Here is a 69190-nt window from a genome sequence, read left to right on the forward strand (position 1 = left end):
CGTGGAGGTGAACGCGGGACAGAACGCCACCTTCCAGTGCGTGGCCGCCGGGAAGGCCTCCGAGGCGGAGAGGTTCCTCATGCAGGTAAGCGGATGGATGGGCTGGTGCCCTCTGGCCGGGGATGAGACCCCACCAGCTCCACCGCTAACCTTCTGCATCCCTTCTGCCATTCCTTTAGACCCCTTCCCATGGGAGAGGATAAGGAAAGAAGGGGGAATCTCCCTCCTCCAACCAGATGTCCTTCGGAGCCCCGTTTTGTGGCTCTGGAGGTCACGTCGTGCCTCCCTCTAATGTCTTTTCTCTCTCCCCGGCGGGCAGCGGCAGAACGGAGAGGTGGTGCCGGCCGCTTCGGTGAAGCACATCAGCCACCGGCGCTTCCTGGCCACGTTCCAGCTGGACGAGGTGTCCAAGAGGGAGCAGGACATGTACCGCTGTGTTACCCAGTCCGTCCGGGGCTCGGGCGTCTCGAACTTCGCCGAGCTCATCGTGAAAGGTGAGCGAGGTGCTGTCATCCGTGCGGTTTCGCAGCCGGCCGGGGTGCTGGGCTGCCCTCCGTGGTCCTTGTGAACAGCCAGGGAAACTGAGGCCCAGCGGCAGGAAACAACTTGCCAGGAGGCTGCAAGGGCAGAGCCCTGGGCTGGGATTAGGGGGTCGTTGCTGTGTTTAATTCTGGTGGCGGTTGGTACCTTCAGGAAATCGTTTCCCCTGTATGGGCCTCCGTTTCCTGAAATTTAAAATGTGGATAATTTCCTCCTGGTGCTCCGTAGCTCGCGTCTGGGTCACGTCTGGGGCACGAACTTGGTTGCATGAGCTGTTTCTGCTATCCCGTTTGCAGAGGAGGAGGATGACGTTTTCCTTAAGGCAGGGGATCGCACTTATTCACCGTGACCAGTGTGTAYGAGTCAGTAAACACAGACAGTTTAACGTAAAGCAAGAAAACTACCTTTCCCAGCAGCCTTTTCTCATTTATTTTTGATTGTAGTAGCTGGGAATTAATAATTACGATGAAACCTTGCAGTACCTTAGTGAATGCTGTGCAGCGTATCGTATAGAAATAATTAAGGTTTGATCAGATGAAACTGAATTGCTGCCTGGGTTATTAGCCCTCACTAAAAATGATGTGTGCAGGGACTTATCTCGCAGCTAAAATTTAAGGACGGGGTTGGGCTCTCAGATACTTCAGCGCACATCTTGGTTTCAGTTGCAGTCTGTGCATGAGATCAGAGTTTGTTCTGTGCCCTGAGGTGCAAAGGTGGTCAGTTTGTACGAGAAGAGAGACTGTGAACGTCTTGACTGTAGCCAGAGGAAAAGATTGTTTCCAGTGGTGGAAATCCAAATGAAGCGAAGGAGGCTCCTCTGGTTGAGAGAGACCATATCTGACTTAGTGTTAGCAAGGCTCAGATAGACAAGGAAGAGAAGAGTCCGAGTATTAGTTGATTCTGGGATTTCAGGCCCTTGCACCGCAGATGCGCAGCAAAAGGTGCTTCTGCCCCAGAAATGGTGTAGAAGTTGCAGGGGTGGGGTTGGCGCAAGGGGTCATCTAGGGAGATAACCCTGCTTGTGCAGGGTGTCTTGGCTTGGCCTCCTAGTCCTTGGGCCCTGCAGCAGTGGGGGTGCTGGTGGAGCCATCTCCATAGGGGGATGCTCCATGCACTGCGTCTTCCCTCTCTTCCAGAGCCCCCGACACCCATCGCTCCCCCGCAGCTGCTCCGCGCGGGCTCCACCTACCTGATCATCCAGCTCAACACCAACTCCATCATTGGTGACGGCCCCATCGTGCGCAAGGAGATCGAGTACCGCATGACCTCGGGGCCCTGGTCGGAGGTGCATGCGGTCAACATGCAGACCTACAAACTCTGGCACCTGGATCCTGACACGGAGTATGAGATCAGCGTGTTGCTCACTCGCCCCGGGGAAGGAGGCACAGGCAAGCCGGGGCCGCCTCTCATCAGCAGGACCAAGTGTGCAGGTAGGCGCCGCACTCGCCTCCCTCTGCCCCACGCTGACGGCTRCGCTTGGCACGGGGTTGCATTGGCTGAGGTTGGCAGAGTCCCTGGTGGCTTGGACGGAGCTCACTTGGCGTCTCGAGGGGCAACAGCAGGACATTGGAGTGGGGAGGTTGTGGGAAGACTGGAAGCGGGCTTGTTTCAGACCTACAATTCCAGTGATTACAAGCTGATGCTTAAAGCTCATGTCTTGCTTTCCTAGTCTGTGTGTTGGATGGGAGAAGGGACTAGGACCTTCTGGAGAAATGCATGTTGCCAGAGTGTTGGGTGCCTGGGATTTTGTTGTTATGCCCAGCTCTGCATCTTGTAAGGACTTGGAGCATCTGCCCTCCTGGTGAGGGGTCATAGGATGGGACTGAGCGAGGAGCAGAACTGTGAGCTTGGTCTTACTGTTTGGACAGGGCCAGGGATGACGTGCTGCTTCTGATATGGCCCCTGGGGACTTCCTCCAGGCTGCTTTTATATTAGGTCTATCTAGCCTGAGGTCTGTCTGGGGAGGCTGGCGGCAGAGGGAGAACACTGCAGTGGGGAAATTGGGATGGAGGAGAGCTGGGCAGCTCTGCTGTGTCATGACCTTCCCTTGTCCTTACTCTGTCGGGAACTGGAGATGAAGAGCTCGTGGGTCTGGACCCAGCAAAAGCAGCTTTTGCTTCTAGAAGACCCTGGTGTAAGAGGCGTCACAGGTGCCAAGAGTGTTCAGTGCCTCTTGGGAGGATGTTTTATGGGTGGGAGACTCCTCGCAGGAATGTAAGAAGACTTAGCTGGGTCCTGACAAGCCCCTGGGATGGTGGTGGCTTTCCCACCCCGCTTGGGGGGCACTCAGTGTCCTGTCAGCCACAGAGGACTGAGGGGACAGAGGACTGRGGAGGTGGCATGATACATTACAGGGACTCTCCTGGTGGTGGCTGAGACTCAAATGCAGTAGCTCTTAGTCCTAGTCTGGTGTCTTTGTCTGAGTCCATCCTTCTCATGAAGGTTTCCAGCTTCTGCAGAYGGGGACAGCCAGCGCTTTACCGAGCTGTCCGTCAGCGAGCTCCTGCTGGGAGCATCCTCAGCCAGGAGGARGAACCCGAAGCAGGGGAAGTCCAGGGACCTTTGGCTGCACGCAATAGCTTGGCTCGAAACATTGCTGCCTCTGACCGCAGCAGATGATAGACACATGGATCTGCCTTTAATTGCCTTTTTAGCAGCAGCTTTCTGCAGTGTTCACCCTGTTCTGCTGTTCCTCAACCGAGAGTCTTTCGGGGGGGCTGGCAGGGCTGGAGGAGCCCAGTGGAGGAGCATGGAGTCRGTGCCTCTGGAGGCTGGACCATAATTAGCTAGACTGTAAGAACAGCAGCCTGGCCTGAAGCCATGCCGGTGAGCGCAGCCTCCAGGTTGGGATTCCCTCTCCCCTCTCCGAGCTTGGCAGAGCCGTGTCTTCGTTAGCCATCCCCTCTCTGCCCGACTGCTCTGTTGCCTTGCTCCGTGAAGAGGCGTGGAGCTGAGCAGCCCAATTTAGCAGCTGTGCGCTACGTCTCAGGAGGGAGCTCTAATTAAACCAACATTGTGATCAGGCTGGTTGGAGGGTAGCAGGGTGTGCTGGCGAGAGCTGAGTCTTGAGCCAACGCAAGCAGCGTGCACGGAGGGGCTGCCTATCCACCCGGCCTGAAAATGCCAGCTCGAGTCCAGGAGCTCTGATTGACAGCGGTTTTTTGCTAATCAGAGTCAACAGTTGCCAGACAAAGTAGCATGACCTTGATGCAGAAACGCACAGCAACGTGATGCACAAATTTATCAGCTGCATCTGCTGCTAGTTTCAGTCCCTGGTGATGGGAGAAGGCCAGGAGGAGGGCAGGAGACACAGCTGCTAACCCTCCGGGCTGGGCCTGGACCACAAGTCCTGGGCCTGATCTAGCTCAGGACATCTCTAAAGCCCAGGGCTGCTGGGAGGACTGGTGTCCCTGACTGCAGTCCCTCTCTTTTCGGGGTCTGCGTGCTCTCGGAGGATGTGGCTGGTGGGGTGCAGTGGTACCCGGGCTGCTCTGCCCCGGCTGTGCCTCTAGCCTGGAGGGAAGGACTGGCCTGGGGATACAGCTCTATTTTAACACTGAAATACCCTCACAGCTAGGTGAGTGGGGTGGTAGGGGAAACAGCTGCAAGACACCTTGAAGTGTCCCCTGCTCCATTGACAAATGATGCTCTGGAGTTGGCATAAAGACGTATTTGAGGGCACTCCCCGTGCCCCTGTGGTCCTGCAGAGGCAGGGGACCTGGTGGGTGTGCAGTTAACTAACATCTTGTGGACATTGCGAGTGTGGGCTCCTGCCCTGACTGAGGCTGCTTCCAAATGGTGGAGACATCCCTGGGGATCAGGGGACGCCCCAGGTCCCGCTGTGGCAGAGCCAGGAATGTCTTCCCAAGCGCCGTGTTGGGCTGGGAGCAGCGTTCTGGGTGATGTTTGCTAATTCGGGGCATCCCCTGTCCCTGCCAAGTCTCCTCGCTGTCGTCCCTGAGGACGGCTGGTGAGAAAGGAGCGAGCTGGGGTTTCTTCCTTCTGGCACGTCTGGAGCCGGCTGCTGCCGAAAGCACCCTAGCAGAGCCTGCGGTGCGACTTAGCGCGGCGCATCTGGTGTCCCCGCTACTAGATGATGGCAGTAATATTTCTTCAGTGACGTGGGTCTGCTGGCGAACCCATTTCTCCCTTGGAAGTTTGCCCTCAGGCCCTTCCCTGTGGCAGCCTCGGAGGGGTGGCCCGGGTTCGAGGACATCCTCTGCTCCGGTTGCCTTGACAATAGGTTGCACAAGGTCTTGAGATGACAGGAGGCGTCCTGATGCTGGAGCTTCAGACACGCCATGGCAACCACCTTCCTTGATGTGCCGGGGGTTTAACTGCTCGATAATTGAGCAAAGTCAAAGGGAACAAGGAGATATTAAGGATGGACATGATTGTTGTGCTCCTCAGCCCTTTGCAGGAGCAGTTTTTATGACAAGACCCTTAACCGCCATCAGCTGGGCAGTGATTGCAGCCAAAATGACAGGCCAGGATTGCATTCTTCGGTTTCTCCTCCTACTTCAGCCCTAGGCTCTGCTGGTGATTTTAACTGAGACCTATAAATTAAGTACACAAAAAACTGGAAGTCCTTGTGCTTTGGAAGCAGTGGAAGTGCTTAGCCTTTCTGGGAATGAGCTTATTTTTTGTTTTTAACCGGCAAAGCCTGATTGCTGTTTCTGGAGAGATGAGAGCTTCCCTGTGCCGTTCCTGGGGGCACAAGCATGGAGAGGAGGCTCCATCACTGGAGTTACGGGGCTGCGTCACAACAACTCGTTCGGAGATGGCCGCAGAAAGGCCAGTACTCAGCTTCACCCAGAGCTTCGCTCCTGCTGGCCAGAAGCTCAGATGATCCTTGTGGCCCATGGGTGTGTCCTCCTTAGACTGGGGCTCCAGCAAGTCTTGTGAGCTGGGCGACATAAATCCAGGTCTGGAGGGCCCTGGGCCGTCCTGGGCTGGAAGGCAGTAATTCTGGCCGTTTCGCTGGGGAGTCTGAGCAGGTCGCCCTTTGCATGGTGTCCACTCGTCCCTGCGGGCGTAACCAAGAGTTTTGCAGCTGCTCCAGAGATGCATGTTCAAGTCTTGCTCTGCGTTGGTCCCAAAGACTGTCTTCACTCGACTTGGCTCTCACAGGGTGGCCGGGGAGCCCGAGGGGGCCAGGCCACCTCTGTTGTTCCTCCCTTGGTGACACTGGCTGCAGACACTGAGGCACTTGGTGTGCGAGGAGAGCGGTCAGCGTGGGCTCAGGAGCTGGTTGGGAGACGTAAACGCTGACCCAGAAGTTGCGGCAAGGTGCTAGCGAGAGCTTTTCTCCCAGAGTAACTTTCATAGGCATTGCTATAAAGCTGAGATCTTCTTTTTGCCTTCAAGCCAATGACAGGCACTGTTTGAAACTGTCAGCGTCCCCATATTTCATTTCATAGTTACTCGTGTTCAGCAGCCTGCAGTCCCTGTCTTCTTCCTGTGCTATATAATAACATCTTTCACTCTGTGTCCTGAGCTGGTRCGCAGTGGTATTGCGGCTGATGAAGCTATTGCTGTTCTGCCACCCAAAATATGGCTGCGTTTTGGTCCCCAGCCCTGATTTCTTTGCAAAGTGCCGTCTCTCCTAAACACCAGCACCTCTCTGCAGCATCGCTATTGCTGGATCAGCCCGTGATGGCAACAGGTTCTCCAGGATCCAGCCCTAGATACTACCTGGAAGGAGCTGCCAAATAGACACGTGTGTGCAGCATCCCGCACCCGAGGCGGCCCTGGAGCCAGGGGAGATTCCCGACACTGCTGGGCGCCGTCGGCTGTGATTGACGCYGCTTGTAGAGGCGCGTCTGTGTGTAATACAGCTGTATTAGCAACTGTAAGCACAGGCGGCTCGGCGCTGGCACTGATTGCATGGATATATTCAGCGATATTAATGCCTGCAGACATCCTTGTTAGCTGATCTCTTGCTGAACCGCTCTCCGAATCTGCTTGTGCTGGCCTGGGGGTGCCAGGCTGTCTGTTTCCCGTTGATCATTTAAATACATCGGAATGAGAAGGAGAYGGGAAGCTCAGAGCCTGGCTCGGTACCAGCACCGCGTGCGGCACTTCCCCTGGGACGCTGGTGGAGGCTGTGCAGGCGCRGGGGATACGCGGGCAGGGAGGTGCTGCGTGCCCAAGAAGATCCCCTTTGCAGCCCAACACGAAGGGCGCCTGTGGGCATCGGGGCTGAGATTTGTCACCCGCTGCTGCTCTGTGGTCGAACGTGCCATCTTGCCACTGCGCTGCTTTTCAGGCACCTCTGGGTGCGTATCACAGACAGCAGTTTTGCACCGAGGAGTGAGTCGGTCAGAGAGAAAGGCATGCAAACACAGCAGAAATACAGTCGCTTCCTAAAATGAGCTGTGCTATGGTGGCAGCAAAGGTGCCTCCAGGATCTCGTTGCCTTCGTGCACAGTTAGGTGGAAACGCTGATCGGGGTCAACCCCTTGTGATTTGAAGACGGGCAGCCGATGAGCGATATCCTCCTTTYGCAGTGATGGGATGCATCTCATCTAGCTTGAAACCGCTCCATCTGCGCTGAACATCCAGGATTTTATCCTTTAGTCCCCAGGGCGAGGAAGACGGTGTCTTGTTGGCCGAAGAGTGGCAGCTCTCAGTGGCAGCCGGCATTTGCTGGCTGGGGCCGGGGTGCTGCCGATGAGTCACAGCCCTCGTGGGTGATCGTGGTGAAAATCTTCTCCTATTAACGACAATGCCGGGAGCTGACTCACTGTGTTCCACCCAGGAAGGTTTCCAAATGCTCGTCTGCGTGTCTGGCTCCAGCACGCCATATAGACAAGCCTCGTTTCTTCCTCGCCGTGTTTTCCCTTCTCCAGGTCTCATTAAAACCCGGGGCCGGCGGGCGCTGGGCAAGGAGCAAATGCTGGGGCTGGGATGCATGGGGCTGCGTGGAGGTGCTGAGGACCTGGAGACCTTGACCGTGCCCAACCCAGTCTGTGGCAGGACTTGGCTCTCGTGCTCGTCCCTGGTGAGCAGTGACTTCTGGTGCTGGCCGGGGATGGGAGCAGCGTCCCTTGGCCGGCTGAAGCCCAGCGCCTGCAGTTATGCTCGGAAACATCCCTTGCAACCCTGACCTGTGCAAACTCCTCCACGGTGCGAATCCGATGGGAATCTGGCAGCCATCTGGGGACTCCTCGAGGATCTGCTCTAAGGATGGGGCAGGCAAGGGGTCTCCCGTCTGTCCGCAGCCCCTTCGTTTTAAAACTTCTGCCTTTCTCCTGAGTCAGCTGTGCGGGATGGTGAAGGGGGATCAGATACCCCATGGAGGGCCACGTCTGGTGGCTATTGATGTGGATGCTCAGTTCACACGTATGGGCCCTTTTTGCRGGGTGCGGTGCATCCTTGAAGCAAAGGGGCTGCCTTGAAATACCCATTAGGAGTGATATTTGGGGGAGGTGATTTGGCCAGGGACCCTTTTGGCCCCACAGGGTTGTCGGGGTCCTGGTGAGTGTGTCACCAAGCTACAGCAGAGCGTCACTTGGGCTCTGGACTGCTGAGTCCCATTGTGGGGCTTGTCCGGCSAGGGCAGCCTTGGCCTCCTGGGCATCCTTCCCACTGCCGTTAGATAGCTAAAGGACTTTACCGCTGCTCATACAAACCACCTCTGTGTGCGCTGTTGGCAAAGGAGCTCGGCTGCTCATTAAATCAGACTTCTATTGATGCCAATTATGCTAACTAATTAAACTTCTTCCCAACGACTGCACTCTGTCTCTGTCCTTTTGAGAGCCTGGCGTGAGCTCGATGAAAAGGTGAGCGCTCCCATCACGCAGGCCTATTATGTTAGTGGTTGGAGCCTGCCCGCAGAGCCCCGTCGGGGTGCTGTGCATCGCTGAGCACTCCCGGGCCCCGCCGCCGGCTGCGCGCCGGGAAGACAGAGCGCTCCTGAAACGGCCACGGTCGCCTTACGGGTTGGGTGCAGCGTATGGTTTGCAAGCAGGTTGAGCCCTCGTGGTGGTTCGTGGAGTGGGGCTGGTGTCCAGTTTCAGGTTGGTGGGGGGAAATGAGCCTACGGGGGCTGCTGGGTCTGGCAATTTTAGCTGCCGTGAGAGCCGGTGATGTGCGTAGCCTTGTTTTGCAGGGTGACGAGTCATCTCGCACCTGGGACTAGTCCCGGTTCTAGGTCAGGGTTGCTCTCTGGACATGCCTATCTCGCTCCCGCCCTATAAAGGAGCGTTAGCTGACAACACATGCGATTTAGGTGGGATGAATGTGGCCTCGGTTTAAATAAGGATTGAGCTCTGGGCTCTGTGGCATCAGCTGACGTGAGATGTTGTTCCCTCTTGAGCAGCTGTGCTGTTCCTCATCTCAGCTTTGGGTGGGAATGAGATGGGGACACCAAACTGGGATCCCTGGTGGTCCTTCCCAGCTTTGTCATCCATCCTGTTGGGTATTTTTTGATGTATTGCTCATCTCTCCCCATCTCTCTTTCCTTGGCAGAGCCCATGAGGGCCCCTAAAGGCCTCGCTTTCTCCGAGATCCAGTCCAGGCAGCTGACGCTGCAGTGGGAACCACTGGGTTACAACCTGACCCGGTGTCACACCTACACGGTCTCGCTGTGCTACCGCTACTTTGTGGGCACCAGCCACAACCAGACCTTCCGGGAGTGCATGAAGATGGAGCGCAACGTGAACCGCTACACCATCAAAAACCTGCTGCCCTACAAAAACATCCACGTCAAGCTCATCCTCTCCAACCCTGAGGGCCGCAAGGAGGGCAAAGAGATGATATTCCAGACGGACGAGGATGGTGAGTCCATGCAGCTTGTTCTGTGCACGAGCCGTCCTGGGAGGCAGCGGGATAGCTCCTGCGCCAGCCTCAAAACGTTACTGCGTAGGCTGGAGCAGGCGCTGCGAGGGCAAGCGGGGTGTTTACCTTGCCACGTTTGCCGTGATGCAAGTCAGCAACTTTCATCCCGGTGAGCGATGGGAAGATCTCCGGTGGCGACTGGTGCTAACAGGGGTGAGGAAAGGCTGTTGCAAACCCAGGGGGTTGCAAGGGGGGACAAGTGAAGGCAGCAATGATGGCAGCAGGGTGGGAGAAGAACCGGGGATAGCTTGGGAGGACGAGGGGATAGACTATGCTACGGTGCCTGTGCCTACAGCTTTGCTGGAAGTGATGGACAGGTATTGGGGACTGTGTGGGGACAAAGCATCCGTGATGCAAGGACAACGTATGGAAAGAGGAGTGAGAGAAGGGACAGAGGAAGAGGAGACCTAAGGAGCCTGAGGGCAGTCCTCGAAACACCTCGGAGGTGCACCCTGCACCCCATCGCTTCATGGGAAGAGCTTGACGGGGCAACGCTGCTGGCGTAGGAGGAACGTCCTACGTAACCTCAGAAACGCTGCCCTTGTCCTTACAGCAGAGCTTTTTAGCTATGTCCTGTCTGATGAAGGGCGCAGGAGCTGGCCGCGCGGGGTCTGGGGCTGTGACTTCCCTGGCCTGAGTTGGGCCGAGCGGTGGTTTTGGCCCGTATTTGCGAGGGAGCCTCCCTGCCTGCTGCTGGGTGGTGAGGTCAGGCTGGGTTGCCCTGCCGCATCCCCTCGTCGCRGTGCTCCCCTGCTGCCGACACAGCGTGTCCCAGCACGGGAAGGTCCTCGTTCATCTGGTACTGCAGAATCAAAGCCTAAAATAAGGATTAAAACAATTAATGGCTTGCATTTAGGTAACATCTTTCAACTGCGGAGCTCGGTCTCTGATTAATTAAGCTTTGTGCTGTTCCTCTAAGCGCGTTGTTAGCCAGAGGTCAACGTGCCTCCGATAGCGGCTTAGTTCAGCTTCCCTGACATTTTTGCCCCAGTTAAGCGTGCGCTCGGGCGGGTTGGGGTTGTACAAATGAGCTCTCTGGATGAGCGTGCGTGTTGAGGAGCGGCCTGCCCAGGTTGTTCACTAGCAATATTGCTCCTAGACTGAGCAATACGGTTTCTCTTCTCTCCTTCCCGGCTGTGCTGAAGGACAGGCGYGACCCCAGAGTTTCCATCCTTGGAGACATTCAAAAGCCGTCTGGACATGGTCCTGGGCAACGTGCTCTAGGTGACCCTGCTTGAGCAGGGGGGTTGGACTAGATGATCTCCAGAGGTCCCGTCCAACCTCAAYCATCCTGTGATTCTGTGATTCCTGCTGCTGGGTCCCAGCACCCATCACAGCTGGGACCTCCAGAAGGGGGGCAACTCTCTTGATGGAGGCCACCAGAGCAGGCGGTGTTGGCCACGGGCTGCTGTGCATTTCCCTTTTCCCGCGTGCCGCACCGGGTGGGGATTCACCAAGTGCTCCAGCCTCCCGCTGGTGACTTTGAGCTCCGAAGATCCGGATGCCGTGCCGTGAGATACAAGACCGCCTGGCGTCCTAATGGGGTGAAACTGGTTCGATATTTCAGGTGCCAGCCGGGAGAGACRTGCCGCGTCCCCGGAGAGCCTGGGCGAGATAACTTCCGCTAATGACTTGTTAGGCGTCTAATATCCCAACTCCCTCTTTGCCACCCAATTAGCGTCTCCCCCTCGCGCCRCAACGACTCGGCTGCCTTCAAGGACTGATCGACCGAGTCTGCCGGCAGCACGGCTCCGGCTCCGGCTGGGCTTGATCCTGCCTGCCAATGGGCCGGGCAGTTAGTGGGGGACTTGCTTCGCGTGCGGTGGGACGTCGGTGCATCCCGGGAGACGAAACGGCCAAGGTGACTTTGTTTTCTGTGGCAACGCGAGGTTTTTCTTGGCGGGGTTTTCCKTGGGGGGAAAAAACGCGGGTTCAGTGCAACTTGTATTGGAGCAAATGCAGCGCCATTCCTGGCACTTTGTGGCACCCATCTCYCCAAAAATTTTGGGGGAAAACCCAGAAAACTCTGTATTTTGACCTGTGCAAAACTGAATGTTTTTGATGCAAAAGAAGAATAATCCCTGGCAGGCAGCGGCTGCGTCGCCGCTCGCCTTTTCCACGTCGGAAATGCAAACCCGGAGAAGTGGAGCGAGCCCGGCAGGCCGCGGCGGAGCGGGAAACTCCACCTGGGGGCTTTCGGGTGCTGCTTTCATCCCTTAAAGCTAAAGCCAGTGGGTTTGCTCTGCGCGCGCCCGTGGCACGGTGCTTTCCGTGTCCCCGAGCCTGCCCGACCGCGGCGCACCCAGCTCCGCGCTCCCGGCGGTTTATTTTTCAGCTCTAATTGCCCCAGCTGGTCTTACTGCGCTGTTTGTGCTCCAGCTGCCTTCTCGTTCTATGCTCATACAGTAGCTGCAGATGTTTTTTTTTTTGCTATACTGTAATCACTCCAGCTGTTTTCCCCACTATATGTTGATTAACTCGGGCTTTTTGCTTCCCGGCTTGGATTGAACTCGATACAGCGCACGCTTTCCGTCTCTGGAGGAATCAATAAATCTCTCTGTGCGTGGATATATCATAAACGTTGCGTGTGGCTCTGGCTCAAGTTGCCTGTATGTTCAATTCATCTAAATTAGCTAACGATTGYGCGCGACGCTCCCTTCGTCTTGCTGTAACGACTCGCCCGGCGCRTTCATTACTGCATCTAAATTTTGGTGGAATTATAATATTTGTTAATACCTTTTTAGTTAGTGCCATTGCAGGAGTGTATCTCACGTGGCGATGCCTCCGGCTTGTCCTTGGCTTTCTCTGGGGGTTAAAAGATGCCCGAATTTTGGATGTGACTGTGGTTGCGCGCCCCGGGAACGCGTTGGCCCCGGCGGGGCTGGGGAGCATCTCAAAGCCTCCGCGTCGCGCAGGGACGGTCCCTTCGCTCCCGAAGGAAGGGACGTGATTTTTTACTCGAGGTTTTGGCTCCATCTGGGAGCTTCGAGGGACGGTGGCGGCCTCTTTCCCCGAAATGCTGCTAATTAGCAGGCCGAATAACCATAAAAAAAAGTGCATCGGATCCGGAGGGGGCTGCGGCGTAATGAACACCAGGGCCCGCAGCGCGTCAGAAAACGGCAAYTTTAAGCAACGCAAAGTGGTGGGAATTGGTTTAATTGCCTCTCTCGCTACCTGCCCGGCCCTCGGCGGCCGAGACCTGCGTAACCCTCTGATTAAAGCTCCCGCAACGTCGTGACGAGCAGCCGCCCGTGCAATTAGGGAAGGTGAGGAAGCTCCGTTAAGAGCGGGGCCCTCGATTGCCTTTCGTTTGGCTTTTTTTGACACGAGCTGCGTTTGCATCGGCCGGTCRTGCAGCGCGGGGCGTTTCTTGGGGAGTCGTCGGAGAAGAAATCCGTGTCCAGACCCAGGCAGGGCTCAGTGSTTGCATTCCCCTCCGTTCTGGGCTAAAAACCCCATCCTCAGTGCTTTAACGGGCAAATTTAAGGGGTGGATTTGCTTTCCGAGCGCCTCCCAGGAGCTGCATTTCTTGTGCACGCRGACGTGCTGCAGGCAGGGGCGTCCAAGCTCTCCCTTGCAGGCAGAGTGCCTGCRATACAAGTTAAATATACATATAGATGTGTGTAAATATATGCACACGCATATGCGTATATCTATATTTGCATGGCAGAGGGGCTCACCGCAGGCGCGCCGCCAGCACGCGCCCGTCCCCGGGGCGGGTGTGAGTCACGGCGCGTGGAGTGTTTCCCAAATGCTAAACTACTTGGTGGCGCCCATCATTGCGGGCTTAGAAATGGGCAAAACGGGCACGGTCGGGAGTCTCTTCTCCAGCCTGGTTGGAGGGCAAGAGGCGCAGCAGAAGCACAACTCCCCACTCTGTTTTGGCAGGGTGGCGTCCTCGTAAATAGTTGGCAGAGGGATAAAACTCCTTTTTCCCCCTTTTCCTCCCGCCGTTTGTCCCGCGGACGCTTTCTCGGCGCTCCGAAGCGCCGCTCCTGCTCCCYCCCGGGAAATCACCGCAGCTCACTCGTGCTGCGCAGGGGTTTCTATGAATATCAGCGGCGGTAACGGCGCGTGGGGCTACGCCGGTGCTCGAGCCGCTGGGCACAACCGAGAGCTTTTTAGCTCCGGAGATGAGCTCAAGCTCAGGAYGCAGGTCACCCAGGAAGAACGTGGGCTGGGTGCGTGGGAACAGGGAAGAAAAAGAGGTTTTGGGGGAGACGCCGGCTGCCGTGCTCCGGCCCGTTTGCAGCCCGCGTGCCGGTGTCCCAGGCACGCTCGAGAAAGATGCAGGGAGAAATATATATATATATATATATATGTGTGTACCCACCCTGCTGCCCTAAAGGTTTCTGTAATTCTCCATGAATTTAATAAGTGTCTCGTGTACACGTGTAGGACATGGTGTCTCCGATTAAATTAGCTTGTAAATCAAGTGGAAATTGTGTATTTGCACGGTGGGAAGAGCGCGGAGGGCGATCGCTCTCCCTTGGCCGTAATATGAGATCTGAACGAAAGCTGCACGAAAGCCCCCGTATCGGCGGCGTCCCGCCTGTGCCTCTCCCCACCGGGGTGACGTGGCTCAAACCCCTCTGGCCCCAAACCACAGAGCTTAAAGCTCTGCCAAGTATCAACCAGCTCACAGTGTCCTAAATGGAGCCTGCGTCGTGCGTACCCCCCCCCAAGGGCTCTTTCCAAGCAGGCAGTTTCGGGAGGGCCAGCTAATGGCTGTTAATACTGTCCTTAATCCCTGCTGTTGCTTCATCCTCTTGCTCCTCCTATGTAGTATCTTGGTTTTTATTTTTATTTATTTATTTATTTTTGAAGTGGGTTAATTGCTCCCTCTGCTTCAGCCGAGAGGGGGCATTTCTCCGGCGCTACGGCCCGCGGCAGACGCTGTGGCTCGTGAGCGGTGACCTTTGCAGAGCGCTCGCCTCTTCTCTCCTCCTTGACGGCCCCCTTGGGTTGGAGGGAGCGGCGTGGAGGGGAACGGAAAAGGAAATCCGTGGGGAGGCAGCGACTATCGATCCCAGCGTCTTCCAACGCCGTTATTGTTTGTGGTTATTATTGCCGCGGCTGTTTAATTAGAGGGGACGGCTGGGGCCGGTCGAAGCTGCCGGATCGTTGGCGGATTAGGTTTTACGCGAGGTTTTTGTTGCTTGTGTCGGTGCCCGGCTCTGTCTCCCAGCCCGGATGGATTAAGGGACGTGTCGCTTTGGGTGGTCCCCGTGTACCCCGAGCGCCCGGTGGTCCCCGCGTCCGCCCCGGCGCTGAGCAAGCAGAGCTGTCGCTCCAGCTCGGCTGATGCCCCTGGTCCCGCTTCCAGCGCCTGCGCGGCCCAGTGGCCCCGCCAGTCCTCGGGGACTGTGACCGCAGCGCTCAGCCCTGCCACCCCATCCCCGCGAGCTGCTCCTCCAGCATAAATTCCCCTTTGGCCGAGTTGATGTGAGCCTTCGCCGACCTTCCTCCTCTCCCTGTCTCCCGGCGTTTCAGTCTCGGCTGCGTGATGATGGCTGGTATTCGAGCCACGTGGGTCTACGTATGTTCTTCTGGCTTGTTTTTAACACGTGCAAGAGCAGCAAGAGCTTTCGATGGAGCTCGGAGGCTTCTCGTCCCTCTGCTAACTGCTCTCCTTCTCTCTTTCCAAGTCCCTGGAGGCATCGCTTCGGAGTCTCTCACGTTCACCCCCCTGGAGGACATGATATTTCTGAAATGGGAGGAACCGGTGGAGCCCAACGGCCTCATCACGCAGTACGAGGTATGTCCCGAGTCCGGCCCGGCGTGGTGCTGGCGACCGCAGGATGGAGCCACCAGTAATGCACGCACAAGGTTCCCTGCCTGGGTCGGACTGTGTTGCTGTGGATCTCAGCTCCTTGGCCGGGATAAGCTGCCCCGCTATCCTACGGAGAGCTTTGTGTGTGCTGCATACGAGAATACCTGGGATCAATGTTGGTATATGAAAGTGGTGGTTATTGGTGGTGGCTCTTGCATGTCCAGAAGGGTTTTAAGCTGTCCCTCCAGCCAGCCCACTGCTTGGCTTTGGTTGAGGCATTTAGGACAGGCTCTAAGAGGAGCTCAGGCAGGGATATCTGGCTTTTTTTGGATGTGGTAGGTGAGGTGGGTCCCACCTCTCCATCCAGAACRTCAGAAGCAGCAAGTCATCAGGTGCCCCTGTTTTGGCCTTCAGCATTAGATCCTAGACCTGGTTTCTGAATGCCCAGTCACCTCCTCCTGGCAGGAGCTTTGCTGGAGCTGAGCACGTCTGAGATGAGACCGGAGTCCCTCTGGGAAGCTGGGCATGCAGAAAGGACCCCAAACCATGCCCAAAAACGTGCCCGTGCACCTCTTGCCGCATGTTTCCTCTTCCCTTGGAGCGCGCAGAGCACGGCGCGTTGGTCCTCCGGCCACCGCTGTCCCCAGCACTGGCCTCCCCGGGTGATGAACACCCCGTGCCGGTCCGGCACCGCGGAGGCGGCTGGTGGCCGGCCCTTATCAGCGGGGCGTTGAGGAGGGACCTGCTGTGCGTGTCTCCGCAGAGCGCCGGGCCCGGGCGTGCAGGCGCGCGCGGCGGGGAGCACGTCTCTCCGAGAGCAGCCAGGCAAGACTAGCCCTTATCTCCGCGCGCTTTTTCCTGCTCGTGCTCTGGCCTCTTCAGCATCAACAAAATTATTAGAGCACAGAAAGAGACAAATGAAAAGCTGATTCCTATCTCCGCTCCCGGCGCTGCTGCCCGCATGGCATCTTTGGGGAACGGTGATGGCGGCTCAGCTTTCATTCAAGAACCGCTGCTTTCAATCGCCGAGATTAAGGGCAACTGTAGTGTTATTGCTACCCCCGAGCCCTTCGTTTGGAGCGCGGATCCAGCCTGCTTTTTATCCGCTTTGCAGCGGGGTCTGTCTCTCCTTGTGAGTCCTTCTTTCAGTGTCACTGTAATTATCCGGCAATGGCTTTTCAGACGAGCCTCTGCTTTTGATTTATCCTAAAAGGCACAACACGGGCATGTACCCCCGGCCTTTGCGACTGCTCCAGTGACCGCTCTGCTCCTATGAATTCATTCCTTTCCCTGCCCGTTASGTTAATTCCTTTTCTGCATCTCGTCTGTGGTCTCGGGCCTCGTCCCTCTCCTCCGCTCGTGCGGCCACCGCGTGACGCCCTCCCCTGTCCTTCTAGATTAGCTACCAGAGCATCGAGTCCTCCGACCCGGCCGTCAACGTGCCTGGCCCGCGGCGCACCGTCTCCAAGCTGCGCAACGAGACCTACCACGTCTTCTCCAACCTGCACCCCGGCACCACCTACCTCTTCTCGGTGCGGGCCCGCACGGGCAAGGGCTTTGGCCAGACAGCGCTCACCGAGATCACCACCAACATATCCGGTAGGTCCAAAGGGCTCCGTTTTCTCCTGGGAGGGGAAGAGAAGCAGGGGAGGAGGCTGCTTTTTTTTCTTGTTTCCTGCTGCCCTGAGGAGCAGCCCTACAATGCCAGCTTGGCATCAGCCCTTCCCCGAAACGGATGCTCCGTGCCCTGGAGACCCCCTCCGCGGAGGCAGGACTCGAACGGCCGCAGTCTGCGCTGCGTTTCCGGCTCTGCCGGGGAGCCTGGGTGCGCGGCAGCCTCCGAGCTGCCCTGTTTGCATCGCGGCGAGCCTGGGCACGAGCTGGTGCAACGCGTTTCCTAGCTCGCTGGAGCAACCCGGGTACGATCCGTTAGCGGGTGGGCTGAAGAAGGCGAGACTGAACGCTGCCGGCCTTGCAGCTTCCCTGAAATGGCCTTGGAGAAATGGGATTATTTGCACGAGTGAGAAATGGCGTCTGACGTGGGATAGATGAGATACAGTCCTTTCCAGCACAGATTTGGTGCACGGTGCGAGGTGGTCCCTGCTCTCCCCTGGAGCACCGAGGAGCTTTCTCGGTCTGGGGGCACATGGGGACGGGTAAGATGGAGAGGTTGGTACCCTGCTGTCGACCCTGCGGGCTGAGGAGGTGCTGGAGGATGAAACGTGCAGCAGTGCTGTGCTGTTCTCCTCTGCCTGCCTCCATCACCCGGCAGCTCCGCTCCCTTGGCCGAGTCTGCGGGTCAGACCCTGCTCTGAGTCCTCCTAGCATGAACCCTCGGCTTCTAGGAGAAAAGTCCCTTAAGTCTCTGTGAGCTTTATGCATTTGGAAAGTGAAGCTAGACTGGAAGAAGACATCCCCGTCCCAGGAAAGGCTGTGCCACCTGGCCTTGGCCAGGGACCTCCCCTGCGTTTTAAATTCACCCCTTTCTTTAATCTCAAGGGAGCTGAGCAGGGAGTCCGGCCAGCTCGGGGACACCTGGTGAGATGGGAGTCAGAGCTGGATCTGCTGAGGGTAAAGGGAAGCCCAAGACCTTTGTGCCAAGTGGAAAATACAGTTGCAGTGTCCACGGTCCCAGAAGAAAAACCGCAGCATCGCTATGGGATGGGAAGGGCTSAACTGGCACAGACTCCCCCGGCCGCTTGCACCACATGTCCAAAATGCCCTTTGGAAGTGCAGATCTGCCTGCTGCTCCCTCTCCGTCACCCTGGTGTTGCGACAGCTCCTACACCTTTAGTAAAAGGCTGGATTTGCAGYGGTGCTTGCGCTGCGCTGCAGACCAGGAGGTTCCTCCGGCACCGTGCCGCTCGGGTCGGCGTCCCCGCTTGGCATTTCCAGCCCTCCTGCGCTGTGCTCTCGGGGCTGGCACGCAGCCATCGACGGGCTGGATTTTAGCGGGCACCTTCTGAGCAGATTCCCGGGGCCGGAGCTGCTCCAGCTTTGTCGCTGGAGCCGAAGGACGAACCTGTCGGAGGATGAACCTCCGTCTTCAGAATGGTCCCGGCRCATGACAGTGGTCTCGCTGGGGGCATTACAGCAGTGCAACAGCCCGAGACTTAAATGTGCAAATGAGGGATTAATTGGGCTTCGTTAACAAGCCGCACTACTTACGGCTGTTTGCTGATGTCCGTGGTGTAGCTATTAACAGCACCAAATGGGCTGAGATGTTTCCTCATGGGGGCACAGAAATTGCCAAGCGGCGCCAGCCGGGCCCCAGCGACCCCTAATTAATYGGGGGCTGCGGGCGCGGGCGGGAGGGCAGGGCCCTGCGCCGTGGTGGGGGACGTTCCTGGTGTCACTCGGAGGATGCTTTGGGCCCCTGTGCTTCTCGAGGCCGGAGCGTTTGGGTCCTGCCTAGGACAGACCTCGTGCTCCTCCTTGCCCGTCTGCCGCCCTCCGTTCGAAAGCGCAGTCCACCATGTATTGGAGGTCCGAGTCCTTTCCTAAGTGACCCTGCAGCTGGATGCAGAACAGCCACGGGACACAACACGCCGAGGGCATGCGAGAGGATTGCAGGGGGGCTCCAGCCAGGAGGATTTGGACCGGGGGGGGCTCAATCGTTGGGTCCAGCACCAGTAAAAGCACTGGAATCTATCCCCGGTGCAAGACAAGGGTCCAAACGGCGGGACCCGGCGTGCCTGCTGGCCGCCTTGGTGTGGCCATGGCCGAGAGCGCTTGTGCCTCAGTTTCCCGTCCCTGAGACCCCGTGCTCACTCCTGCCCGCTGTCTTCTGCTCCCTCCGCAGCTCCCACCTTTGACTACGGGGACATGCCGTCGCCGCTCAGCGAGTCGGAGAGCACCATCACGGTGCTGCTGAGGCCGGCGCAGGGCAGGGGGGCTCCCATCAGGTAGGCACCGAGGAYGGGCTCGCCGGGAAGACCCTTGGCGGCTGGGAGGGCAAATAGCTCCCCCCTCTCCGTGTATGAGCCCTTGGTGGCCCTGGGCCGTGTGTCCCTCTCTGGGAGAACCTGCTCTGGGCTCCGAGTCCTCCACAACGTCCGTTGTTGCTGACGTGCTCACGGACTGGAGGCGAGGGGACGCGGGAAGCAATAACCTCTTCCGGAGACGGCTCCTCTAAATACAGCCCAGCAAATCCCTTCCTGCAGAAGGAGGATTTGGAGCCGTGGGGGCTGGATTGGAAGGAGAACCTCCRCTGGGGTCTTCCTCGGGCTGCTTTAGCAAGGGCTGCGAGCCTGTCTGCACCGAGGACCCAAAGCTGGTCCCTGCCAGGGTGCAGGGTAGATGTTACGGCCCGGTCCAGCCCGGCTAGGAGGTCTCCCTGTGATGGCCCGACCCATCTCCCACATCCATCTCCTGGCACTGAGGGGAAACCAGCCCTGGCAGACCCGATGTCACCTCTGGGCACCTCCCTGAGAGCCCGGTGGCAGATTTGGGCAGTTCCCTGGGGTGGGATGGGGATGTCAGAGCACGATGTGGCTGGGAGAAGGTGAGGACCCCCAGGCAGGCCAGATACCTCCAGGAACTGCAGCAGGAGGTTTTATTTCTGCCTCCTTTGCTTGCCTGTGCCCCCATCAGCAAAGGGACGTTGCATCCGGCCACCTCGTCCTGTCCCGGTGCAGGGGTGMTGGGGCTGGATATGGGGAGAGGAGGAATGGACCGGCTCGAGCATGGAGGAAGGGCAGGACAGTCCCTTTTGGTAAAGCTAATGCGCATCTCCGCCCTGCCCAGCACCTACCAGGTCATCGTGGAAGAAGACAGGCCCAAGAAGATCAAGCGGGAGCTGGGCGGGCAGGAGTGCTTCCCGGTGCCGCTGACGTTCGATGACGCCGTGTCCCGGGGCTCCGTGCACTACTTTGGGGCCGAGCTGCCTGCCAGCAGCCTCACCGAAGCCAAACCCTTCACCGTGGGGGACAACCAGACCTACAGCGGCTACTGGAACCCGCCGCTGGAGCCCAAGAAGGCCTATCTCATCTACTTCCAGGCCATGAGCAACCTGAAAGGGGTGAGTTGCTGGGCAGCTCGCTCCGACCCCGGTCCGTCTCTCGGGGTGTCGGGAAGTGGGAGTGATGAGACCAGATGAGGCTTTTGAAGGGTATCTAGCTCTGCCCATGTACCCGGTGATGAGAGTTTGCAGGGCCCAAGTCTAGGTGTTGCCCTTCGCAGCTGCTTTGAGAAGTTTTTCTGCCCAGGGAAACGCTGAATATCCAGGCTGGTTTCCGACAGGCAGCCTGCAACCCTGCGAGAGTTTTGCCGTCAGCTGCGGCGGGGCCGGCATCAGTCCCCAAGCCGATCTGTGCSTCTCCTCCGGCAGGACACAGCGGAGGGCTGCGCAGGTGGCAAATATCCAGCCCCGATGTTGGGACCCCCCCTGCACCCCTGGGCTGCGTCCACTGCAGGCAAAACCTCGTGCCTGGGAGCCAGCGTCCCCACCTTCCCTTTAGCGTGTGGTGGGATGCCGGGGAAATGTGAGAAAACAGGATTTGCTCTAGATGGTCCTGTTGGCTGCTCRCCCTGGGACCCCTCCTCTGGCCAGCAGCCCGCCGGCCCCATGGCAGCGTCCTGCCCGGGAGGGAGCTGTCGTTCAGGGTCACCCGTACGACGCTTCGGAAAAGAAGCCGGCTATTTCCCTTCCTCCCTGCTCAGCTGCAGCAGCTCCAGGGCACCGAAGGATGGAGCCGCGCGGTGTTTGCGGTGGCTCTCACCTCCTGGTGTGGCTTTCACGGCTCTTGTGAGCTCCCATCTCAAGTGTGCCTTGGTCGCGGAGAGCCTGGGACGGGTGCTGCTCYGCCGGTGATGGAGAAGGAGGACCAGGTAGCACTGCACGGTGGCTGCAGGTGGCCATGTCCACCTCCTCGGCTCCTGGCCAGCCTCCCCGAAGATGCAATGATGTTCCCTCCAAGGAGCCCCTCCAGTCTTCTTCACGTGCTCCGGCGGCTCCCATCCTGTGGGATGGTGATGAGCTGTCAGGCGCAGCCAGGCAGGACCGCGATGGCATCCCTTGTGCCACGTGCCGGCTCGCCTGTCTCGTCCGAGTGCCGGGGATGGCTGCCAGCCTCCTTTCCCGTGGGGAAGGCGCCGGCTCTCGAATCCGTTCCCTCCACCACCACCCTGGGATCGCTGACACCTTCCTGGGTTGTAATTAGAGCTGAGACAGCCGGGAGCATCTTGGTTCCGGCTCGCTTGGGCCCTGCTGGACGATACCCGACGGCTGACGCTGTTTTACAGCTGTCCCGCTGGGAGACGATGGATCCGTCCTGTCTGCCGTCAGGCAGCGCGAGAACGCCTGCATCCTGGCGCGGGTTTTTCTGGACCGTCGCGTCGGAGTGGCCTTGGGAAGCAAGGGGGTCCGCTCCAGCTGGGCGCGTGGCACCAGCAGATTTCGTCAGATTTTTGTGTCACACGTTGGTGACACAAGGCTCGGCTGGGTCCTCCGGGGTCCCTCCAGGTGCTCAGTGAGGGCCTTTCCTTTACGCGCTGCCGAGCTTTGCCGTCCCCTCTGAGCCGAGAGCAGTGGCCTGGGTTGAACCGAAGGATGTTAATTTAGGGGATGCTGGGGGACAGAGAATTTACCTGTGTGTCTGGGTGCCCCCAGGAGCTCCTTTGGCTGAGCAGCAGGTTGGGTTAACACAGCTCGCATGGAAACTCCCTGGATTTGGTTGCAGAAACCCAGATTTGAGTCCGGCCGATGGTGCGCCTGGGGCTCGCTGGACCACCCTGCTGAGCGCTGACCTTCCCGCTCTCTTTTCCCTGCAGGAAACCCGCCTGAACTGCATCCGGATTGCCCGCAAAGGTAAGCGTCCCCCCGGGGCCGGGATTAGCCGCTGGCTTTTCTCCTCCGGGCTCGTCCCGCCGGGGTTGTGAGCACCGAGCTGCGTTTGCGGCCGCTCCTGGGGTCGGGGCTGCGGCGGGCGGTTGTCGGCACACGGGGCTGCCGGAGGCTGGGATGCGCCCAATGGTTTAGTAGAGCTCGGTCCCGAGCCGGGATGTTGTTGCCAAGTTTCTTTGGCTTCTGGCTGAGTTTTCRCGGAGACTCTTGGAGGCCAGGCTCAAAGGCAGGTGTTGGTTGTGCCGAATGTCGAATCTGGAGGTGGGCAGACTTGCATTTGGCATCGCAGAAGGTGGGATGAAGGGATGGTTATCACCTCCTTTTTGTACCTCTGGAATCAAGAGATTAAGGGATTTGACCAAGGTCACAGTGCAGCGCTGAAGTCGGGTCTCCAGGTTTCCGGTCCGGTGTCCGACTGCGGCACAGAGCAGATCCCTGTAGTGTCTCCTTTGGACCAAAATGTGCGCAAAGAGCTGTGTGTCTTGCAAGAGCAATACCAGGGAAAAAGGGCACGGGAGATTTTGGGCTCTTTGACCTTGGCAGCATCCTTGGAAATCGATGATCGAAACGACTCCTCTGAGCCCCGCACGTGCCTGGCGGTTCTGCCGTGCCGGGGGGCGTCAGGAGGGTAATCGTGCTGCTCGCGGGGGCCGCGCCGGGAACGGAGCGTGGCTGGGGATGGGGAGATGGGAAATCGCCAACCTTTCCTCCTGCTCTGGGAATTTCACCCAATAACCGCCTGCYTTGGTCTTTCAGGGGGATCGAACCTCGTGGCCTTGTGTATTTAATAAAATCCCTCGCGCTTGTCTAATATATTTAGCTCCCCGTTGGATTCGGGGAAGGAGAGAGGGAAAAAAAAGTAATAAAGTGACTTTAAGTCCTGGCTCAATGGGAAATGAAAAACGGGTATAAATGCTTGTCTGAATAGCGTAGAATATTAAAAAGGGACAAAAGGGGATTTATAACCTGCTAATAGCCTGTATCGGAGACGGATGCGGAGCCGCCTGTCCAGAGGCAGCAGCGGGGAGGGAAGCGGTGGGCCGGATACGTCGGCCGTGGGAGCACGGGCCCTTCCCGCTCGCCGCATTTGGTGCCCCACCGGCGAGACGCTGGCCAGCGCGGGAAAGCTGTGTATCAGCCCGGGGGGCCTGTTGGGTTGAAAAGAAGGGTAGAGCCTCCGGTGACCTTCGCCTGGCCAGGGAGCGGGAGARGCATGTGCCAAATCCCATCGGAAAGCAAGTAGGTCGGAGCTGAGCGCTGACCCTCCTGCCTGCGCTTTTCTCCCGGCAGCTGCCTGCAAAGAGAGCAAGCGTCCCCTGGAGGTGTCGCAGCACTCGGAGGAGATGGGCCTGATCCTGGGCATCTGCGCCGGAGGCCTCGTCGTCTTAATTATCCTCCTGGGAGCCATCATCGTCGTCATTCGGAAAGGGTAAGGAAAYCCGTGGCTGGCGTTTCCCCTCCGAGCTCTGCCCTTCGCCGCCGCGCGGGGGGATCGCGGCGCTCGGCTGGCCTTTTGGTCCGGTTTGCGGCCTTCCTGGCGGAAAGGGGGATGCTGAGAGCTCGGGGCGCCGCACGGGTCGAAGACGCGTCGAGCGACCACGGCCGATTCCCCGGCGAGCCCGGGAGACGCGAGGGCCAGGTGCTCGAGTGCGACTCCTCGCGCCAGCGGGTCCTGACGCCTGGGAGCTTCTCGGCGACGGGAGCCAGTGGTGCTGAGCACCCGCCGGCTGCGCGGGACGCTCCGTCTCCGGCCTTGCGCTCGCCCCTTTGCTCAGTCCTTCGCGGCCGGAGCCTGGCTGAGAACTGGCAAACTCGCTCCGTCCGGGGCCGGCGAACGGCAGGTCCCGGGAAGTCCCGCTGCCCGACGGGGCAGCCGAGTTGCCGTACCCCGCTGCGGTCCCTGCGCGAGGGGCGTTGGAGCAGTCTGGAGGGGGGGGATCTGGCTGTGTCGGTGTCCCCCACGGGACTTCCGAGCCGGACACGAGCCGCAGCCCTGGCTGGTGCATCCCCCCGCACCGAGCGCGAAGGTTTCCGGCGCTTCGACTTCGCTGCCGGAGGTGAATGCGCTCCGGTTCTTGGAGGCGGCTCGTTGGCGCGTGGTGGCGGAGTGGCAGGAGCCTCCGGGTGGCTCCTTTTCCTTGCACGGTGAGCCAGGACCGGCCYGCGGGCAAGCTGGGGCCTCCCCATCCTGCCGCGAGGCGCCTCCGGCGGATTTGGGGAGGAGGAAGGAGCAGAGCCAGAYAAGACGTAGATGGCTTTTTGCGCACGTCTGTGAGCTGGATCTGGGACCTCCGCATAGCAGCGAGGTGGGAATGCAGCCGTGTGCCGAGCCGGGATGCAGGGTGGTGGGAGCCAAGGTCGGACCCGCTCCTCGCTGGTCCCCGGGGCCGCAGGCTGCTCCGTCCTCAGGGCCTGCAATCATGGAGCTTCGTTCCGCCGTCGACCTCCCCTGCGTTTTGCAGCCTTCTGCCTGAAACGACCTTCTCCTCCTTCTCCTCCTCCTCGGCTTTCTGCTGCTCCATCCGTCTCCTCCCCATCCTTTGTGGTTGGGCAGGTGCCCCCTTTCCCTCTCATCTCAGCTAAGCCGTATTCATCTGAGCGGCTTGGAAATCTCCTTGCCTCTCCTCCCTCCTCACCCTCCCGACTCCGTCGCCTTTCTCGCGGTCGCCTTTGCTCCGCGCGCATCTTCCTGCCGCCGTGGGGATGCGGCGAGCTGGCTGAAGAGGAGCGCTCGCCTTCGAGAAAGACGGGATCGCACGGGCGCCCGCGCTCGCCTGCGTCTGCATTTATCGATCTGAAGGAAAACGCGTTAAGGAAAAGAGTTGCGGGAAGCTTTACGGGGATGCCAGCCCCGTAACGTGTCTTCGGCGCGCACTCCGGCTCGCTGGCACCTTTGCTGAAGCAGAAACTGGTCTCGCCGTTTCGCCTGTCCCTGCCGTCTTCCGCCTGTCTCCGCCTGGATCTCGCTGCCTGTCCTTTATTACGGAGCAGCAGCATCAGGCCTGCGAGAGTCGTTAAGAGAATTTACCTCTCCGTAGCCGAGCCAAATCGGAATATACGGCGCTCTGCGGCAAAAACAGCTTCGTGCGTCTGTATTGATTAAAACGCTTCTGGCCGTGAAAAGCTACTCGAAGAGCAAGACGGGGCTTGGAGGGGGCCCCGGGGTCGCGTCGCGCCTCTCTCCCCGCCGGCTCCCCGTCTGCAGCTGAGCGGCGCCGGGGGCCCTCGGAGGCTGCAGCCTCGTGCCCCTCTCCTGCCCCGGCTCTAAAAGTCGACGCCGCCGAGATATCGCCTCTGGCGCGGTGGGTCTCGGCRGAAGCGATGAGATAAACCCCAGCGTGGCCTTGCCCAAACCTGCCTCGACGGGGCGGTCAGAGCAGCGGCCGGCGTCGCGGCCCGGCTCCGTCGCGCTCTGCCYGGCAGTCAGACAACCCTCTCCTCCTCCTCCTCTTCCTCCCTGCTATCCCAGCTGGCAGCCATCGAGGAGACACCGGAGCAGCCTGTTTTCCGATTCCCTTGACTCCAGGTGGGATTTTTCTCCTCTTCGCTGTTGCTCCYGTCTCCGCGGAGGTGCAGAGCAGCGGCAGCGAGGGGCGGCCGGCGCCGAGGTTGTGGCCCCCCCGGCAGGGTCCGCGCTGCCGCCCGTGAGGGCTCGTTTGGCTCCAAGCGGGGAAACCGCGTCAAGGAAGCGTTCGCGGAGAAGGGGGGATGAGAGGAGAGCRATGCTCCTTCTTGCCGTCGCTCCTGGAGCCCCCCCGCTGCCGAGGGGCAGCTCCCAGCACCTCCAAGCATGGGGCGGAACGAGAGTTTCCAGCCAGCCGGGTTGGATCCTGCTCCCCGTTACACCAGCGCCTGGACGCACCCGTGGTTCTTACTGGGGGGGGGAAATACCGGAGAAGCGGGGGGTCACCGAAATACCTGGATGGACCCTGGCTTTCGGCCCCCTGGTACGCGGGGAGGAAGGTGCTCGTGCGGGGCCGGGGGCCTTTCCCAGCCCTGCCGGCTCCCAGGGAGCAGGTGGCTGCAGGGCTCGGCGCTTTGGCTGGATGCTCCGAAATCGCAGCGCGCTTCCCTAAGGGAAGGTTTGGCTTTGGGAAGAAGCATGGGGGGGGTGCAAGCAGTGTTATCCGCACGGGCAGCCGTTCGCCGAGTGCTTTTATTCGGCGAGCGAAGTGGGCTGAGAGCCCCCCGCGGGGGAGGACGGCGAGGGCTTCCCGGGACGCTCGGCACCGGGGGCCATCGGAAAGCGGCTGCCGCTCGCCGCTGCRGCGCTCCGAAAGGCGTCCGTTCGCCGCGCGGGGCCCCAGGCGGCGCTGAGCCGGAGAGGGGGGTCATTCAAAGCAGGTCTGGCATGACGGGGACGAAAAGGCAGCAATTAAATGCTTTCCCTGTCCAGGGCTTGGGAGGGACGAGCCGGAGAGGGGAGAAAAACAGCGGGGCAGAACCGCAGCTCGTGTAAATCTGCAAATCCCCGCTGGCTTCGTGGCTTTGCTCGCCCGAAAGGAGTCGCGCTGATTTACGCCCGCTTGCAAAGCAAGGCGCTCGCGCCCCGTCAGAGCTCTGCTGCCGCACGGCGCTAAGGACGAGCTCGCGGCTCAGCGGCTGCCTCCGATAACCCCGCTGCCTGCGGTCCACTCCGGATGGGCAGGACGCGGGGCGCTGCCTTTCCCAAGCCCGGTCCCTGCAGCGGGAGCTTGCTCGGCTTCGGCATCCCCGAACGAACCTGCCGAAGGCCGGGCCCGGGTCGCGAATCAGCTCCGGTGCTGAGCACCCCTGTTTCAGGGCTGGGGGGAAGCTGGGACTAGCTCATCAATCTCCTACGGGGCGTTTTGCTGTTGGAAAAACGCCGATATGCTGGGATCCAAATGTTCCCCTGGAATACAGTAGCCTGTAATAAACGGTGACGGCCAAGCTGGGCGCGGGGACGTGGTGGCTGCGGCTGGTGACCGGCTCCCGGGGAGATGCTCGGGCTGCCTGGGGATCTGCTAAGCCGCTACGAATTTTGGATGCATTTGCTGTTTGGGCTTTCAAATTGCAAAATCCATCCAGCCCCGGCTCTCGGCGATGCTCTGCTGCCCGCGCAGGAGGGCGCGAGCTGGCGCGGCTGCTTGGGCACGCACCGAGATCCCCTGATTTATCCCCGGAGCCAGGTCTCCTTTCGGCGCGTTTCACTTTCGGATCACGGAGGAGGGCCGAGACTCCCCCGCMAGAGCTCGGGACTCTCTGCGGATAACCCGTAAAAATCAGGGCGCGCACGCGCAACCTGCCGCCTGCTTCCCGCAGGCTCTCCGGGGCCGGAGACGGGAGGAAGAGCTGGCGATCGGCTTTGGCCTCGCCGTTTTGACGGCTGCTAGCGCGCAGGGGCCTTTCCCACCCGGCACTTTGCTTCCCACCCGCTCCTCTCCGGCTCCCCCCTGGCCTCGACCTGCCTCCCTGCACAACCTCCCATCTCCCCCGTAACCCTCCCTGTTGTTGTTATTCCGGAGAAAAGCTGCTTATGCAATTTCTGCTGTTCTTTGTTTGCACGCTTGCCAGGAGGAACTACTATTCTTATTCCTATTACCCGTAAGTAGTTGTCGTTCTCCTTCTCTTTTCCTCCCTCGCTCCCCCTCCTTGCTCTGCCGCGCTCTGCTCCGAGTCTTTTTCTCTGTCGAGTGCGGTTTAAGGGCCTCTTCGGCTCGGGAAAATGATGCTTCTGAACTAGTTAGAGCCCGACGGCGCTGTCAGCAAGAGGGGTCGGGTTCCCGCAAGAGCTCCGCTCCCGCTGGGGCAGCCGAGCAGGAGGCTCGAATTGCCGATTTGGGCAGCATCTCGCAGCATCCCGTCCCCAGCGGGGCCCGGATGCTTTGGAAGTGCAAGGACCTTCAATCCACAGCTCTTCCTTCCTCCGGTTTCATCTCCGCCCTGGTTTCCCGGGAGCCCCGYGTCGGCTCTCGGAAACGCTCGCTGCGGTTTCTTCCCCGGCGCCTTGAGTTTTGGGCGCGAGGCTCTTCCGGCCCCGCGGAGGGACTCGGCTTCCTTCGCAGCCCTGACATCCCGGCAGGAGCTCCCGGCCTTGCCCCGGCTCCTTGGCTGGGTGCTTAAAATGCAGCCGCGCTGGGAAAAAGCCTCAGTCGAGGGTGCTGAGCACACGTGCAAATCCGGCCTGGCGGGTCCGATCCATCCCTGGAGGCCGGGGCGCAGCCCTCGGGCTGGATTGGACCTTCCCTGCACGTTTTGAGCATTGCAGCCGGATGGCTCGGGGCGCCGTGCCCGCGGCGAAGGGGTCCGCGCTGCAGCGAAGCCCGGGCGGGAGGGGAAGGTGTAACACGGAGGGGGGGGGTGTCCCGGCTCCGTCGTGCCCTCGGGAGCATCGTTTCCCCCCCGTGCAGAGGCGAGGCGAAGGAAGGGGACGGATAGGTGGGATTGCAGCGGGCTGGCGCCGGCTCGGGGCACCGCRAGAGCCGTGCGGGGGCCCGGGAGAGCCACGGGGCTCGCAGCCTCGGTCCCTTGGCCCGGCCGCGCCGCGGCAGGCGAGCGGGGAAAGGCTCGGGGCTTCGCTAGCAAGTCGCCGGGCGCTTTAGCCCAAATCTGCAGCGGCGTAAGCGCCTCCTAGCTAATTTGGTGCCTGAGCCTCCGAGCAGGGGAAACCTCAGCGGACATCAAACCCGGTGCCTGACATAAACCGAGCTGGTAATTGGTCTGGGGGGGGGGATCTAAAAGCAGCATCGGTTCAGCCGTGCTTACGTGCGTTCCTTCCTCCCCCCTCTGCCCGTTGCAACCCCCCCTCCGCAGAAAACCCGTCAACATGACCAAGGCGACGATTAACTACCGCCACGAGAAGACGCACATGATGAGCGCCATCGACAGGAGCTTCACGGACCAGAGCACGCTGCAGGAGGACGAGAGGCTCGGGCTCTCCTTCATGGATGCGCACAACTACAGCAACAGGGGTAAGGACCGGGAAATGGGGCGTCCCCGTCCCCGGCTGCTCCCATCCAGCCCGGACACGGTTTCGCTTTAATTAATTAAGAGGTTGCTCCGTGCATCGTATCGCTGCAAGGCTTTCCTTGAGTGTTGCAACCCGGACGTGCGCTGCTGGGATTTGTGTCTCCCCTGGCTTGTGGATCCAACCCTTATCCCCCCCCAAGTGTCCCAGAAACTGCCAAAATACTGATTTTTCCAAGGCTCAACCACAGATCCTTTTCCCCTTTTTCTGCTTGCGGTGTGTGACGTTGCTTTTCCATGCTGCGGGGSTGAGTAGGTGCGCAGGTATATGAAAACGTATACGTCAAGGGCCTCAGTCCAACCTGCRTCCGTAGTAACATCGATTATAATCCACGCTTTGCTGAAGGAAAAATACTTGTGGGTGGCTAAAGCCGGATAAACTGTCTGTGCATCTTGACCTCACTCTCGAAGCAGGGAGCTGAGCAAAGAGCGGGGCCGTTTGCAGTATTCAAACTCAGACGCTGACTCAAACGCTGGCTGCAGCCTCCGAAAGTTTGGGCGAGCCCCAGCTCCGGCGATTTAGCTTACGTTGCGGTCGAAAGCTTTATAATAGCTTTCAGGCAACGGATGCCGATAGGCGCTTATGCTATATAGTGTGACGRGCTTTCTGTTGTTCCGAAGAGCCCTGGGGTTTGAAGGGTTAAGGAGACACGGCGTGCGTATTAGAGGGAGACTGATGATTTAACGCCCACTGGAGTATGCGTCTCTGCGCTGATTTAGTTGTAAAAGAACTCGTTCAATGCCCCAGTTTCAACCATATGCTAATAACATCTGTTACAGTAGCTTCAAGATGCTGCTTACACGCAGCTCTTCCGTACCGACTGCTGGATTAATATGATTCCCAGCATTGTTTCATGCATAATAGAAGCCCAGAGGGCAAACTTTTCCCCCTTTTTTTATCCGGCTGTATAGGTGTATTATTTTTTAGTTACTATCCTGTCGTGGCTTCCCGAAGTGCTCTTCGCCAGCCTGGTTTGCACGGAGGTTTTCTCCCCCATCTCGCAGCGGGCGGCTCGGACCTGCAGCCTCCTTGCGACGGGGGCGAAGCTGCTTGTCCTGGCCGCTGCCCAGGGTGGGAGCCCGGCTGCCGGCTCCTGCCGCGCTGCCGTCCTTACCCCGCTGCGGATGCTCCCCTACCGAGCCTCGGTTTCCTTAGATGTAACCAAAGTCAATAATMCCCCTCGCTGAAACCGGGATGACGTGAGAAGATGCTCCCTGGGTGGCTGTAAAGATCTCTGCCTGCAAGGAGCTGTTGTCACATTGCAAACGCTTGCAATTAATTTTTTATTGCGCTCAGCATCCAGCGTACCTCCGAGTCGTATCACGCGGCGGAGAGGCCGTCCCCCTTCCCTCCCTCCTTGTCCTGTCGGTTTGGTGACCCCTTTGCGGTCACGGAGGTCGGAGGATCGCGTACCTGGGGGCCGCGATGCCTGCCGCAGGATCCGCCTCTGTGCCTGCCCCGCTGCGTCCGCTGATGCTGCGCGGGAGCCTCGGGATAGAGGCACGCGGCGAGGGGCTGCTCCTTGCCCTTGGAGCCCGGCAGCGAAGCTTTGCAAACGAGCCGGCAAGGATGGTTTTCCAAGGGCAACAGCACCCAGAATTCGCTCTTAGAGCAAAGCTGCTCGTCAGCAGTGTGCAAACGGCCAGAGATTGGCGCCAAGGGAGAACAGCATCAGCTGGATCTCTTGGCAGCCGCAGAAAGCACCAGGTTTTGTACAAACCCGGATTTAAGGATACCRTGTGTTGGCCAGGCAGCAGCCGTGTGGGACCCTGCCAGGACAAATGCAGGTGAGGTCCCACTCTGCCTCCAACTCTGCTGTTGATTATATCGCAGAGGCATAAACCAGGTAAATTCTGCATGAATTACCCCATTAAACAGCCGCAAAGTCCATTTGTGTCAGGGCTAGAAATAAGGCACTGGTATCTAGCAGTAAGGAAAATTAACCGTTAGGCCTGGATTTGTCAGCAATGCAATCTTTGAAGTCAAGGCTTGAAGCGAAAGATATTTGTGTGCCTGGCTCTTATTGGGCTGGATGTGAGTTAAGTGCTTGAATCGATGGGAAATAAGCATGTAAACCTCTTTAAAATCTTTCCCCCCGTCTTTCTAAGAGGTCTGCTGTGATCGAGGCGGGAGATGGGCAGGAAAGACTGGTATTATCCTAAAAGGCTGTAATGGGCCTTTCTAGGTTTATATTGCAGGAATAGCTGCAGAGGCAATGCCCCAGGCCTTGCAAAGAGCATGCTGGGTCTGGCCTGCTTGCAAACCTGGTGGGATCAGCACCAGCTTCTGCCCCGGGGCGTTTCTGAGTCCCCTCTCAAGCCTTCTCCGCATGCGTGCAGAGCCGAGCAGGGACACGGTACAACCCTTCGCTCTCTCGACGGCCTCGTCTCTCCCATCCCTTCTGCAGGCGACCAGCGGAGCAGCGTGGTCAACGAGTCCAGCAGTCTGCTCGGCGGCTCCCCCCGCCGACAGTGTGGCCGCAAAGGGTCTCCGTATCACACTGGGCAGCTTCATCCCGCCGTGCGGGTGGCCGATCTCCTCCAGCATATCAACCAGATGAAGACGGCAGAGGGCTACGGCTTCAAGCAGGAGTACGAGGTGAGAGCATTGGATGCCAGCGTCTTGGGTAGGGGGCGAAAGGTAGGAGGGACAAGTCTCCCGTGACTTGGCAAGGTGGCATGTGTGTGTAGAGGATGCTCCAGCCCTCTCCTACCTGCAGCAAATCATCCAGGCTTCTCCGCAGTGGCTGGAGATGCTTCTCCCTTTCTCAGGTCCTGCTGGGCRTCTGCACAACAACGTCAGATCCCTGCCAAGTCCTCCCTCTCTCCAGCGTGCTTGTCCAGTGATAATAGGACTCTCTTCTTCTGCAATCTGGCAGCATCCAAGACTGGGGAAACCCCAGGGAGGGGATGCAAGAGAGGGTGATCCCATCTCTTCCAGGGGAAGAGAAGTCACCTCCAAGAGTTACTGGGTGCATCATGCCCATCCCACCCTAACGGGCTGGAGCACCTGTAACAGAGCAAGGTGTTTTGCAAGGCTCTGCTGCAACGCACCCAGCAGGGTTGATTTCCTGATGCCTTGGTGTCCCACAGGTCTGGCGATTGAAATTTCCCAGTGAAATTACTGTTTAATGCTTAGTTGTTTCAAGTGCAGGAGCTTTTTTCCCCCTTTTATGTATTGGACAAACCAGGGCTGGCTATAATCATTAGTGCTCCTTGAAAAGCTGCTGTATGTTCTTGGAACTAGTCATTTGAAAGCACTCAGATATTATGGGAGGGGAGAAAACATGTAATTTCCTTCCACTTTCCTCCTCTTACGCCAATCTGTGAATGTTTCTGTTATTACACACAAACCTATTCTGTGCTGGGGAGAGAAGGGGCTCGGGAGGTAAAAAAGGAACCTGGAAAAAAACAAGCAGCATATAATTTGCTGGAAAATGGGGCATTTCGTGGATGCAACAGAAGCGTGTAGCTGACAGATGGTGCTCCGGAGCCATGGCTGGGGCTTTGGGGCAGGCAGGACCCAACTGCGAGGTGGAGGGGGGAACCGCTGGGGCAGCTGCTTCCGCCCCCGGGAAGGTGGTGGGGAACGGGGCCAGGGAGACCCCCGTAGCCCTGCCCTCAGGCCACAACAGGCTTCTCTTCTTTTCAGAGCTTCTTTGAAGGCTGGGATGCTTCGAAGAAGAAAGACAAGACTAAAGGSAGACAGGATCACGTGTCAACATGTGAGTGCCTTCAGCAAAGGCTTAGAAAACCCTGAAAACCTGAAAAACCTTCTAAAGGGCTGGAGTTTTTTGGTAACTGCCAGATCTATGGCAAGAATTAACTGTGTTTGGGTTTGGTTGGTCAAGGGCAGCAGAGACCTCCTTGTTTAGCACAGGGCATCCAGGCCTGAGAGCTCCCGTTGGGCATTGGCCACCAAAACAAGTGTGAGGGCTAGAGTGCAGCCAACGCTGGCTCCTGGGGCTGGATAAGTCTTGAAGACAGCACGTCTTGGGGTGGTTTAAAAAGTGGCAATGACATTGCCGTTATACTTTGGGCAGTGCTGAAAGGCCCTAGATAACCTGGACTTTGTTTTGCTATATATACTTAAGAGAAAGTGCAGCCTGGCCCACAGAGCTTCTGGTGTGAAAGTCCAGGCAGTGGTGGATGAGGCAGAGGGGATAAGTGAGTTTTAAGGACCCTACAAACCTCTCCAGGGTGGCAGAAACTCAACTTCCTACATCCAAACCAGGGAGCAGGTGACCTGCTTTGGATGTAGGCAACCAGGGACCTTGCTGTTGCGGCTGGGGCATCCGTTCCTCTCCCAGGCCGGTGCTCCCTGGGGCAGCCGGAGCCAGTGCGTGGCTGACCCCGTGTAGGACCTCCCGTCTCTGCTCTGCATTCCACCACTGCGAGCCCCTGTGGGCTGGGGATCCCACTGCAAATCCCACACATTTGAATTGCCAGCCTGGCTTAAAAGCCATAGTTGGGGAGCAAGGGGCTCTGACGGTGTTTTTGGTGACACATGGGTGCAGAGACCGGAGCCTGAACTTGGGGTGTGATGCACCGTCGCCATGTGCAGCCCTCCATGCTCTTACGGCACCTCCTCGGGCTTGCTTTGCAGATGACCGCCACCGAGTCAAGCTCCATCCGCTGCTGGGAGATCCCAATTCGGATTATATCAATGCCAACTACATTGACGTAAGTCGGGATGGTGCCTGCTGGGGGGCACTCAGACCTCCTGAGGCTGTGGGCGCTGGCGTGAGGTCCAGGTTGAGAGGAGCAATTCCCAAGGGAATGGGGCCTGTCCCTGAAAAATCAGCAGCATGAGGGTAACTGAGACAGCCCAGGACAGGCTGGACGGGGACTGAACCGCGCGTCCCCAGCAGACTCCTCGCCCACTGCCTTGAAGAGCCCGTCTGGCTTATGTCCGTCAGCAATTTCTGCTTATTCTGTGTCACTGTCCCCTAGAGCTCCTCCGTCTCCCTCCTTCTCTCCCGGGCTCCTCTCTGTCGCTCTCTTTTCTCATTCGCTTTGTTGTCCCCTCTTTTCCATTGTCTTTTCCTGTTCCCATGGCCCGAGGGGTCTCCGTCCTCTCTGGGCTCCCCGATCCCGGTGGCACGGGCAAATCTGGGGCGGGCTTAGCCTGGGATCTCCTGCAGTGGACGGCTCCCAGTGGCACGCCGCGCCGGGGACCACGGTGGTGGCCTCGCTCCCAAGGGACGCTAAGAGCGAGGGAGGCCGGCATCCAGCACGGCGAGGAAGAGGAGGCTCCCTCTGATCTTTGGCGAGAAGCAGCAAATCCTGCTATTCCCTCTTGCATGGAAAATCGCCTGGCAGAGGGGACCCATTGCCACCGCGGCGGGTTGTCCCTGTCCCCGCATCTCCTTTCTGCCCTGTGGCCCGCTCCGGCCGGCGACGGTGCTCTAACCTGTCTCTTGAACTGTGCCTCACTAATGTCTCTGTCTCTGATCTTTTTCTTTCGAACCTGTGTCCGATTGGGATCGTTAAGATCCGGATTAACCGCGAAGTAAGTAGCCGGTTCACCTCTCCTCTCCTCTCTCTCTGCTCCCATTCTCCTCCCAGGCGCTGGGCCTTCGCACCAGGCAGCAAGGTGTAAAATAGCATCCAGATAAAATTTATGGAGAAGGTGGATACAGCCCAGGGAAGGGGGRATTTTTGCTCTCCGTGGCAGAGCTTTTGCAAAGCATGGAGTCCCTGGGGCGATGGGGAATGGGGGTCTTCCTTGAGTCAGCTTCGGTCGCTTGGAAAAAGAGTCGAATTTAACCAGAGCAAATCACTTCAAACTGCGTAGAAGGACTCGCAGGGCGTAGAGGAGCCTCCATCACCTCCACCTGCAGGAGATGGTTGAGGCCGAGGCCGCTGGCCGGTACAGAGGGGCACCAGCGCCTGCCATCCCTTTGGCTCGGCATCGCCACTGTTTCTGTGGAGCAGTGGGACTGGATTTGCGCGCCCGGCGAGTGATCTTGTGCTGTCGAAAGGACTCTGCATTTTCGCATGCTTAATTTCCTTACCGATCTCCCAAACCAGCCCGGTCAAAGCGTGCTTGGGACCACTCTTTCCCCACAGGGAAGAAAGCCCCGTGCATGAAAATGAACGCCGCTGAAACGGCCCGTGGTGGGCGACAGCAGCTGGAGCCTCTCCTGGCCTGTTATCGGCCTGGTCAAGATGTGCTCTGGTATTCGGGCTGACGTGTCCCTGTTGAGCGTTAGTAACGTTGGCAGCAAGCGGCTGGGATGAACCAGGGGAGYGGGGCCGTTGCTCAGCAGGTGTTGCATTCCTGGGGATTTTCTCTAGGAAAAGGGATGAGGGTCGCRGGTTGCACCAGCCTTCGGTGGGATGTGACCYGTCCTMGGATGGGGYGCGCCAGGTACCTAATGATGGTTCYCCGCAGTTCGGAGGATTCGGCCCTCTGGCCGCACGTAGGTCTGGTGTCCGCAAAGGTTTTGCCGTCTTTGTGCTGTTTTTGGAGGGCTCAGGCTGGGCAGGGACTGGTTTGAGCAGGGATCAGCTGGAAATCACGTCTAAACCTGTTCTATCCTGGGGAACGATGAGCTCCGGCTGGTGGAGCTGGTGCTGGTGGCCAGAGCCTGGCTGCAGACCGCGGTGGACCTGTGYGGTCACTGCCGTTTGGGTCACTGGGAAGCATTTCCCGTGGCAAACTGCCGTGGGGCTGGATCCTGACACCACAGTGTCCTTCCCTGGGGACTGACGTCCGTCTTTGCCTTGCAGGGTTACCACAGGTCCAACCACTTCATAGCCACCCAAGGTGAGYCACCTCCTGCCTCCTGTCAGCACCAGGGAGGGAGAAGGGGAACCTCAGCGGCRTTTCGGACAAAAGCTCTTTGGGGCAGGGGGTTGCATGTTCCCCTGAGTAGCCGGGCGGCGGGGAAGCTTGGCTCCCAGCTTTGCCCCGTGTCCATCCCTGGTCTCCTTCCCTCCCTGCCCTGCAGGTCCCAAGCAGGAGATGGTGTACGATTTCTGGCGCATGGTGTGGCAGGAGCACTGCTCCAGCATCGTGATGATAACCAAGCTGGTGGAGGTGGGACGGGTAAGGCTCCATGCAGTCCCTCTCCCTCCCGGCTCCGCGAGAAACTCCCTCCGCTCTCCTGAGAGCCCGGCCCGTCTGCTTGCTCGCTGCAGGTGAAATGCTCCAAATATTGGCCGGACGACTCYGAGATGTACGGGGACATCAAGATCACCCTGGTGAAGTCGGAGGCGCTGGCGGAGTATGCCGTGCGCACGTTCACCCTGGAAAGGGTAAGCTGCCGGCTCTCCGCGTCCGAGAAGCGTTATCACCGGCGTCCTAGTTATCTACCCCAGCTTTCCCCCCGGCGGAGGTGGGACCTCTGAGGTTTCCTTCGCATCTTCCACCGTGGGCAAACACCCCGAGGCCTCGTCCCTGCCCCGGGGTCTGGGCCCCCCGGTCCCTGCGCCTGGGTGCCAGCCCCGCTTTTGGTTTTTGGGGTCAGCAGCGAGCATTTAATTCCAGGGTAAGCGCCAGGTAATTGCAAAGGGGGATGAATGATGGTTTTTCTCCTCCAGTCTGGAGCGGAGGTTATGTGGCAATTACTTTCCAGCTTGGCACCTAGGGACAGCGCCGGTGTAATTTACCCCTTAATCTACAGGAACATGAAATTACTGTCTAGTTATGAGCAAAGATCCCCGCGGAACAAATCCAGTCCTCCCCGAGGCAGGCGCTGCCACCCCGGTGCCGGGGCCGGCTGCTCCTGCGCTCGTTCTTAACCCGCTCGCGGCCGGCGAGAAGACAGCTCGTCCGCGGTGCTCCTCAAACGGCTCGCCGCGGCTTGGCTGGGCGCGAACGGGGTGAAATCGGGGACCTGCCCGGGACGTCGGGGGGTCTCGGTGGCCCCGCGTGAAGCGAGTAAAGCTTTGGTAGCTTCTCGCCGCCGGGCCCTCACGCTGCTTGGCGCTTGCCTTGCAGAGGGGCTACTCGGCGCGCCACGAGGTGAAGCAGTTCCACTTCACGTCGTGGCCCGAGCACGGCGTCCCCTACCACGCCACGGGGCTGCTGGCCTTCATCCGGCGCGTGAAGGCGTCCACGCCGCCCGACGCCGGCCCCATCGTCATTCACTGCAGGTGAGAGCGGCGCGCGGGGAGGAAGAGGAGGGTGTTTGCTCGCGGCGGCCAAGGCCCTTCGTGCTGCCATCCCCGGTCTGCTTTGAAAGCCGAGCCAAACTTTGGCAGGGTCCGGGTTATGTCCGATCCCTTCCGGGGAATTTGCCGCATCTTGGCTGTATTTCACATGGGTCCTCAAGCCTTTGGCTTGGCGCATAAAAGCTCGGAATGACACCGAAATATTTAACGGGGAAATAGGGCATCTCTAAATTGGCAGGGAAGGAACCCTTGGGTTATGGCTTGAGGTTGCACATCCCTGGAAGAGCACATCAAGTTGTAAAAAGCAATCGCGCCCGGCTGGGGGGGAGCGGGAGACGGTCCCCGTGAGCCCTCTGCTCCCGCACCCTTCGCGCCCGCCGCGGTGACATTGCTGCAGCGATCCCTTGAGCGGAAGGGTACTTTTTTTGGATGGTCCCTGCCTTGCAGAGCCCGTGAGAACCAGGGCCCCTCACCCTGCCCGTCCTCTTCGGGCACCTGGGGCCCCTGCCTGGGCTCAGATGGGTGGCGGGACTCTCCCAAAACGGAGGCCACCCGCCGTCCTCCCCATGGAGAGCGGGACGGAGGCATGGTTGCCCGCGGGGCACCACCGCTCGCCCTAGGAGGGCTTTCCCTGTGGATTCGGGAACAGATGGGCAGAGCATYGCTGGCTCCAAATCGGAAAGAGAGCAGCGATTTGGTGTCCTCTGAGCAGGCATCGAGGTTCCCTGTGCGACGGGTTAATGGCTCTTCTTCTGCTGGGCAAACAAGGAGGAGCTGATGAACGAGCGGGATTTTCTATTTGATTTCTCCCTGTCAATCGCCTCATCAGTATTCATTCACCGGCAACGGCAAGCGTGATTAGTTCCCGTAGTCTGTAATCACTGATAATCACGGCGAGTGATTCATCAGCCCCAGAAATTAGTATTTCAGTGTAAAAGAGTCTGTAGAAAAGGAGCCTGGGYGGGAGGGGGAAGCCGTTCTGCTCCCGGTACGTCCAGGGAGCTGGCAAGGCTCGGCCRCGGCAGGTTTTCAGCTGGCAGAGCCACCGTGCCGGGATTCGGGATATCGCCGCTGCTGCCGTCAGTGCCCGGCCTCGCACGCGCAGCCCGAGCAGTTGCGGAGCCCCCGCRGAGCCGCCGCAGCCGTATTTTCGTGCAGACGGCGAGGAGGGTGGGTTGAGGCAGGAGCAGGCTCCGGGCTGAGGTTACGGAAGTGCATGAAGTCCTGGCCGATGCGCGAACACACACGTTCCTCCGGGCGCGTTGCGTCCGTACGTCCCTCCCATGCGGATCTTTCGCTGTGCCGGGCCGTGTCTCCGCTTTCCCACGGGTGCCGTGTGCATTTGGGAAAGCGTTTGCTGTTTTTCCCCCTCCTTCGCCCCCGCCAAGTGCCGGCACGGGCAGAACGGGCTGCTACATCGTCCTGGACGTTATGTTGGACATGGCCGAGTGCGAGGGCGTCGTGGACATTTACAACTGCGTGAAGACCCTGTGCTCGCGGAGAATCAACATGATCCAGACGGAGGTGAGCGGGGAAGCGGCTCTGCCGCCCCGGACCTGTTTGCCGCGACAGCGCTTCTCCGCGCCACGGCAGCGCGTGGGAAAGACCCAGGAGTGGGCTGCGGTGGCGAAGGGATTAGTGGCCAAAATGCAAGATAGGGAAGGATAAGGGCTAGGTGTCCTAGAGGGCTTCAACCCTTGGGATTTCGTGTCCCCTCCGGGGCGGTTATGGGGTTTGGGAACGTTTGGGGCAGCGTTGCTGCCGATGCTGGCAGATGGTGGAGGACTCGCTCTCGCTCCGCCAGCCCCCTGCCAGCCTTTAAAGCCCTTGCAGCCTAGCGTATCGTATCGATCGGCATCGCCACCGCTGACGTCCCCATGGAAACCCAGGCCCCCGTCCTGCTGCTTTGGCTTGTCAGGGTGTTGCAGGACAGCTCGCCCTGCGGGGTGGCAGAAGCAGCCCTGGCCTTGCCCAGAAGAGGAGCRGGCACCGGGCTTTCCTGGGGACCACGGGGACGGCACGAGAGGAGGGAAACCCTTCCCTCCGCGCTTCGCCGGCTCAGCCCGTTCCCTTTCCTCCTGCCAAAGGAGCAGTACGTCTTCATTCACGATGCCATCCTGGAGGCCTGCCTCTGCGGGGAGACGAGCATCCCGGCCACCGAGTTCAAACCCACCTACAAGGAGATGGTCAGGATAGAGCCGCAGAGCAACTCCTCGCAGCTGCGGGAGGAGTTTCAGGTGAGCGGCGCCCCGGCACGCCGGGCTGGGAACCCAGGGGACAGCACCCTGCTCCAGGTGGGAAGGGGAGGGTGCCGGAGGGCGCTAAGTGGAGCCGCGTGTCCCCGCAGACCCTCAACTCGGTGACTCCCCACCTGGACGTGGAGGAATGCAGCATCGCCCTGCTGCCCCGCAAYCGGGAGAAGAACCGCAGCATGGATGTCCTGCCGCCGGACCGATGCCTTCCCTTCCTCATCTCCGTGGACGGAGACAGCAACAACTACATCAACGCGGCCTTAACTGATGTGAGTGCGCGCGGGGGCAAAGGGCTGGGGCTCCTTCCTGAGCTGTCACAGCACCAGAAAACCTTTCGGGCACCCTTTGCCACCGGAGCCAGCTCCCCGGATGGCGCTTGTGTCCGTAAGGGAGGTTGGATGGGGAGAGCCTGAGCATCCTCGTTGGTGCAAACGCCAAGTACCTTGGCTGGGATCGCTCCGATGGGGGGATCGGGCGCTTGGAGAGGGCGTCTGGGTGRGCTGGGGTGCAATTTTGCACCCATTGGGTCGCAGGAGCGCACGGGCTGCGTTCGGTGGAGTTGTCTTAGGCTGCGAGGTGGCTTTTCAAGGCCAGACCTGGGCTCAGTTTGAATTCCCAGCCTCGTTTCCCGCAAATGCGCAAAGACGTGGACACGTGTCATCCCAAACTCGTGTGCGGGGGGGTGATGTGTCAATGGCGCTGAAGGACAAGGCAGGGGAAGGACCGACCTAGCTGGGTCCTTCACCCCTTCTTTTGTGAAGTGGCGTCTTGCTCGCCTTGAAAGCGCTTTTCATCTGCTCTCACAAGCCGCGCACAAAGAAAGGTCAGGGCATCGTCTTCATTTATTCCATAGGGAAACTACAGCGTGGAAAAGGGAGAGGAAACTCTCAGGAGAGAATTGTTAGCACCGAGCTTCCCCGCGCGCTGCCTGGCACCCTGCAGCCCGGGCTGCGTCRCGTCTTGCCCCTTCTCTAGGTGCACTGAAGCAGCCGTGCTCCCGTGCACGCGTCCCTCTGCTCCGACCGGAAAAGACGCCTGTAATGCAAGAGCTCTTTCAAACCTGCCGGCGATTGCAAACCGGAGCAGAGATGCCGCAGCTGCCGGGAGCTCCGAGCGCGCTGCCAGTGGTGCAAAGCGAAGGGTCATTTATTGCACCTCCGTTCCTCTGCTTGCAGCTGGGCACCACGTCTGCTGGCCGAGCCCGGCGCTTTTCGCCCCGTAGGCAATTCATCACGGTGCTTCTTCATGCAGCTCTCGTCTGCCTGTTAGCCGCTTCCACTCGCGGCAAAGCAAAAGCAGTTCGTAAACTGGAGGCGGCTGGTAAGAGCGGCTCTGGGGCCCCAGCCGGCTGCGTGAAGCAAGCTCAGGGCTTCGACTTGCATGGCGTGTGAGCTTTGTTTTTAGCTTGCTCGGGGTTTGCGTATCTATTTTAGTTTTATACATCACTGAGCCTCCTTTCCTTAATCTCTGCTACAGGGACAGCCCAGGTCAGAGAAGAGAATTTGCTTTACAAACAGAAAAAGCCCTTTGGATGAAATTCTTGCTGAAGGGATAAACCCATTTTCCTCTCTGATAAAACGTCTCATTTCCTTTAAGTGCCAAAGCGGCTTGCTCGCTCCATCCGTCTGTCTGTCATACTCGATCGGTCTCTCCTGCCCATCACCGGCGTGCTCGGAGTGCTGCGATGCCGGAGGTGGGCGGGCAGAGCCAGCACTCGCTTTATCGCTGGCTGCACCTTCTGCTGGCATTTACGCCGGTGCAGAAGGATTGCGGGTGCCGGAGGCTGAGCCAGTAAATACCCGCACGAGGTGAGGATGAACTTCCCCCCTGCTCCCATCGCCATCCTCGGAGGGCGGAAAGCTCTCCCGAATCCGGTCCCGTGGTGGTCACCGCTAGGGCTGGAAGTGTTCCTCCTCGCCACGCACCTTTCCTTGCTCCCCGGCGAGGAGAAGAAAGCCGCCGTGCACAGAGACGCCTTACGGAGATGCTCCCTTGCCGTAAATACGCCTGGCAAAAGAGCAGCGACGTAAGGCAGATGCTGCTGGAGACGGAGAGGTACCCTGAAAGCACACGGCGCTTTTGAAGCACGAGCAAGAATCGTTTCTTTCTTTCTTTTTTTTGCTGCCTGTAGAGGGTTTTCATTCCCGTTTCCTTTCCTCCCCCAAAAGGAGGAAAAAAGAAGCTGTTTGTGTGTCGCGGTGCCGGTGCCTTCCGAGTCGCTCGTCTCTGTGCTTCTCTCGGTCCCCAGAGATGCTCGAGCGTTGCGGCGGCGGTGCCACCGTTAACGCGGGGACACGTTCGTTCGGGGCCCCGTTAGCTGGCGTGTGGCTCTCGGGGCCAGGCTGCCATCCGGTGTCTGTGGCTCATGCTTGTTCGAGGATCAAAGGTGCAATTATTTTTGTTTTTTTGTACCTAGTTAGGTGAGCCAAACGCTCTTCCTCAGGAGATCTGAGAGCCGAAAGCGTGCGCTTTCTTCCCCTCGCTGGGAGAGCCAAGCGTGGAGATAAGTTAGATGGGTTTTTATAGCATCGGAAGGGCCAGGATGAGCCTTGGAGGAGGTTAAGCCCTTCTGAGGTCTCGGAGCAGGTTTGCTCTTAGTGTCGGTGGAGTTAGTGGCAATTAGAGCAGGGAAACGTGGTCGGAGTTGGGCCCTTCACCACGCTGGCAGAGCCCTGCGGGAGGCAGCCAGAGGGGCAAAACGTGTCCCCTCCGCCAGGAATTGCTGTGCCCAGTCCTTCTTCCTTCTTTTCTTCTTCCCTGAAGCTGATCTGGGAGGGGATCGGGCTGGGACGTGGGCCCCGGGCAATGTGGTGACCTCCTCAAGGTTGTCCCTTAGGGAGGACAGGGGAGGTTGGACTAGATGGTCTCCAGAGGTCCCGTCCAACCTCAACTGTTCTGTGAGTCTGTGACACTCATGGCTGGGGGCTGCGCACCCACCCGGGGGGGGTCGGGGTCTCCCCTTGTCCTGACCGTGCTCCTTCCCCCTCTTGCAGAGCTACACCAAGAGCGCTGCCTTCATCGTCACCCTGCACCCGCTGCAGAACACCACCATCGACTTCTGGCGGCTGGTGTACGACTACGGCTGCACCTCCATCGTCATGCTCAACCAGCTCAACCAGTCCAACTCCGCCTGGGTGAGTGCATGCCACGGCCCGGCCACCCACCCAAGCCAGGCCATCCCACTCTGTGGACATCCCTGTGGCTTTCGGTAGCATCGGTGCAACCAGAGCCCCTGGCTGGAGCTCCATCTCCTCCGGAAAAGGAGATGGGACTGGCTACGGGAGCCAGGTTTTAGCCTCCTTAAGCACAGAGTTGGCTAGTTGGAGCCCAAGATGCAGCCACCAACTGGCCTGACTTCTGTCTTGACTATCGTAACATTGTCTTGATATTACCGTACTGTAATTTTTGTGCACGCGTGGGTTAAGTCGGTGTATGCCCCAGGGAAATCTAGGGTTAACAAGACATGGGAAACCTTGGAGGTAAAGAACTGATTTTATCCTCCTCTTGCAGAGGGGAAACTGAGGCATGGGGCCCTACCCTGGTTCTTCAGACAGGTTTTGGTAAAGCTCAATGTGAAATGGAGTTCCCCTGGTTCTCGTTTCGGAGACGCACCTCCGGGACCGCGTTTCTCTAGTGAGATGAGTCCTTCCTCCTCGCTCCCTGCCGCGAAGGCTTGTACAGTCTCGCTGGGTCCTGTCACCCGGCTTCAGTGCTCTTCCCCAGAGGAGGTTGCGTTTCGGTGCCGGCTCAGCAAGCTTTGATTTTTCCAAGAGCGCCAGCGGCTTGTGAACGCCGCTTGATAAGTCAGCGTGCGGCAAAGTGGCTTTTATGGTGTGATGGGATGGGCAGATCTGCTGAGCTGGAGGGGAGATATTACCTGCCACCCGTCCTCCAGAGAGAGGGGACAAAAACGCACCTCAGAAGGTCCCCTGGGAGCTAGAGCCGTGTTTTAGCCTTGTCCGGCTCTGCTCTCCCAGCGTACCATTCCCCAGAGGGATTCCTGCAACTCTCCTGCTGCCACCGGCGCAGGTTTAAGAGTCCATTACAGGTCCGTAATGTTAATTCAGTGTGGAAACGTTTTGGATTTTTACATAAAATTAACATTACGGACTCTTAATGGACGTCTGGAGAAGACTTCATTAGCTGAATTGTTTTATGAGCTGAGATCAGATACTTGAAGCCAATAAACCAAGACGGCAGTTGCACTGTTTGCCAGGAGGATGCGGCTGGATGGAGCGACGGCCCTGTATGATGGATTCCCTCTTTTACATTGAACCAAGGGGAGGGTGGAGAGGGTTGTCCTATAAATATATGTGCTAGACAAGAACGTAGCTCTGTGTTTGCATGTAGCACGTACATATGTGGGTCCTGGGCACGTACATACGTGTTGAGCTAAAGCTATGGGCTCAAAAGGACCTTTGCATGGGGTAACGTTCAGCAGGAGCGTGGAGCAACGTCCTGGGGGGTCTCCTGCCCCGTGGAGGTTTGCCGAGGGGGAAGCGCTGTCACTGGAGCGGCTGAATGCCCGGAGCCCGGACACCAGGGAGATGCTCCTGCCCGGTCTGCACAGCTCCTGGCCTGGCCTTGAAGAGCTTCCCAGCTAGTTTGCTAGCTCAGAGGAATCTGCCGCTCTTGGAGCAGGTTAATATTCAACCGAGCAAACTGCCGGTGCACACACTGAACTGAGCAGTTGTGCATGACCAAAGGGGTTAGAGGGGCCTCTTCCAGCACCAGCATCCAGGAAAATTAGAGCAATATATTGGGAAACCCTGCACCGTGGCTCAGGTTTCGTTGGTGAGGATCAGGAGAAGGAAGGATTCGTCTTGCCGTTGCTGTCTGTTATTTGCAGTAACGCGTGGCTCTTGTATAGCGCTTTTCTTCCCCAGGCCTTGAAATGCGTTACAAAGGCGGGTGAGTATCGCTCTCTGCATTTTACAGATGGGGAAACTGAGGCACAGAGTGGGGGGAAGTGACTTTGGCAAAGCCACGCAGCAGGTCAGTGGCAGCACCCAGGGCAGAGCTCCGGTTCCCGGGTCCAGTCCCTCAGCCCTGGCGGCCGCCCCCGGTCTCSTCGCGGCGGGGAAGGCGCTTGGCACATTGCCGGATCGAGCCTCGGGCTGCCAGGGATGGCTGCCCCTTCCCCTGCGGGGGGGAGGAATGGCTTTGCTCCCTTGGGGACAGACCTGCCCGACTTCCCTCTTCATGCAAAGAGGTTTTAAAGCGYGGAGAGTTTGGTCTACAGATGTGGCCGTGAAGGAGAAGGATGCGATTTTTGGAGCTGCTGGTTCAGGCTCAGCCGCAGCAGGGGAGCTGATGCCCATTAATGCATCCTGCACCCAAATTCACATTCACCCTTGTGCGTACCCAGAGGTAGATGCCAGGGATGCCGTGCCCCTTCCAAAATCCAGCCCTGCAGCAGTGCCACCGTGTCACCATCTCCGCTGTGACCCTACAGCACCTAACATCTGCAGCAGCAGATGCGAACCCGGCTCCATCCTGACCGGGGCAGCGAAGGAGGGAGCAGAAACAAATGTTTTTAATTGTCTCTATCCGCTGTTTCATTCCCTAGTTCAGAAAGGCTCTGCAGCATTGCAGGAGCTTCCCGGCTCCCTGCAGCCTATTCGGATGCTCCCCACGGAGCTCTTCTCTCCGGCTCCCCGGGGCTGGCGTGGGAGGGCAGCGCTTTGCTCTCTGCCTCGCGGCGCAGGCGCCTCTGCACCCCGTTGGCTCGGTGTGCAGTGAGGTCCTGGAGCGGGCTGTCCCCTGGCACCGTCCAACGCTGCCGTATTTCTTCATTATTCAGCCCTGCTTCTCTCTGGACATCTATTCTTCAGGGATGTCTGTGTAACAATATTTAGCTGGGTCTTAAATGTTTACCAGTTTAAGACCAACAGCTAATAAATCAGCCTTTACAGCAGGCGGCTTTGAAAGGTGACTTAGAGGGTATTTCCCTCACTTGAACTATGTCTTGCCGAAGGAAGTTTTAATATCCAAATTATAGCTCGGAGTCTAGAAGGCTTAGAGATCGTGGAGATTTATAGCTCCTATTAATAACCAATTATTTCTCAAACACATTTGCCATGCAGTTAGGCCCAAGCCGTTAGATGGCCTGAAATGCTAAATGTTCTGTTAAAGTGCAATGACAAACATCATATATTTTGTATTGACGCTGGTTTCCCAGCAGTCGTGGTGTGAAAACAATCGCATCCCCAACCCTTGGATTGAGCAATCCATCAGGCCTCTGCCGGACGCGTGCGGGAAGAGCGCAGCGCGAGGCATTTGCTTTCCCGGAGCATCTGCACCTTTCCGGGGCTGCTGCTTTGCCAGTTGGGATCGGTCCCTCTTAGAGGGAGGTCCAAGGGGTGATCTTAGTGCTGAGCCGCTCTTGCGAAGCTCCTTCCAAAGTTAGGAAGAAGAACGGCCTGAGAGGCATCCTTGGGGCCAGCTGAGTCCTGCCCTGTCGTGCTGCAGGATCAGACCCGTCCTGGTCTGGGATAAGGCAGGGACCAGGACAGGCAAAGCCGGTGCTGGAAGCATCGGTGGGCACAGCTACACCCAAGCAGTTGTGTTCGTGCATGGATGTAATGGATGGTGGGACCTGAGCTTTCAGCTCTGAGCCACCGACGAGCAGAGGCCACCTCCATCCAGCAATGTGCCGTGACTCTTGTGCGAGTGATGGGAATGTGGCTCCGACACCCTGCATCTGGTACCCCCTCCCCGGCCCGGCCTCGGGGCCACCCTCAGTGCCAGAAGCCCAACCTGGTGTCCTGCCTCCTGCCTGGTGCCCGTGCCCCTGGTCCTGTGTCCGCGCCAGCCTGCTCTGTCCCACTTGGTGTTGCCTGCAGTGCATGGCACCTGCTCCCTGCATGCTGGTGCACCTTGCAGCGAGCTGTGTCTCTTCTCTCCGCAGCCCTGTTTGCAGTACTGGCCTGAACCTGGACTCCAGCAGTATGGCCCGATGGAAGTAGAATATGTTTCCGGAGCAGCTGATGAAGACCTCGTGTCTCGTGTCTTCCGAGTCCAGAACATCACACGGGTGAGGGTCTTTCTGCCAGCTCCCTGCTGGTGCAGTGGGCTCATGGAGGTTGTGTGTGAGTGCGTGTGTCCACGTGCTCTCCTACCTCCAGGTGGTCTCCCAGGCCAGAGGTGGGAGTCTCCCAGGCCGTGGTGGCTGAGAGAGCTTGCCTGGAAGGACTGGATCGGTTTTGTTACCTGCTACTTTGGAGAAGGGCTGGAGCACTGACAAAGGTTTTGTTCATATAAGCAAAGACTTCCTTCAGAGGGAAGAAGGATGATGCATCTAGGGAAGCAACGCAATCCTGGAGATAAGCATCGCACAGCTGAGAAATGTATTGTATAAACTAACTGAATGGTGATATAGGTGCTGGCACCTTCTTCAGCCTAATCCAGCTTCTTCCAGAGGATGCAACCCCAGCTCTCCTTCCAGCAGAGAGGAGCTTGTCACAATCCACTTGGCTTAGTCCAACTTCTCTTGAGTTCACATCCCCTTGCAAAGAGCTCAGATAATTCCCTAGGAATACCTTTCTCCTTCTGGCCGGAGGCCAGTCCATACCCTGCCATAACTATACCTTCTGGATGGAGAATCCCCAGAACGGCTCTGTGGCATCCATGGAACTGGCAGAGCAGTTTTTCTGCCAGCCAAGAAGGTTTGCACAGGTTTTCATTTCCTTCTTGTCGCAGCATTCGCTGCACACCTGGCTTTCACGCTTGACTGGTTCTGCTTGCCCGTAAATGAAGAGAAATGTAGCTAAGTTGGGAAAGGACAGTGATTGTGATGAACAGCACGTGCGGGTGCAGAGTCGTACACAAGGGAAGAGATGGAGAAGAAAGAGCTGATTGACCAAGAAATGCCGGCCATGAAGAGGTGCTGCAGTCTGTAAATCTCCCGAGGGTTGCTGAGAAGCTGAGGCCAATGTGCTGTTGGAGGTCACTGGGCAGATGAGAATTAGGGAGCTGAGAAGGGAACAAATGGCTTGATTGACAGTCCGGCAGGGAAGAGTGTTTCGGAGTGGGGAACTGGGGTCAAGTAAGATAAATCCTGGCTGATTATCTGGAATCTAATGCAAAGAGGGTTTTGATTAGCGCTCCCCGCGGGAGCATCTGGCCTTGCCTGGGTGTCAGCAAGAAATCCCTCACCAAATGTGCTTTGCTCTCCACGTACTGAGTGCAGATTGCAGAATATACCCATTGCTAAATTAAAATGCAGTGTGAATGAAATCTCTGGATCTAGGAAGAAACTTCCCCAGGGAACAGACTGTCGGAGGAGTGCTGGCAAAATGCAAGAAGCCCAGTTCTTGCCAAGTCATCCCGGCTGGCCTCGGCTGGAGGTGGGAGTCAGGCTAGACCTTGGCATCAGGGTGGTGTCGCAAGTCCTCCTAAGAGCCAACCAAAGCCTTCATCCGAGCTTCAAAATGTATCCTGAAGCTTTTCTTCCTGGGCTGTCAGAGGAGTTTTCTTCCATTTTTCCCTCTGCTCATTTGTTTCATCCTTCCCCTTCTGCCTTTCTGGCTTCCAGCTGGAAACCGAAGTGTCGAGGCGCTGGGACAGCAGCCCATCCCAGCCAGATTGCTGACCTAAATCAAAGCTCCTGAGAAGCTGACAGACCTTCAGAAAAGCCTCTGTGGTTTTGGTGTGCTCCTCAGCAGCCTTGTGCCAGCAGTCCCTCTATCGCTAGCGTTTCGCCAAGGCTTGAAGCGAGCCCAGACCCGATTTAGCCCCTCTGATGTGTCAGAGCCAAGCTTACCAGCCGGGCCCATTAAATCAGCCACATTTTGATTCCTCCGCTTGCCGCCCTGTATAATTAGATCAGCGCTGAAACAGCCCCCCCCACCCTCCCGCTTGCTCCTGCACTGAAACCGCGGGGGCTGGTTTTCATGGGTGTTGAGTGCTTCCAAAATACCTGCCTTGCAGCAGCCGCCCGTCTTGCAGGTACCTCCCAGAAGAGCTGCTTGCAGGTCGGGCTCAGTGGGGCTGCCCTGGGGCAAAGGGCTAGCGAGGGGGTGCTAAATACCATGAAAATCTGCTTCGGCTCCTCTCCAGAACTCGCAAGCAGCCCTGGGTGATCCAAATGGCGAGGACTGTCGGTGCGGAAAGGACTTACCTTCTCTTATCTCCTATTCTGCTATCTGTAGCTGGAAAGTTTTATCATGTATTAGACGCAGCTTAAAAACCCAACCATCCTCTCCCCACAAATGCCGTGGTCTTGGTGGCTCCCTTCAATCTCTTTTAATGCCGAGCAGGTGTCAGGGTGGTCGTGTGTCTGGCCGTGACCGTTTCTGCAGTGGGATGAATGAGGGAGCGTGCGGGTTTGGGGGTGGGATGTGGGTCCCGCTGGTTGTTGAGGTTCGGTGCTTGCCCTGCACCCACTGGGCATTGGGAAACAGGTGGACGGAGCCATCCAGAGCTGGGAATCCCCCATCTGCGTTTGATCCCCCCTTTCCCCTCTTATACGTGCTCCCCACAGCACATCACACGTGTGCCGCTCGAGCCGCTATTTGCAACTCGAATGCACAGCCAGCTATTTTGTTCCATCAAAACACCCGGAATATTTCTGAGTAAGAGCCAAGCCCCACATCTGGCTAAAGCTTGGCCTTGTTTCGCTTTGTGGATGTAATCCTTCTCCTTTCGGAGCCTGCTAACCAGATTAGATTTCAAAACTAACTAGATTACCAGGGTATTAAGGCGCGCTTCCACCGCTCTCCGCCTCCGTGGATGGGAGATTCTCATCTGCTCAGCCAAGAGGTCCGAGGCTGACTTGAAGTCACCCTTAGCAGCAAATAGAGATGTACCCAAAGACTGCACAAGGCTGGGAAGCTTGCTGGGGTCTTACCATAAGCTTGGCTTTGTCCGGCATGAGTGCTCCTGTTGTCTCCTCTTCCTCTAGCATTAATGTGTGGCAACCCCCTCCTGTTCCCCACTAAACCTCCCGTGGAGGCAAATGAAGGCAGCCCCTAGGTTCAAGCTAATGAGGTTTGGTTTTTCTTTTTTTCCTAGTTGCAAGAAGGGCACCTGATGGTCCGGCATTTCCAGTACCTACGGTGGTCAGCCTACCGAGACACCCCGGACTCCAAGAAGTCCTTCCTGCACCTCCTGGCTCAAGTGGAGAGGTGGCAGAAGGAGAGTGGCGATGGGAGGACAGTTGTGCACTGCTTGTGAGTAACTCCCATTGGCTCACTTGACTGTAGTCCTGCCACGGCAACCTCCGAAAAGCCCTCACTGGGGCAATTTCATGCCCAGATGAAAATTGAACAACTTTGAACCACCTAGTTTGGGAGAGTTTAAGCACCAAAGCTCATCTCACTTAGTGGGGTCCTCAATAGAAGTGATACCCACTTATGCCAAGCAGCATCCCCTCCTTCCACCATGGTTCCCTGTCTTTGCAACGAGCCTCTGCAGAGATCCCAGATGTGTCACCACCTCCCACGCGTGCAATGGGTGACAGTGTTGTGACAAAGGGGTGGACAGGAGCTGTGCAACCAGCCTCTTGCTTCTTGTCGAGGCTGCAGCTCTCTGCCTCCCCCTCATCCCTGTTGGCTTGCACGCCTGCCTGGATGTGCTCACGCAAACACACGTGCCCACTCTCCTCATATGGGACCTAGCACGTTCTCAAATTGGGAGAGACAGCAGGCGAGCCTTTAATCAAAAATTAATTACAGTCTCGTCCATCTTCATTAGCCGAAGGATAATTTGAGAACATGCTTTATAAAATACTGGCGTCATGTTCTCTCTTCCTCTCCCCAGTCCTCTTCGGCTGCTTGGGGAGCAAACATGGGCATGTCAGATGATTTCATTCCAAGATGGGTGGAGATATCCTGGGAGCTTCTGTGCTGGGCAAAATATGGGATGTGGCAGTTTCTTTGGTTCCTGCAGCCAGTGCTCTCCAAAGGGTTATGAGCTCTGCGAACAGCGCAGAGACACCCTGCAGATGGGGAGAGTCCCAGAGGACAAAGTGACCTGCACAAGGTCACATGAGGAACCAGTCCATGGCAGGGCTGGGAACTGAACCCATTTGTCCTGAGACCCAGCCCAGATGGTCCAAAAGGTCCTGCTCAGTTGTTCCTCTTGTGAAGCTCTGCTATGAGCAGGTACTGGGCAGGTTGCAGATTGGAGGGCAGGATCTGGTGCAGCTCCTGCTGCCATGTGGGACCTGGTTCAGGCCTCCCAGTTTGGTGCTATCCAGTCAATATGGTTGAAAGGGGCAGCTCCTCTGTGCAGCCACCTGCAAGCCAGGGCGGCATGCTGGAGAGAGGGGTAAAACCCCTTCCTCGTCTTGCTGGGAGGTCGTAGTGCAATCTGGGGACACCCCATTGCTACCTGTGAGCTCGGTCTCTCCATGCCTTCCCTCTCCATAATGGGACAGTGGGTGAAAGCTCTGCTCGACTTACCCAGGGTGTGAGGACAAATGCTGGGTAGGTACAAACGAGAGACGGACACTGCCAGAGACATTAAAATCCAAACGCTTTCTAATGCTGATTCCTCTTTCCTCTCTCATGTTACATTTCTCCCACCAGGAATGGGGGTGGCCGGAGTGGCACCTTCTGTGCCTCCACCATGATCCTGGAGATGATCAAGTGTCACAACATGGTAGATGTTTTCTATGCTGCAAAGACCCTCCGCAACTACAAGCCAAATATGGTAGAGACCTTGGTAAGCGTCGGACACTGCCGGCATCCACCCTGGTCTCCTGTCCCTATGCCGGTCCCTCCCTGCCCTTCCCTCCCTGGAAAAAGCACTGGGGGATGGTCACCGCCCGCTAACGGCTCCTGAATCCTGACTCGCGTTTTTAGGGCATTCACCCGTAGCCTCTCTCCATCCCCTGCTGAGCAGGTCTCGGTGAGCAGGCAGTGCCGTGCCCTGGCCCGTGTGGACAGGGAGATGAGTCAGGTCTTGAAAACGGCCTTGGGTTGCCTTTATCTTGCAGCACTGACATGCCCTTGGCGTTGGCGCTGGGCTCGTTGGAAATCCTGCCCCGCGATAGTAAGGCAGGTTCTCATTAATTCATGAGACGTAATTCCAGCTGTTCTGATGGCTTCTGGCACGGCTGGGAAGGCAGGAATGGCTCTGCGCATCTGCTTGCCTGCTTGCAGGCTCCCGCGCTGGCCAAGCTGAGCAGGCTTGGCTTGACGTCCCCCATGGGCGAGATGCCCTATCAGAGCCCACCCGGGGCAGCATCCCTGGGTGCCTGGCGACGGCTTCCCAACACGATCCTTGGATGAAGGGAGAAGGGGAACAGGAGCAGGGTTTATCACTGGAGACATCAGGAGTGTGACAGATGATACCCTGCGCTCGGGGCTGTGCAGAGATTGTATCTAGGATGTCGCAGGGCAGGGAACGCAGAAGAGCCGTGGACGTGATTCAGGGGCCACAGAAAATGTCCCAGAGTTAAATATATGCAGCTGGATGTGCGGGCTGGCTCTGCGCTACCAGAAGGGAGCAGATGCCTGGAAGGTGAGGTCAGACAAATTCCCGTTGGCGTTACAAAAAGGAACCACATTTTGAGCAAAATTAATTGGCGGACAAGCCGATAGAGCCACGTTTCACGATGGCGAGGCTGGGGATGGCAGCGGGATCAGGCAGGAGGGGGAAAGGCCTGTGCCTCGTTGCAGGCTCTCACTGTCGGGATGGAGGAGGGAGAAGGCATGTGTCCATCCCTGCATTTTCAGTGCTTTTTTTGGAGGAATCCAGGTGGCTTATGGTGTTTTGAAAGCAAGTCATCCAGAAATGTTTACCCTGTTTGGATTATAAAATCCCTACGTTGAAAAATGAAATGGTTTTGAGGGGGATGTGATTTGCATTAGGAATGAAAGCAGAGGGAGAAAGTGAGGGAGGGAGACGGAGGACTAGAGGGAGGGATGCAGATAATCAAAAGATGAAATGACAAGCTTGAAGTCACCAGGCCCATTGGGCTAAATTGCAAAGGTATTAAAAAAGCAACATTTCAGATCAGCACACAATCGTCCTCCAGCCTGGAATGAACCTGAGATGTCTATTCCGGGAATCCCAATCTAATGGAGCCACAGGGGAGGCCAGATCCTCACCTGGTGTAAAGAGCTGTAGCCCAGCAGATATCAGCTAGAGCATCACTATTTCACGCTGGCCACTCATCCAGCCCGTGCACCTTCCCCCGCTGGTTGCCCATGGGGTTTATTTTTATATTATAATAAATGGGAACAATCCCTTTTCTTAATCCGGAAGCATTATGTGCTTTTAATATAAGCTGTCACAGCCTCCTCGCTTTGAAGTCCTTTTCCCTGGGTGCCCCCTCGCCCCTGGGGTCCCTGAAGAGCCACCCATCCTCCTGGGTGAATCCCAGTGGGATGCTCCTACCAGCCACCGAAGCTTCCCGGGCTCCGGGCGGTAGCAGCATCCTCACCGCCATTGGCACCCAGGCTGCTCCTACCTGCGGTCCCGGCGCTTGCGACGTCCCGCTTGGCGCCCGCGGGGCAGGACCTGGGTTGGGGTCCCTCTGCTCTCGGTGCGGCTGAACCCATTCGTGGTGGCAGAGGACACGCTCAGAAGTGATGGGCACTGGGTGCATTAGGGGAAAAGGCAGCCGATCCTGTCCAAAACCCCTTTTTTTGTCTTATTTTTCCCCTCTGGCTGGTTTGCTTGTTGGATGCTTGAAGGGAGAGCCATGATTTCCAAGGGTGGATGGGGATGGCCGGTTGGAGCAGAGCTTGACAGTCACAGGAGGTGCAGAGATGGGGAAAACCTTGACCCAAGCAGCAAGGCGCTCGCTTGTTCGGCATTGCATTTTCCCGCAGAACATTTGGCTTTTCAGCAAACGGAAATGAAAAATGGGAACTTTGAGAAAGGAAAGCTCCTGAGACTTTTTCTCCCCTCTTCTCCCCCTGCAAAGCGAACACCCAAATGCAGCAGTATCGCGCTGCCGGGAAGGGAAAACGGCATTTTCTTTCCACTGCAGCAATATTTGTAATGAAAATGATTCCCAGCAGCTCCAGGCAGGGGGTTTCCACAGGCAGCAATTCCCTGGTAATCCGGCCCCCGGACCGTGGATTCAGCAAAGTCAATGAACTCGCGTGGGTGCAAAACCAATTTGCAACCTCTGTTGAACTCAAAAGTAAAACTGCCACCGATTTCAGGGCCAGGATTTTACTTCGGAAACCCCCCAGCTTCTTATCCTGACCCCAACATCCCCTCCCAGCTCCGACTGTTTGGGCAGGAGCTTCCCTGGGGGGACAGGAAAGGACGAAAGCCCTTAGGGAGGGTCGAAACRTTTCCCGCAGCCCTTTGCAGGATGGTCTCCATCTCCCGCTTTGAAATGACTCTCTGTTCCCTGGGAAATGTTGAACCGTAGTGAGTGGAAAGCTGAGATTGGAGCAAAACCTTTGGATTCCAGGGGAACTGGGGCTTTTTTCCTCTGTTTAGTGGGGAGTTTGCAAATTCTTCTGTTTGTTTTTTTTTTTCACATTGGGTTGAAAGGAATATGAAAATGGCAAAACAAACAAAAAACCCCAGTAAACCCTGCCTTTTCCCTGCTGTCTGTTACCGATGAAGCCTGTGGGCCCACAGAGCTCGGCTCCTAAGCTTTTCCTTAGGGCCGTTGAAACTTATTTTGCCTTGAAAACGGGCAGCTTTGCGAAACGCTTTCCTTGGGCTCTTACCACCCTCTTTTCTCTTTCTGCGCAGGAACAGTATCATTTCTGCTACGACATAGCGCTGGAATACCTGGAGTCGCTGGAGACCAGATAGCACCGTGCCAGGAGAGCGAAGGCAAGCGTCGGTTGAGGGGGTTTGTGCCAAACATGCATTTTGCACTCGGACGTCGAGTTCATGCTGAAGGGGGAAAACCAGCGAAGGACGGAACGAGAAACTAAAATCAAATGAGAAACGAAAGGCAGGACATGGGGACGTGCCGGCCATTCCCGACCTTCATCCTCTGCTCTCCATCTTCCTTTCCCTCCTCTCACCCCAAGCACACGTTAGACGCGGGTCGGATGCCAGGACTCATCCGGTCACTGCAGCGGCATCACTTTGCCAGCCAGGACTTGGGTCACGGCCGTGGATTCAGTGCGCGGGAGAAGCCGGCCAGGACACGCTTGGACACCTTGAAGCTGAAGAGGAGGCCGAGGAAGAGACAGAAGGATCCCAAGCGCGTTTCCCAGCAAGGGCATGACGGATATTTGGAGATGAGACGTTTTTTAGTAGTAYGTGGAGTCGAAGCTGCTCTTCAGAGGAGCCCGGAAGGATGCTGGCAGGTTTTGCCCTTTGCGGGGCCAAGCTCTGAGCTGGAGTAAAGACCCTAAAAGGAGCTTTCTGAATTTCGCCCCGATCTAATCATGAGTTTGATCTTCACCCTTTTATTTCTGAGAGTTGCCCCCGCTTGGGGTATCCAGCCCTGGAGAGATGGAGGCTGTAGGACACGAGCTTGGGCGATGGGGTGAGGAGCACGGTGCTCGTCCAGGGAGCGCGGGGGGCCTGGGCATGCGCCGTCCCTCCGCGGCGTCCTTGCGGGCCTTTGGAGATGCCGCTTCCCCTTTGGCTTGGCCGATGCTCCGAATCCTTTCCCAAGCCTCCACGGGCTCGGGATGCGTGGGGCAACCCCGGAGGCGCCGACTTGCGGGTCCGGTTTTATCCCTCCCCTTGGGAATCGCTGCACGTGAGACGCCTTCAGGGTGCGGAAAGAGAAGCCTCCGAAGCCCGGCGTCGTGGTGGGAAGTTCGGCTCCTTCCCTTACGTCTCCTGCGGGCCGTTGGGCTGCCGCTTCCCTTTTGCTGCGGGTTGCAAAGCCCCTTTTGGCGCGTCGCGGCGGGGACGTGGGGACGGGGTCGGGGCCGGTGGCTGTGGGTGGCAGGGGGGGTCTCCAAAGGTAGGTCCCCAGCTGGAACGTCGCCCCACTAAAATCCGTCAGTCAGGCCCTGCCTCCCACGCTCAACCGAGTTCAAATGGGAATTATTTCCTTGAAAGCCCCAGGATAAAACCGGCCGTCGGAGGTATCGGGATTATTCCCGTGATTAGCAGGGCGCTGGGGTGAATCTGACCTCTTTAGGTGAACCCTGTCCTGACCTGGAGGAGGTCATCAGCCTTGATGGAGGGGCTGGAGCCCCTACGGATAGCGGTGCGGTGACCTGGGGCTAATCCTGGGAGCCGATGCCAGGCTAATCCTGGGAGCCGGCGCCAGGCTAATCCCGGGGACGCCGCGGAGGTGACCCAGGTGGCGTCTGGCAAGGAAGGGCAGAGGGACAAGCTGTGCCGAAACGCACTTTTTCCATCCGACATTGTAGTAATTATGGATTTTTTTGGGGGGAAAAAGCCTGGTTGCAATCGGGCTTTTGGAGCGAGCTGCCGTTGGCGTTTTCTCTCTCTGCAAACGGCCCCGCGAAGGCGCAGCCGGAGCCACGGCGTTGCAAAGCCTCGGCCGTTGGGGCGCCGGCGAGACGTCGCAGCCGTCTCGAGCACCCGGCAGCGCCCTTCGCGGGCATTTTTCCGGGGGGTTTGGAGAACGCCGCCAAATCCTGCTCTGGGCAGCGCCGTCCCACAGCACCTCTGTCGGTCGGCTCGCTCCGTGGGCTCACGCCGGTTCTTGCTCCCGGGATGCTCTCGCCGGCTCTGCAAGGCCGTGGGATGGGCGCAGGCTCGGAGCGAAGCTCCCCGCGTGGCGCCGGGCTGGATGCTGCTCCGCTTGCCCGGCTCCGGCGGCTCGGCGACGCTTTGGGACGCCTTGTCCATCCGCCCAGGCTCCGATACCTCCTTTTGCAAAGCGTGGGAAATGCAAGGGGAGGTTTCCAGCCCCGCGTGCCGGGAGATGGAGGAGCCGTTTCCCYGGGATCCATGCCGCCATTCGAAGAGGCTGGATAACCCTTTGGAGGATGGTGTCTGGCCAGCCGAATCCCACACCCTGCGCCCCGGCCGAGCTCCCCCAGAGCAAGTTTCCATCCGCCTCCCAAGCGGGCAGGAGCATCCCAAGATAAATCTCTTCCCTCTCTCCGTTTCGGAGGATTTATTCATATGCAACCGCTCGCGGGTTAAACGTTCGCTACTCGATACCGAGCTGGGAATAAGCTCCGGTTTCCCATTGCTCTCAGCCGGTTCCTGCTCCAGCTTTTGAGGCTGTTGAACAGGCCTGTGTCTCCGTGCACGGAGAAATCAGCCGGGATCAGCGCGTTGGGCCGAGGGTTAGTGCCGGGGTGGCCGCGAGCAGCATCCGACCTTGTGCCTTGAGTTAAGGAGCCTGGGGAAAAAAAAGGCAAAAATCTCCGCGGGCGGCGACGGGGCCAATGATGGATTTCGGTAGCGTCGATTGTTTTTTTTTTTTTTTATTTTTGGCCAAATCCCTGGCTTTCCCGTGTCCTCGCTGAATAATTCACGCCGGCCGACCAATAACTTATTCCAAGGGCTATAAAACACGTTTCCGTTGGCTTCCTCTCCCGCCGTCCCGTGCCCGGGTCGTCTCCCGGCCCTGCCGGCGCCCGCAGAGCTCCCCGGTGTGTCGCGAGAGCGGCTTGGATTAAATCGTCGCCTTTTGCCCAAATCCTCTCTTTTCCGTGGATGTGTCCGTGCCGGGCTCGGAGGCAGGAGCACTGCGGCCGGCGTGCCGGGTCCCGCGGGAGCAGCCATGCGGGAATCCCCGGCAGAAGGGCCGGCACCTCCCTGTGTAGGTCCAGGGAGGCCCCGGGGTGCAGAATTGGGATTTTTTTTTGCTTGCGAATCGAGTGAGTTGAACGTGCACGTTCCCTGGGGTGGGATGTCCCAGGCCACCGTTCGGACCTAGCGTTTGGGGTTGGCGGGGACAGAGCCGCTTCTTCCCGGACCTGCGCGTCCGTCGCTCGGGCCGCTTTTGCACGTGTCCGTCTGCTGCTCGCAGGTAAAACGCTACCGGGAAAAAAGATAAAATTAAAAAAAAAAAAAAGGAAAATTGAAACCCCATTTAGTCCCGATGAGAAAACAGAGACTGGAGGAGTTGTATATATGTTTTAAAAGTGAGATTTCTTTCTTTCTTTTTTTTTTTTTGGATATCTCCTTGCTGGATGTCTCTGGGTTTTCCGAGCATCTCTTCGGAAGGGCAGMCTTTAAAATCAAAGCGATGCAAAGACCAACCGATCTGCAGCTCCTCCCGAGATGCTCGTGTGACATGAAGCAAGGACATCCTGTACATAGAAATATATATATAGAAATATATATATAAAAATATAAATACCGTTCTTAAGATGGATAATGTTTATTGGTATTACAGATTGGAGTGGTGCTTTTTTTTTTTTTTTTCTTCCTTTTTAATAAAAGCAAAAACCGATTTAAAAAAAAAAAACACCCTCAAACCCAAGGTAAAAAACAAAACAAATCGGAATGATTTTGTCTCTGCGCGGAAAAGGTGACCCCCCCCCTTCCCCCCCCGAAAACGCTGCCGGCATCGAAGGGCCTGCTGCCGCTGGGCGTTTGCTGGCGGGAGGGCAGGGGCGGCCRCGCGGGGACCGAGGGAGGCTGGCGGAGGAGGGACGCGGCCGACGCGGGTTGTACCTACGCGCGCCGTTACGAGGATGAGTATTTCTCGCTTTCTTTTAAGAAACTCGGTTGCATAAATAAATGTTCCCCAATTCGTGATGGCCTCTGGAGTTCTTTCGCTGCCTCTCGCCCCGGGCGGCCCCGCGGAGCCCGCGCCTCCCTTCTTCCCGGAGCTTCCTCCTCCTCCTCCTCCTCCTCCCCCCCTGTTGCTCTGCCCAGTGGGAAGCTGTGATTTAGGGAGCCGCCGTGCGGAYGCCGGTCCGACCACGTCGCGGTTTTACCGACGCCGTTCAGAAAGCGACGGTCTCCTTGAGCCCGTGGTGCAGGGTCCAGCCAGCGCATCCCGGTGCACGTAGCGCCCTGGCATTCCCAGAGGCTGGAACTGCTTTTCCTCCCTGCCAGGCTGCGCCTATGACTGGGATGTCCCGGCACCGGCGGGCGGATAACCCCTGCTTTTAGACTAGAGGATCGTATTGGCCATATCTTGTTTTTTTTCACTTTTTTGGGTGCGGGGGGGGCACATCTGCAGGACGCAAATCCAGAGGTGCAAAACCTCCGCGGCAGCGGAGGGGGCGGCTGCCTTGCGCTCGCCGCTCGCTGGTGCAGCTGCGGGTCTCCAGCCAGCGCGGTGAGTTGGGGCGTCCTCAGAAAGGGACCCGTAACTGTGAGAATTGCAAAAATCCCCCCAGATATCGGGACCGGGCGAAAGCCGTCGGCCGACCCGAGGAGGTTAACGCTCGTCGCTTCGTGGAGCCGAGGGAGCAGCAGCTGCGCTGCGGTAGGATCCCCTGGGCTTGCTAGGTGGTGAGAAAGCACCGGAGAGCGGCGATAGCAACGAGGGAGAGAGCCCGAGCCTTGGTTTTCCATGCGGAAAGGACGGTCCATTGCGGGAAAAGAAATACAAAGGAAGGAGAAACTCTTCCAGTGCGTTTCCCAGCTGGAAAGTCAAAACGGAGCGTAAGAAAGGGCTGCAGGAAAAGAAAGCTCCGGCATTGTCTTTAGTGATTTATTTATTAGAAAGCAGCCTTCAGTTTAATGTGTTGTGATATTAAACACTTCCAGTAACACTTGAGTCTTAATTTAATGGAGACCGAGGGGGGAGGAAAAAAAAAATCTAATTGACTTGTCAGGACTGTTTTTCATCTTTAATTAAGGTTCGTGAAGGATGTGGTAATTACATTTTACCAATAAATAATAAAAAGGGGGATAACGCAAATTAAAACCAAGAGTTGCACTTAGGAAGGGCTCTGAGCGCCCGTGTCGCCTCCGGGCTGCGATCTCTGCCCTTGCGGGGGCCAAGCCGGGGGTCCTTGCTCTCGCCGGGCTGTTTGCAGCCGCAGCTCGCTGTCGCCAGCTGCTCACGATGGAAAAMCATTTCCCCYTGGTTTTCCRAAAGCCCTGATTTGGTTTGYYRTCCYGGAACRAGGGGATAAACGGCCGCTGCTTGCYGGCGACCTTCCTCCACCAAAAACRATGCATTTCCCCTTCTCCCGTTTAGGGAAAAAGGGAGTTTTTCTTCCTGCGGGGCGAGGGGTGGTGGCCTGTCCCTGGAGACCTCCCTGCCATTCCCGTTCCTGTTCATCTGTCGGCTTGTCCCGGCGAGGGACGTGTCGGAGCGAAGCCCCGGGGACGGGGACGGAGAGCATCACCCTGCGGAGCTGCGAGCGCCGCTGGCACAGCCGCCCGTGTCTCGGTCTGCCGCTCTCCGCTGGACACCGATGGATTAGAGCCGCTTAAAAGGAGYGCTTTGCATTTCAATGACTAATCCAGCCACGCCATCCGATTCCCAACATTTGGCCCCTGGGAATTATTCACCAACTAAACTCCTTCCTCGGGCTGTTATCTGCTGCAAACACGCCCCGGTAGGGCTGGTAATGACTTCCCCAAGCCAATGTCACGGTGTTGTYGGAGGTGACCTGGATATTCTTGTTGCAGTCACAGGCTCGTTCCCTAATCCCGGCTGACAGCAAGCGCTGGAGGTGCCAGGAGAGCCTGGCTCCCTCCCACCGGCCGGCAGGGCGGGAAGCAGGGAGCCCTGGCCCTGCTCGACGTCCGTCCTCCCGCCCGGCTGGAGGACGGATGTTTCCAGGTGACTTTCTGCTTCATCCTCTGCAACCCCGCCGTGAGTGTCCTGCCGCGTGCAGAAGTCCGCTGGCTTCTCCCGTGCCATATCCGGATACGGCCCCGTGTGCCAGAGCGCCTGCACTCGCGTGCCAGGACCCAGCTGAAGTGCATGCGTGTCCGAAGACGCTGCAGCATGGAGGTGAGGTGTTGATCTCCACGGGCTGAGAACAAGTCGTGTCCCCCTCGCCGGGGCAGCAGGAATGGGGCATCCAGGGAGGCCGTGCCGGCTTTCCCGCACCGCAGCTCCCGGCCTTGGAGCCAGCCGCCTGCTCCAGCCGTTTGTAGCACCGAGGGCCGAACACACGGAGGTTGAGCCTGCATAGATGCTGCTCGCGGAAGCCCCCCAGGGAGCTGCCGAGCACATTTGTGGCCCCCAAAGGACAAAGGCAACGAGAAATCAAAACGGAGCAAATCCACGTGTCCAAGGCCGCAGGGGAAAATGAGCTTAAGATCCTGCCTGGGAGACTTTGGTTTATGAAGGCTTGTCCAAAGGCAGAGCTGCTGGAGAGGCCGCAAGCCGAGCATGTTTGAAGGACAAGGGGAGCGTTGCTGGGATGGGACCTGGGTCTCGTCCATCCATCTCAATGTGCTCTGCGAAGGCCAGCCCTCCAGGGGCTTGAGCAAGGGCATCCAAGGAGTCGTGGGCAGATCTACGCGGCCAAGTGCTGTCCGTGGCGCAGGTATCGGACGATCATCTCCGTTCCCCTCCCTGCTCTTGCTGCAGGTTACGGGACGCATGGATCAGGGGGCGCCCTCTGCACGCTGGGCTCCTGGAGGAGGAGGAGGAGGAGGAGGAGGAGGAGGGTGAGCCAATTTGCCTGGATGTTCTTCCCTGTCTGGTGTTTTTGCTGTTAATAGCAGGGCTCCCTTTAACCCTGCACGGCAGCGAGCTGGGGTTTTCCACTGGAAAAGTGTTTCGTTGAAAACCCTGTGCTCACCTCCGGCACCTCTCGCGGGCAGCTAAAAGCAGCCAGTGCTTAAAACGCAGACAAAAATCAGGAGCGTTTTGTGGTGGATTCTTCATAGCATCAACTGCTGATAATAATCCTGCAAATTTTCCTCCTCTCGAGGCTCCCTGAAACATTAAACTGCTCTAAAATAGAGCTGTTCACATAAAAAAATGAAGACCTCAATAAGAAAATGTTAGGTATCACCAGCGCTGCTTGGTTCACTTGCTGAAGGTGTCTTCCCATCGCTGGTCGACGTGATGGAGGAGACCCTGCAGGTCCCTGGTGTTGGCTCGGTAGCCGGATAATCCCAAAACGGGATTAGCTCGTTTCCCATTGCCGGCACTGCTCCACGTGGATGCACCCATCACCTTTCCCACATCCCACACTGGAAGGGGTGAGCGGAGTCGGGCATCCATACGGCGCTGAAGGGCCTGGACAAGGGTTGTGTCAAGCTCTCCAGCAGTTGTGCCCATGTGGTGAGCACAGACAGTGCGCTTCACTGGAGACTTCCCAGCTCTCGACTGCGGAAAATGCAGCAGGGTAATTTATTTAAGTAGCCTTAATGGTACTGTAATCTATATGCTGATAGTGTCACCTCTAAATGTTCCATCAAAAGGCTCAACGGGAAGAATTTGTATTTCGAAATAAATATTTCCTCACGGTGTGCAAAATATCTAATCATGTATTTATCCTTAAGTACTTCCAAAAGTCAACATAATTATTCTAGTCCCATTAAGTTTAATTTGCAGTAAATTATGCATTTAGCTTTAAGTTGAGGTTGCTGGTTAGAGTCAAGATAAAACTCTTGCTATTTATAAAGCCATATTTCAGTGCAGATATAAAATACAAACGGTTGGACAAGGAAATCCTGCTCCAAAAATTTGGGGAGAATTTCAAATAGGGAGGCTAGCAAAAGCCACCGAGTGGAATAACTGCCTAATCACGGATGTGTAAGCACACGCACATACTGCAGTCAAATCGTATCAACTCCCAAACCGCTTACAGGGTGCTTGGGCTGCCCTAAGACTTTTCCTCCAGCTGGAAAAATCTGATATTTTTCTAACAACGTGCTTTTGAAAAACAAATTAACCATGTAACTTTCCTCTTAGCCTCTTTGAGGGTTATAGGACAGGGGTGATGTTTCCACTGGAAGAAGCGGAGCAGCTTTTATCTGTGGTTTATCTGTGGTCCCCGATGTCCCTGCAGATTAATGGCAGCGTATAATTGATCCCTTCCCTCCCCGAGCAGGCTGAAGCCCATTGAATCAATAGGAAAGCTCCTAGGGACATCGATGGACATTCAGTCTTCCCTTCCACCTTAACCGCTGTTGGAGTCACGTCTGCCCATTGCGTTGCCAGACCCTCGGCGCTTTGAGGTCAGCGGCAAAGTGACATTTTTCCATGAGGTCCTGGGAGGTGAGGAAGGGCATGGGTGGGCTTCCAGCCCCACGAAGGCTGCGTTCATGGTGCTGTTGTATGGATCATCCATCTCCTTGCTTGCGAGCTGCAGGGCGGTCCCGCGGGAGCAAGAACGGAGGGCGTTTGGGGTGGCTGCTGGGTTTCGCCCGTGGTTCTTTGCGGGCTTTGAGCACATCACAAGGAGACTGTTGCTGCCCATTAGAAAGGGCTCAGCTGGGTCGTAAAGCTGCCAGATTTGTGAAGAGGAGGCACTCGGCTATGTCTGAGCTCCTGGCCCCTCTGAGAGCAGCCAAAAATGAACGGACCCAAAATGACCAGGAGCTTTGGGAAATGAGGGCCTGAAGCATTTCTCCAGGGATGCACAAGGATGCTGGAGCCGAGGTCACCTAGCTCAGCAATGCCGTAAAAACGGTCTCTGGGATTTAGGAAACCATGGTCTAATGAAAGGCTGGAGATTGCTGCCGAAAAATCAGTTCAGCCCCAAGGAATTGTGCCCATGGGAATTAGATGCGCAGGTGATTCGGGGGGGTCTGGGGCTTGGGTGGTTTTGCCTGCAGTGGTGCCATTTCAGCTCTGATGGAGCTGTGGGCGCCAGGGGTAGGGACGTCCCTCGTGGCAGGGACATCCCTCGCTTGCATGTGAGCCCGTCTCATCTGCCACCGCTCGAATATCCCCCATGCAGCATGTCTCCCTCCTGCTCAGCTGTCATCTGCAGTGATTTCCTCGTATTTGCACAGAGCCCGGAAACTTTCCCGCGGTCATTTCAGTGCAYGTTTCCTCCTGCCGCGGAGGAGCAGCGAGCTGTTTTGCAGGGGCCAGCTGCTCTTCCCCTGCGAGGCTCAGCGTGGGCTCCCTGCGTGAGCCCRGTGGCCCAGCAATAACCTCCGGTAAACTGGCACATGGGCAGCTCACACTGGCACTGCCTATCGATCGAGCTTTCCCGATTTCTAGCTGGAGTGTGCTTGGAAAAGGGAAGGCAGTGCAGCTCCTCGGGACACTTAATACGGTTTGAAGAGGGACCGCTTGACTTGGCGTCTTTGGGATTTTTGTTTTTACGAAATCAAAATTCTTTAGAAATGTCTGGCTGGAAACTAGGTTTCGTAGCCCAGGGCTTTCGCCAGAATTAGCTTTAAGAAGTGGCCAGATCGTGGCACGGAGGCTGGAGTGGCTGCGACGTGCTGGCTGCGGCATGGGAGGGACCGGCCATCGCCGAGCTCAGTGACGTGCTGGGCTCTTGGGAGGGACAGGAAAGTCTTGTCACAGGCATTTCCCTAGGTAAATCTGTACCATCGTCTATCCATTCGTCAGTCCGTCCTTCCCTCTCTGCCTCCATCTTTTTTTGTACAATTGCATTTGTCCGTATATCTGGCCACAGCAGTGTGGAGGAAGGAATCAGAGGTGGCCCTGAACACCGCCAGCTAGTGCAAATGGGATTTAAGGTTACTCTAGAAAYGCAGCAGCTTCATATGCAAACAAAGTTTGCATAGGTGAAAATTAGCAAGTGAATGGAGAGGAGCGCTGGTGTCCTGGGAGCAGGCAGCATCTCGCAATGAGCTGTCCTCCTCTCTGATTGCTTTTCCCCAGCCTGGCGAGAAGGTGTTTTCAAACTAATGTGGCACATTTGGACTTGACACGGGTCTGCCAATCTCAACACTGATACACCGGCTTCCAGCCTAATTTGGCCTACGGAGCCTGCTTCTGATTTCAGTCACAGCGCCGTACATTGGGGAAGAGGCTCCAGCATGTCACGGCGGTGTGAAACCAGGGCAAGGGAAATCTGTGACAGCTCCAGTGAAATTTTCTCTGTAGGACGAGCGCTACAGCAAGTATCTCTGCACCTGAATAGCACCAGCTATCAAATTTATTCTGTCGGATTTGCGAATTACAGCATGACTCACGCAATGTGCTTGGGATACCCAGCTCTGATCTCCGTCCTTGGAGCAGGGCTGGCTCGCCGGGAAGTGGTTGGTACCGCTGAGAGCAGCAGTGCTGCTGGGGATGAGAGCAGGCAGGTGACCAGAGGCCAGATCCCATGGGATCTATTCCCGGTTTGCTTCACTGCCCTGTGTGGGACAGACACCGGTGTCTTACGGCCGTGCCGCCGAACTGGTGTCTACAGCTGTATCAAGAGATACACACCAAGCCCATGTGTTTAGGTGACCTTCAGACCGCATGATGCCGTTGTCCAGAATCAAAGTGCCAAAGTAGGTGCTTGCTATGGAATCGTTTCCCCCTCTTTTACTTCCTCTTCCCCAAGAGCTTTTGGAGACCATAAAGAGAAACAAGAGGTGTTTGCAAGGTTAAGAGACTCAGTGTCTAAACTTACCATAAAGGTCTGCAGTAATTTACAGCTGTAGGCAGCAGGCACTCTTCATAGGGGGAAGGGAAATGCAATTTAAGAGAACAGAAATAAATAAGAAGCCGCAGCAGCTAACACTCTCTGATTTAATCCCCAGCCCACGAGGAAGATTTATTTTGTTATCTGACAGTTTGATCACTCCAGGAATCCCATAGGTCAACCCATATCTGCTGTTATTATCTGGGCTGTTTCCACCAAGATGCACAGGGAAGATTTGTTAAAGAAATGAACCAAAGAGGGGTGCTGATAAGAGTGTAATAGATGGGACCTCCAGAGACCTTTGGCATGGAGATAACCTAAACGATACTTTCCCACAGTGGCCTATTCTGGCTGCTCTGTGCTGTGGATGGGCATGAAACCCCGTGGGGTACGAGGAAGGCGTGAACACAAATATCTGCCTGGAGAAAGGGAGGAAGAAGAGCTGTTGCTGAGGTGGTTCACAGGACAAGGGAACAGTGGACGGTGCCGAGCGGTGGAGATGTGCCAGACCTCTGCCATGGGACAGTGGCGCAGGCATCCGGCACCCATCCCAGACTCCTCCAAGGGAAGCTTCCTGCTACACCATTTTCTCTTACCGTACTGATATGATAAGGAATTTGGAAGATATGAGTTTGGCCACTGAACACTTTCTGGGATAGGAAGGGCCAAATCCCTTAGAGAACGGGGACTGTACCCTCTACTACAGGACAGCCCTCACATGGAGCATGTCCACGGCTCCTTACTATCTCTGCGTGGTGRAGAGAGCAGGTGAGCAGGAGGGCACACTTTGCACCTTCAGGAAAGGGAAATTACGTTCACAAGCAGAGGATGAGCACAAAATACTGTGTGGAGGGACACTATGAGATTGGCACTGGGCATCCAAAGCAACCAGAAATCCTCCTGTAAGTCCATTAGACCAGGGCAGAGCTGGTCAGCCACTCAGTACAGAGAGGGAAGCCGATGAGGAAGCTGAAGGACTGAACATGAAGGCCATTAATCTTCGTTAACAAAGACTAGCAGCGCTCAGGTGCTTCACAGGTGATAGCAATGAAGGAGGCAGGACCCCTGTGATGAGGGAAGCTTTAGGATTGGTGGAGCCTGGTGACCTTCATCCCAAGGTACTTAAAGAACTGACTGATGACTTCTGGAGGACCCAGGGAGGATGGATGAGGTGCTTGTGGAAGGTAAAGGGATGGTGTTGTGCCTAGCGTGAGACTGGGAGCAGGAGGATTGTGCTCCACAGTGCAGATGTACCAAGGGCTTCCCCTCCTGAGGACATCACTGATGCTCCTGTCTTGTTTCAGTGCCTGAATGGCAGGTCTGTGAACAGCGGTGTTGGATATTCAAGTTGCCCTTCTTAGAGGCTGCAGCTTCTGGAGTCACTGCTCGGAGGATCCCCTTGGAGGATTCCACATGGAAGAACCCTGGGTGTTACTGCTGGGATGCTGGCATGGGGCACAGCACTCCTGRGCCATGTGGGTGCTGTCTAGACAGGTTTGCTGCTTGTAATATGGTGCTAATATACATTTTTGTGATACATCCTCTTTCCTGAATGCAGGYATGTGCTAGGGGACTGTAAAGAGAGGTGGAAAGTGTTTTCAGAGTTGAGATCTAAGGGATTGTTGCCCTCGGTTCCTTAACTTATTAGACTGGTGTTAGTCTACTGGAGGGATCCTAATTTCTGCCCCTGGAGCATAKTTGTTATGCTTTTCAGTCACTGCCTGTCTCTTGTTCCTCTTCGCTGGCTCCTCAACTCTTCCAGGGTATTAGCAGGAACCTGACAAGGACTTGCATGTCTTTCCTTCAAAGCCAGCAGGAAAAACTTGCACAGCTGCTTGGTTGAGTGGACTGGTTAGAAGAGATAGGTAAAACAGAGGCTTCAGCATGTTTGTCTCTCGCACACTGAGATTCAAACTCTGCCTCCTGCCCTTGGGGCCTGGACCCCGTGGACGCCTGGGCGAGTGAAAGTGTCACTTCAGACACTTCTTGATGTAGATGCCAAGAAATGGCGGGGAGGGAAATGTGCCTTTAAAAACCTGATGAGATGTAGATTAAAAGTCTTCCAAGGGGGCACCTGTAACAGGTTTGCCTCCCCTCAGCTCTCCTGTTTGTTCTGCTTGGCTGATGGTGCCTTGTTTGCAGACCCAGCATCCCCTCCCAGATACCCCAGCTGTGCCCCTTCATGCACGGCTGGGCAGGAACCATCAAAGAAACTGAGGGGCACTTGTTCCTCACTTGGCTCCGCTCTGCAAATTAACCGTTTCTTGGTGCTTCCTCTTTTCTTCCACTGCTGTCTAATAATTTCCCGGTGCAGCCTGTGCCTTTTGCTGTTGGAACYGCCTGGGAATGGCCCCAAAAAGCCACAGGAGCTCTCCTACACAGTCGGGCACATAGCCACAGAGACATATGCAGAGGGAAACACAGCCCATACCAACAAACAGGCAGAATGCAGACACGCAAACAAACAGGCGCACACACCCCCAGTTATGCCAAAATAAATACAGGCAGGCAGATGCATTARCAAACCTGTACAGAGACACACAGATATACAGAAATGCAGAGGCACGCGCAGGTTTTCTCCTTCCGAACAGCTTCAGCAAGGGCATGCACGAAGGCAGACACAAATGCCTTGAAGTACACACACGTGCGTGCACAGCCCAACAGATAGGAAATTTGGCAAAGATCTCCCTCGTTCCAAGTTTCTCTAGCCAAAATGAAATGTGTTGCCAAGGTCCAAAAGCTGAAATTCTTCTCAAGCCTCTCCTTGCCCAATTTCACGGATTTTCCCCCTCTCTTGTGAGGTGCTGATTAAGGACAGCACATGAGTGGGCAGAAAACTGCTGAGCAGGGAAAGGGTGCCAGATGTGCATGTGGAAGCCTAATTAGCGATGTTGTCCTAATTGACAGGAGGAAGAGGAGGCTGGGGACTGAATTTCTATGTGGGCGAATGTTGATCCTCTCTTGTTCCAAGGTTCCTCCAGCATTGACCAAATAACTATCAACAGCCCGGCTGGCCTTTGCAAGCCATGCCAAGAGGGGAAGGGGTTTGGCTCAGCTACAGAAGCAGTGATTTTGCACAGAGGAACCTGCTAAGATCTCTGCCCTGGGATGAAATCTGTGCATGGGAGCACGGCAGCTCAGGGCACTGCCRTGCCACTTGGGAACTTGGTTCTGGTTAGAGCTGTGAGTAGTGAGGCAGGAAAACTGAGACTCCAAAACGTGGCTTTGTTTTATAGGGGAAAAACAACTGAAATGCAGGAAACTCTACTTGAATGTAAGAGGACACTTCTTTACTGTGAGGGTGGCTGAACACTGGAACAGACTGCCCGGATTGGTTGCGGAGTCTCCATCCCTGGAGATGTTCAACAGATGACTGGACACAGTCCTGGGTAACCTGCTCTAGCTGGCCCTGCTTGAGCAGGGGGGTTGGACCAGATGATCTCCAGAGGTCCCTTCCAACCCCAGCTATCCTGTGGTTCTGTGAATGCTGCAAGAGTGTTGAACCCAGATGTTTTCCAGTGCCATTTTCCCAGCATTTCCCCCAGATTTCGTGAAGCTGGGAATGCATTTTCAGTGCAGCTATGATGAGCGATTTCCAGCTGCCGTGCTGGTTCTCTGCATCGCCCCACATTCAACCCCACTGTGTACAGGCCTTCTGGTCAAGTCTGTCTCTCCTTTTTTGGCAGGGCTGAGCTGAGCCTAGCACAGGAGCCCTGTCCCAGCTGCTCGGTGCTGTTGTGGTTGAAGGCGTGTTGCACATGAGATGCCCTGTGCCACTGTGCAAGCCCAGCGCAGGCAGGATGAGAGCACGGGCTGCGGCGTTGCAAGGAAGGGAGCAGCGATGGGGGGCAAGCAGGCTGGCAAGGAAATCCTTCACCCCGCAGAGCTGAGAGCCTGCAGTGCTGAGTGCCTGCCGCTCACCTTCATCGTGTTTTTTGTTGATGTGTGTTCTGATCCGGAGCCAGCGCTGCCAGATATACCCGTTACAGCTGTGCTTGTTGTTAGGTAGCTGCTTTAGCAGCGTGCATCTCTCTGTGCAGATGCCGTGTGACACGGCGCGCAGCCAGGCCGCCAGCTTGAAGCGAGCAAAAGGGCGCTAACCTCCCAAACCGAATGGGGCYGACTTTCCCCTCCTTCTGCACGCCAGGCCCCTGCTCCACAAATTGCCGAGAGCCCCTGCAGTCAGCAATTTTTTGGCAYGCACCGAGGCTCACGCGCTTGCTCRGCCTGTCCCTTAGTCTGTGCCAGGACACCCAGACCTGGAGGCCAGGATGACCCGTGAYGCAGTCCCGGAGAGCCCATCTGCCACGCAAGGAGATGAGCCCGGCTCCTTCGGGGTCCTGCCTCGCAGCCCTTGGCTTGCGAACCAAGTGTCAAGAGCCTCTCTTGGCTAAGAGGACGGGTGGAAGCAGTAGTGAAAAACCATTCCCGCCCTCCTTAAACTCTCTTTAACTTTTATTCCTTGGTCCAACAAATGCTGCGGGATGCCCAGGGGGTGGAGGGTGTTTAGGATACCTGAGTG

At 57.3% G+C, this 69190-nt stretch overlaps 1 protein-coding gene across 1 annotated transcript; it reads left to right on the forward strand.

The window, feature by feature from the left end:
* The first annotated feature begins 1642 nt into the window (after nt 1–1642).
* PTPRU (protein tyrosine phosphatase, receptor type U) lies at nt 1643–54091 on the forward strand. Its single transcript, XM_026076319.1, has 26 exons — nt 1643–1970; nt 9013–9321; nt 15030–15139; nt 16552–16753; nt 18957–19059; nt 19901–20174; nt 21926–21962; nt 23289–23427; nt 27534–27563; nt 28773–28930; nt 31394–31584; nt 32638–32710; nt 33592–33668; nt 34480–34497; nt 35721–35757; nt 35942–36039; nt 36132–36248; nt 36934–37088; nt 38495–38630; nt 39194–39343; nt 39454–39627; nt 42352–42492; nt 46269–46394; nt 49373–49530; nt 50890–51025; nt 54029–54091. Exons 1-26 carry the CDS (start codon nt 1643–1645, stop codon nt 54089–54091), a joined length of 3540 nt encoding a protein of 1179 aa, XP_025932104.1.
* Nucleotides 54092–69190: the final 15099 nt, after the last annotated feature.

The sequence above is a fragment of the Apteryx rowi genome, unplaced genomic scaffold, assembly GCF_003343035.1.
Source record: "Apteryx rowi isolate R43461 unplaced genomic scaffold, aptRow1 scaffold_43, whole genome shotgun sequence".
In the NCBI taxonomy this organism is placed as follows: domain Eukaryota; kingdom Metazoa; phylum Chordata; class Aves; order Apterygiformes; family Apterygidae; genus Apteryx; species Apteryx rowi.